Source organism: Hypanus sabinus, chromosome 3, assembly GCF_030144855.1.
Source record: "Hypanus sabinus isolate sHypSab1 chromosome 3, sHypSab1.hap1, whole genome shotgun sequence".
Taxonomy (NCBI): domain Eukaryota; kingdom Metazoa; phylum Chordata; class Chondrichthyes; order Myliobatiformes; family Dasyatidae; genus Hypanus; species Hypanus sabinus.
In genome coordinates, this window is record NC_082708.1 from 124869610 (window position 1) to 124941698 (window position 72089).

Below are 72089 nucleotides of genomic sequence, written 5' to 3' on the forward strand. Positions count from 1 at the left end.
TCCTGGCTCCGAGGTCCCTGTTCCGAGTCCTGACTCCGAGGTCCGTGTTCCGTGTCCTGACTCCGAGGTCCGTGTTCCGAGTCCTGGCTCCGAGGTCCCTGTTCCGAGTCCTGGCTCCCTGTTCCGAGTCCTGACTCCGAGGGCCCTGTTCCGAGTCCTGGCTCCCTGTTCCGAGTCCTGACTCCGAGGGCCCTGTTCCGAGTCCTGACTCCAAGGGCCTTGTTCCGAGTCCTGGCTCCGAGGTCCCTGTTCTGAGTCCTGACTCCGAGGTCCCTGTTCCGAGTCCTGGCTCCGAGGTCCCTGTTCCGAGTCCTGGCTCCGAGGTCCGTGTTCCGAGTCCTGGCTCCGAGGTCCCTGTTCCGAGTCCTGACTCCGAGGTCACTGTTCCGAGTCCTGTCTCCGAGGTCCCTGTTCCGAGTCCTGACTCCGAGGTCACTGTTCCGAGTCCTGACTCCGAGGTCCCTGTTCCGAGTCCTGGCTCCGAGGTCCCTGTTCCGAGTCCTGACTCCGAGGTCACTGTTCCGAGTCCTGGCTCCGAGGTCCCTGTTCCGAGTCCTGACTCCGAGGACCCTGTTCCGAGTCCTGGCTCCGAGGTCCCTGTTCCGAGTCCTGGCTCCGAGTTCCCTGTTCCGAGTCCTGACTCCGAGGTCACTGTTCCGAGTCCTGGCTCCGAGGTCCCTGTTCCGAGTCCTGACTCCGAGGGCCCTGTTCCGAGTCCTGGCTCCCTGTTCCGAGTCCTGACTCCGAGGTCCCTGTTCCGAGTCCTGACTCCGAGGTCCCTGTTCCGAGTCCTGACTCCGAGGGCCCTGTTCCGAGTCCTGGCTCCGAGGTCCCTGTTCCGAGTCCTGACTCCGAGGGCCCTGTTCCGAGTCCTGGCTCTGAGATCCCTGTTCCGAGTCCTGACTCCGAGGGCCCTGTTCCGAGTCCTGGCTCCGAGGTCCCTGTTCCGAGTCCTGACTCCGAGGTCACTGTTCTGAGTCCTGGCTCCGAGGTCCCTGTTCCGAGTCCTGACTCTGAGGTCCCTGTTCCGAGTCCTGACTCCGAGGGCCCTGTTCTGAGTCCTGGCTCCGAGGTCCCTGTTCCGAGTCCTGTCTCCGAGGTCACTGTTCCGAGTCCTGGCTCCGAGGGCCCTGTTCCGAGTCCTGACTCCGAGGGCCCTGTTCTGAGTCCTGGCTCCGAGGTCCCTGTTCCGAGTCCTGACTCCGAGGGCCCTGTTCTGAGTCCTGGCTCCGAGGTCCCTGTTCCGAGTCCTGACTCCGAGGGCCCTGTTCCGAGTCCTGGCTCCGAGGTTCCTGTTCCGAGTCCTGGCTCCGAGGTCCCTGTTCCGAGTCCTGACTCCGAGGGCCCTGTTCCGAGTCCTGGCTCCGAGGTCCCTTTTCCGAGTCCTGACTCCGAGGTCACTGTTCCGAGTCCTGGCTCCGAGGGCCCTGTTTCGAGTCCTGACTCCGAGGGCCCTGTTTTTAGTCCTGGCTCCGAGGTCCCTGTTCCGAGTCCTGACTCCGAGGTCCCTGTTCCGAGTCCTGGCTCCGAGGACCCTGTTCCGAGTCCTGACTCCGAGGTCCCTGTTCCGAGTCCTGACTCCGAGGGCCCTGTTCCGAGTCCTGACTCCGAGGTCCCTGTTCCGAGTCCTGGCTCCGAGGTCCCTGTTCCGAGTCCTGGCTCCGTGTTCCGAGTCCTGGCTCCGAGGTCCGTGTTCCGAGTCTTGGCTCCGAGGTCCGTGTTCCGAGTCCTGGCTCCGAGGTCCGTGTTCCGAGTCCTGGCTCCGAGGTCTGTGTTCTGAGTCCTGGCTCCGAGGTCCATGTTCTGAGTCTTGGCTCCGAGGTCCGTGTTCCAGGTCCTTGCTCTGAGATCCTTGTTCTGAGTCTTGGCTCCGAGGTCCGTGTTCTGAGTCCTGGCTCCGAGGTCCGTGTTCCAGGTCCTGACTCCGAGGTCCCTGTTCCGAGTCCTGGCTCCGAGGTCCCTGTTCCGAGTCCTGACTCCGAGGTCCCTGTTCCGAGTCCTGACTCCGAGGTCCGTGTTCTGAGTCCTGGCTCCGAGGTTCTTGTTCCGAGTCCTGGCTCCGAGGTCCCTGTTCCGAGTCCTGACTCCGAGGTCCCTGTTCCGAGTCCTGGCTCCGAGGTCCCTGTTCCGAGTCCTGCCTCCGAGGTCCCTGTTCCGAGTCTTGACTCCGAGGTCCCTGTTCCGAGTCCTGACTCCGAGGTCCGTGTTCTGAGTCCTGGCTCCGAGGTTCTTGTTCCGAGTCCTGGCTCCGAGGTCCGTGTTCCGAGTCCTGGCTCCGATCCCCGAACTCCAATTCCTAGCCCAGACCCTGAGTCCCGGCCTAGTCCTGGTCCTGAGTCCTTGTCCATTACACCTATTCCCTTTTCCACTTTGCTCTCCTTAATTTCTCTCTGTTCTATCCTTGCGTCACGGCTCTCCTTGTAACTTGTATAATCTCTACTTAGTTAACCCCACAAAATAGTGTTTTGTGTCCTGCATTTGGGTCCTCCCCCAGCACCCTTGACCCCACATTGTGACAACCTCAGCACATATGATAATAATAAACTAATTTACTGATTTATCAGTGCATTAAACCCCAATAACATATAACAGTATCTGACGGTATACATTGGACATTCAGATTCTCGAAAATTCACTTGTGCAGAAGCAGGCTTCCACTAAAGACTTTGTTATAGACAAATGTAAAGGGAGCCTGCATAAGCAGGCAACCCAGGGAGTTCACAATTGGCAACTTGTATAAGTAGGCGTCCATTGATAAAATGTAACGCCAGGTTCTATTTATTCCTTAGAACTCACCTTCACGAAACATGAGCTTTACTATGACCCTGGCATCACTAAAATCTAGAATTTAGTATACCGCCTGAACCCCCGTCCAGTGGCAACCTCCACCAAGCAAGGAGATAGTGATGGTCACCATCTGCCTATCTGACTTATACTCCTCTTCACTCTCCCCATCTGAGTCTGTCTGTACAGGGAAGTCCCATTCCCTACTCTATCCCTTCTCCATTCCTCAGCTAACTTGGGATTTACCCAAGTTCATCCATTCACTATACTATGCAAAGTGAGCAATGAAAAGTCCTTACACGGATTAAACATGGGATGCCAGTTTCACAAAACACCTTTGTCAATATGTGCAGTGGAATATTAGAGCATACAAAAGTGGTGGGCTGCATTGAATCACCCATTAATGCAAATGTCTCACCGTGAAAATATGCCTAATTTACTGGCCTGCTAGCCTCTGTCTTCTGGATATCCTCCAGCAATCTCTTCAGATACCTTTAAAACGCACCTCATAATTTCAGCATGGTACTTGATTATGCAGCCATCTATGATTTCAACCCAAATGACAGTGGTCATTAGTGAAATCTGATGAAAGAAATCCCCACAAAAGCTACAGATTTAGGACTTGAAGTAAGTAACACCCTGTCACAGGCCTATGAAAAATATACCTGTTTAATTTATTAGTTAATCATAGATTGGGCAGGTATAATTCACACATTTCTCCAGTTTTCATTAACATACCTTCTTTTGCTTCCTATCACTTAATCCACAATTCAGAAGTATCTTCTACGTCTTAGTTTAGCGAGTGATTGATCAAAAGAAAAGGAAATGGGTTTATATGCTGGTGAACTAATTGAACCAATTGCTTGTGAACAGAATGACCTTTATAGTTTCTAGACTAGAAAACTTGTAAAGTTTCCAGGTTCCAGAAATTAACTTTGGTGAGACTAAAGGCCATGATAAACCAAACCAACCTGAGTGCTTCCACCCCCACCAATCATCTCGTCACAATATGTATGATTGGAAATGTCTATGAAGTATTTAGAGCAAGATATCCAAAACCTTTTTTAGCCAGACATTATCATTGCCTTTCAGGACTCTCATTATTGAACTCATACCTTGGGTCCCTACCAAGCCACATCTTTGTGTTAGAAGGCCTTAAATGGCTTGAATGTTGTTGAAACTGTTCTTGAATTCCTCATTTGCTAAAGTTGGGTTTGTGCTTACATCTTCAGATTACTAGACTGAGCTCCTAGGTCACTTGTCCAGTGAAGTAACAATGATGCTAACCTGTAATTATTACTAAACAGAGCATTTCAATAATATTCAAGTGTAATTATTGGTGTTTCCCAGGGATCTGTGCTGGTATCACTGGAATTTGTGATGTATATAGATGACTTGGATGAAAATGTAGATAGGTGGGTTACTAAGTTTGTGAATTATACCAAGGTATGTGGAGTTGTGGATAGTGTAGAAGACTGGCGAATAATAGTGTAATATAGATGCTGCCTGGCCTGCTGCGTTCTGCCAGCATTTTGTGTGGTTGCTTGAGTTTCCAGCATCTGCAGATTTCCTCCTGATGGTGGAATATAGATCAGTTGCAGATATGGGCAGAGAAATGGGGTTTAACCCAGATAAATGTGAGGTGTTGCACCATGGTAGGGCAAATGCAAGGAGACAATGCACTGTCAAGGGCAAGATCCTTAACAATGTTGCTGAGCAGAGAGATCTTGGGATTCAAGTTCATAGTAGTTAAGAAAGCTTATGGAATTCTTGCTTTTATCAGTAAAGGCATTGAGTTCAAAAGTCAAGAGGTTATGTTGCATCTTTATGGAACTCTGGTTAAGCCACATCTGAAGTATTGCATAAAGTTCTGGCCATCCCACTATGGGAAAGATATCAATGTTTTGGAGAGGGTGCAGAAGAGGTTTACCAGGATGTTGCCAGGTTTAGAGGGCACGTATTGAAGTTGCAAGGGCATGTGCTGGCACGTGGCCAAGTGGTTAAGGCTTCGGGCTGGCGATCTGAAGCTCATTAGTTTGAGCCTCAGCCGAGGCAGCGTGTGTGTCCTTGAGCAAGGCACTTAATCACACACTGCTCCTGCAATTTTATAGCCCAGTGGTGATGGTTGGTGCAGTCTGGACATGTGTTATCACAATCTCGAACTGTTCTCTGTAGAGCAGTGGAGATCTGATAGGGGGTTATAAGATAAGAGAGACAGGGGTTCCCAGAGGTCATGTATTGAAGGTGGGAGGGGGTAGGTTCAAAGGGGATATGAGGGGTAAGTTTTTTAACTCGGTGCCCTGGAATGCACTGCCTGGTATGGCGATAGAGGCAAATACATTACAGGCTTATAAGAGACAATTAGATAGGTACATGAATATGAGGAAGATCATGAGTATGGACATTGTGTAGGCAGGATTTTTACTGGTTCAGCACAACATTGTGGGCTGAAGGGCATGTTCCTGTGTTGTACTTTTCTGTGTCCTATGTAACAATATATTCTGTTTCAGGTTTCCTGTACTAATTCTTAAGCAGCTAACCCTAAGAATTGCAGTCTTTAAATAAAATAATTTTTGTTGATGTAGTTGGATTGAATGAAATTAAAGGATGCTAAAATTCCTTAAATACTTCCCAAACGAATGGATGTTGCAGAGATTTAGCACTGATCAACTTAAAAAATGCTGTGTCATTGTCAGAAACAGGAAGAGTTTTCTTAGGTACCCAAGTGAAATTAATTTGGACAATTTAAATGCAGTGGTTAATAGTTGGAGCAGACAGAGAACAAACTAGCACTTAAAATATTAAAATAAGCTTAAGAATGTAAAGCTAGGCCATTTAACACATCCCAGCTTCTCCATCCAGAGGATATAGAATATTCTTCTTTGACTGAGTTCCTATCTTAGAAATTACATTTCTTCATTAGAAGATGAGAACACAAATGTGAAGGATGCATGTTCAATTGCAAAATTTAAGAGAGGTTTAGATAACTGCATGGATGGGAAAGGTATGGAGCAGGTGCAGATCAATGGAACTAAGCAGAATAACAGTATGACATGGACTAGATGGGCTGAAGGGCTTGTTTCTGTGCTGTAGTGCTCTATGACTCTGTGACAAGAAAATAAGAGTAGGAATAATCCACTGGTCCTAACAACCCTGTCTACTATTCATTCATGGTCGATCTATGTTGGCCTCACTTCTCTTCTGTTCTAGTTCCCATAAACAGCTTGAATCCCATAAACATCTCAGACTGGTTGATCTTTCAAAAGTTATCTGTCTCCACCTTAAATATATCTGGTGATCCAATCTTCACCATCCTTGAGGACAGAGACTTTCAAAGATTCACTGCCTTCTGAGAGAAGACATTTCTATGTCCCTCAGTTATTGTTTTTCGGCTCATTATTTTGTAGCTATGTCTCTACCCCTAGTGAAAGTATTTCAATCGCAACCCTCTCAAGCAAACTTGTCAAACATAAGTTACTCAAAATGAAGCCTTGTTGGCTCAGTATGCAGGTAGAAACACTAGTATGGTACCCTTGGGACCAGACCAGTGCTAGATCACAGAAAGTGATAGACCACAGATATCTCTTCTAAGCTGGAGAACAGTTATTTTTAAAAATATGATAGGACAGTTGTGGCAAATGGAAACTGGAGTGCAAGAAAATGAATCTCAAGGTAACATATCATACTTTGATAATAATTTTACTTTGAACTTTGAATGTTGTGGACTAAGGTTAACTAACTACAGACTTAACTAAGATTAACTAAATGCCTGTATTCAACTTTCCTAACTCATTAGTTATTTTCACTTAGATTATTGAATCTAATATTTTGGCAATAATAACTAACTAGCTCTTAATTCCCCACTTTCAGTCATCCCTCTTTTTTGGTAGCTTTCTGTATACTGGTAATTTGGCAATTTTGAATGTTTTCAGCCAAGGAGTCCACTCTGCTGCCACTTCTTTTAAACATCCAGTTGCAGGTTATCAAGTTTTTTTGGTCTGCCTTTCACTTCTCCGGTGATTTATCCCCTGTGAATGGGATTCTTCCAGTATCTCAATATTATTTGAAATGAGTGTATCTGTTACCTTAGGGATATTTGCAATGTCCCTTTTGGGGAAGACTGATGCAAAAAGTTGAATTAATATATTATATATGCCATTTCATTGTTTCCTGTCATTAATTCCATAGTCTTGTTCTCTGGAGGTCTTTTGATGCCAGATCCTAAAGAATACCAGTCTTCATAGTAATGGCTCTTGCTACGTTATATATCCTATTTTGTAGTTTTTTAATCTCCTTTGTTAAACACAGATTGTGTCTCTTTCTCATGGAAACCCACTTTCCAATTGGGATAAATTCCTGCTGAGCATTGTGGACACAGCTGATGGAATATATTCACCCGTATGGAAGTGAAGTAGCAGGAAATTCATTTGAACAAAGAGTGAATGAGGGATCATGCCATTCTGAAGCTGTGTTATGTCACATTTCAATTAAGGCATTTTAACATGTCTTGAAAGTTCTCAGTGCTACTTTGCAGGGAAAAGCTGCAAAACATCTTGTCATTGTTAATTAATTACTTCAATAAATGAAGAGAATGAGTTGGTGAGATATTCTTTTTTAAAGATAATTTGAACTTAGTTCAGTACTCACTTTTCACTGTGCTTATAATTTAAGCTCTCTTTATCACAGGTCTTCTGCAGGAAGTTGTACAGTCTAGTAAGTATTTGTACTTAAGTCGATTTCTTTGCCATGCACAGACTTTACTCATTATTTACTGGCAAGATTGCTTAATGAACTTTTGATTACTCATAATAACCTACATTCTAGAGAGACATGAACCATTTATTGTATTCGAAAATATGTTCAAAATGATGTCTGTTAACATTTTGTAGGTGTGGAGAAAATTGTTGAAGAAATGCTGAGAATTATGTTATGAATTTAACAACAAGAATTTAGTCAAATTCCAATCATTAATCATATCCATGATGGTGCATTGTGTTTGGCATTTTTGATAGTTTTTTCATAAATGGGTAGTCAACGTATTTACATTCAGAGCTGGATGATATACAAATGTGCTCAGCATGAGTAGATAGCCAAGGAAGGGGATGTAAAAATAGAGCTAAGACCAACTTTTTAGCCCGATGTGAGAAAGACAACTTTTTAAAAGGGGGAAGTCTGGCTTCGTTTACGAGTCAATAAAAATGAACTAAACAGAGCCAGCATCTAAATCAAATGAAAATAAGTTTTAGAAAGTAAAGCTAGAGAATCATGATAAAGAGAGGCTTTTGGTTAGAACTTGTCAAGCTAATTCAGGAAAAAGAAATATCACCAAGAGCACTGGGTCAATATGATGAACAAGATGCATCATTATATGAAAAATCTGGTAGCTGGCATTGTTGGACTCAGTCATGTAATTTTGGTAAGTCAGATTTTGTGGTATCATATTAATTATTTTATCAACTGTATAATTTATGAACGAATCACTACCAATGCCACAGAAACTTCTCACAATAGATTTAATAAATTTGTTGTCATAATGGAAAATTATAGTTATATAATTAACAACAAAAGCTGATTTTTTTTGCAATGAAGCTAATTAAACCAAGATCTTTTAGACATGGTTAATGCAAGGAGACACTTTCCAAAGTCGCAAGGTGTGTTTAAAAGAATGGGGCGGGGTGGTAAGGGTGTGCTGGTGGTCTGATTAGGGGAAGCTGATACATTTAATACATTTAAAGAAAATGGTAAAAGCCATTTGTTTGGTGGGGGGATAGGGGCAGAGTCATAAGTCAGAGGATGGAGCAGTTGATGTAAAGGTAGATGTAACATGCAGTGAGACTATGAGGAAGAACAGGCAGTAGAGATGGCATGATTGCAGTCAGTTGGATGGGCTGAAAGATATCTATTTTAATGTAAGAAGAATCAGGAACAAGGTGTGGTGAACTACATATACCTGTCTGGACACGCCACCCTCACCCCCCCCGCTGACTGCTCCTGTGGCTCCTCCCACGGACCCCGGTACAAAGGCGATTGGAGACACCGCTCCAGCCTCAGTCTCCAGGACGCAGTGTGGTGGTCAACTGTTGCTTGTTCTTTCTTCCAGCCAATAAAAACCTATATCTTGCCTCACGTCTCTGAGGGTTATTGATGGTGCATCACAAGGATGATTAAATTAGAGCATGGATCAGTAGATGGAACCAAGATGCTGGGGTCATTACAGAGATTTGGTTGTCACAGGGGCAGGAATGGCTGCTGGATGTTCTGGGCTTTCGATGTTTCAAAGGGGATATGGAGGGAGGTAAAAAAGGTAGGGGAATAACAGTGTTAATCAGGGACTGTATGGCAGCTGCAGAAAGGAAGGAACATCATGGAGGGATTGTTTGCAGGAAATACTGTGGGTAGAGTCAGAAACCAAAAGGGGAAGAGCAGATCAGGAGGGAGATTTTGGAAAGATGCGAAAATAACAGGGTTATTGTCTTGGGTGACTTCATCCTCCCAAATATTGACTGGCTCTTCCTTGGTGCAAAGGTTAGAAGGGGAGTAATTTGTTAGGTGTGTCCAGAAATGATTCTTGGCACAATATGCAGGCAGGCTGACCAGTGGAAAGGCCATGCTGGATCTAGTGCTAGACAATGAACCTTGTCAGGTGACAGATCTCTTGATGGGTGAGCATTTCAGAGACAGTGACCACAACTCCGTGACCTTCATCATAGCCTTGGAGAGGGATAGGAGCAAACAGTATGGGAAGTATTTAATTACAGTAGGGTGAATTGTGATGCTATTAGGCAGGAACTTGGGAGCATAAATTTAGAACAGACTTATTCAGGGAAAGGCAAAATGGAAATGTGAAGCTTTTTTAGGGAGCACTTGCATGGGGTTCTGGATAGGTTGATCCCAGCAAAGCAGGGAAAGGATAGCAAGGTAAAGGAACCATGGTTGACAGGAGAAGTTAAACATTTAGTCAAGAGAAAGAAGGAAACATACATAGGATTTAGGATGCAAGGATGAGGCAGGCCTCTTGAAAGTTATAAGGTAGCCAGAAAAGGAGCATAAGAATGGACTCAAGACAGGTAGAAGGGTGGATGAGAAAACCTTGGGGAATACAGTTTAGAAAAATCCCAAGGCATTTTACACATACAGTATGTGAAGAACAGGAGGATGACTAGAGTGAGGGTAGGACCAGTCAGGGGTAAAAGAGGAATCAAGTTCCTATATTTGGAAGAGGTAGAGGAGGTCTTTAATGAATATGTTGCTTCAGTATTCACCTCTGAGAAATGTGAGGATTGTGTGTAAGAGGCTTATATGCTGGAACCTGTGGTTGTTAAGGAAGTGTATGTACTAGAACATTTGTAAAGCATTAGGATAGATAAGTCCCTGGGGCCAAGCCAGATATGCCCCAGGTTACTATGGGAAGTGTTTGCTGTGCCTTTGCCGATGATCTTTGCATTCTCACTGGCCACAGGAGCAGAACCAAAGAACTGGAGAGTGGCAAACTTATTCCTTTGTTCAAGAATGGTAATAAGGATAACACTGGGAATTATAAGCCTGTGAGTATTATGTCTGTGGTTGGCAAGGTATTAGAGAGGATTTTTAGAGATGGGATTTCTGAGCATTTGGGAAAGCGTGGCCTGATGAGGGAGAGTCAACATGGCTTTGTGAAGCAGCTCATACCTCATGAGCCTGATTGAATTCTTTAAGGGTGTGCCAAAGCAAAGTGATGAAGGTGAAGCAATGGATGTGGTGTATACGGATTTTAGTAAAGCATTTGACAATGTTCACCAGGAGGCATGAGATCCATGGAACTTCGGCTGTGTGGATTCAGAATTGGCTTGCCCACAGAAGGCAAAAAGTGGTAGTAGATGGTTCACATTCTGCCTGGAGGTCAGTGACCAGTGGTGTTCCACAGGGATCTGTTCTGGGTCCCCTACTGCTTGCGTTTTTACCAATGACCTGAATGAGGCAGTTTGCTGATGACTTGAAGGTTGGCGGTGTTGTGGATAGTGCAGAAGGATGTTGTAGCTTACAATGGGACATAGACAGGTTGCAGAGTAGGACCAAGAATTGGCAGGTGGAGTTGAATCTAGAGAGGTATGAAGTGATTCACTTTGGAAGGTTAAACTTTAAAAGAGAACACAGAGTTAATTGTAGAATTCTTAGCAGTGTGGAGGAACAAGGGGATCTGGGGATCCACATCCATAGATCCCTGCACAAGTTGATAGGGTGGTTAAGATGGTGTATTGGATTGCTATCCTTCATTCGTCAAGGAATTGAGTTCAAGATCCATGAGGTAATGTTGCAGCTCTCGAAAACTCTGGACAGACCACACTTGGAAAATTGTGTTCAGTTCTGGCTGCATCATTATAGGAATGCTGTGAAAGCTATAGAGAGGGTTCAGCGGAGATTTACCAGGATGCTGCCTGGATTAGAGAGCATGTCTTATGTGGGTGGGTTAAGTGAGCCAGGGCTATTCTCTTTGGAGTGAAGGAGGACGAGAAGTGTCTTGATCAAGGTGTACAAGATGTTAAGAGAGATAGGATCAATGGACAGACAGAGACTTTTTCCCAGGGTGGAACTGGCTAATACCTGGGGGGCATAATTTTAACATGATTGGAGGACAGTACAGGGAGGTGTCAGAGGTGGATTTTTTTTAACACAGAGAGTGGTAGGTGTGTAGAATGCGCTACCAGGGATGGTGGTAGAGTCAGGTACATTAGGGACATTTAATATTTGTTATATGGTTATAAGATAGGCAATTGGATAAACAAAAAAATTTTGAATAAATTGATCATAGTGCAGTAAAGGGTCTGTTTTGTGCATTACACAGTATTCACAGTATTTTCTGTTGTAAGCCGTAAAATAAAGCAACGATTTCAGTAATGATGACGAGAATGTAACATGAAGAGGCCGTAGCACCAGAGCCTCAGTAAGCAAAGTCAGTTAAAGAAAAATGGTCAAACGTTAAAATCAATACTGTTCTACCTGAATGCACAAAGCATTCATAACAAAACAGATGATCTAATGGCACAAGTAAACTTGACCTATTTGCTGTTATGAAGATGTGGTTGCTTGTTGACGAAGATTGGGAATTAAATATTCCAAGGTACTTGCTGTTTAGAAAGGAAAATGGAAAAGAGGGGGTGTGGGATAGGCATGATAATAACAGATGATTTAAAGATTAAAGAGAGGAATAATTTTGACCCAGAACAACAACCATTACAGGTAAAAATAAGAAGTAAAAAATTGATAAAAATCACAAGTGGGTGTAGCTTATGGCTGACTTAAAAACAGCAGTATGATTGGAGAGTGCATTACACAAAATATATGAGGAGTCTGTAATAGTCAAGGATATCATCGTCTAGAAACAGTTAGCGGACAGCCTCTTTTTAACATTCTCTTTAATGAGGCAGGATTAATTAGTGATTGCATTGTGGGAAATTATCCACAGAAAAGGAATCGCAGTATCACAGAATTTTTCAGGCAGAATAAAATTTAGTTGGAAATTAAAGTACTGAATTCAAATAAACTGATTTTTGTAAGTGTGCCGTAGTGTACAAATATGGTGAAACAATGTTTTATTTGATAACAGCAATGTACAATTTTGGTCTTTGTAGCCAAGAGCAGATTTATATCATCACCGGGTAAGCAGGAAGCAATTTAGCATTTAGGTGGCAGAGTTTTAGGAATAAGCTCTTCTGAATGGTTGAGAATGCCAGTTGATAATTGCACCCAATGCTGAGATTGGTAGATTCTTGGTCACCAATAGAATCTGGAGATTGGGCAGAAAAGTGGATGAAGTACAGGAACAAGCACAACCTTATCTACATTAGTATTTAAGAAAAATGAAGAAAATAGCTATCCAGGCATTGCATTCTCCTACTCTTACTATATTAGTCCATTTGTGAAGTATTTCACTTACGTGAATAATTTCTTTCCTATAAAAGTAATTGCTCCAATTTCCATTTACCATTGCATATTTCTGCACTTTGTCATACGCATCGTCAAACATTTGAAGCACAATTTGGCATTGAAAGGAGACAACTCACATACTGTTCACGGGGAATGTGATTGAGTAAACACATTAATTTATGAACTTGTATAATTTCTAAATCGCTTCACATTTTTATTAGGGCACACATTAAATAAGGTGATCAATTTGACTTCTCATTGTTATGGACAAATTTCAGACAGAGGTTTGAAACATGGGTACAATCACCCAATTACTATGCATGGAATAAAAAACAATTTTTAAAAATTCATGAAGCTGTCAGAAGATTCATGAGTTAACATACCAACATTCCTAAGTCAATATGGAAATGTTTGAAAAAGAACAAGAAGATCATTAGAAAAGGAACGCTAGATCTCTTACCCAGAGGACTCAGGCACATGGGAGGCATAAGTTATATTTGAACAGAGCTTGATGTGCTATCAGCAATTAGCATCTTACATCAACATGGGTTTGGAAGGATCACAGATATAGATTTACCTGAATAATACTTGGATTCCAAAGGTTAAATTACAAGGAGGGAATACAAAAAATATAGCTAAAATCTAGAAAATTTGATCAAAATTCTTGAGGTACTTAAGGAAGTGATTAAGAAGATAATTAATGTTTCTCAAGGTTAGCAGGTTCAGGAATAGGGAATATTCTCTAGAAATTGGCTGGGTATTTCATGTGTGAGTTTGGGATCATTTCACAAAGAGATGGTGGAAGTTTGGAATGCTGCTTAGGAGAATTTTATTTGTTGCTTGTTATTTATTTATTTTAAACCAAAGTGTGATAAATTAAGTTTCATTGAGATGGAGAGAGCATAATGACCCACCTAAATGGGTATCCATGCGTGTTGATGATCAGAAGAGTAAAGGGTTATCACTATAGAAATGTATGGAACCAAGCGACTGCAAGGATCAACATCAATATCTGATTTTTGTTTTGTGATTAATTTTCATTTCATTCTTTGCTAGTGGTTGATTCAGCAGTGAATCAGGAATGAGTCTCCACTGAGAATTGTTTACACTTATCATTTGTTCATTTCAAAGTCATGTTGCATCACTGTTCATTCGCCAGTGGTGAAGTATTAACATGAATAGGTTGCCAGCTTTAATAACAATGTAACATTAATACTGCAGCGTGTTGAAGGAATGGAGTACTCCAGAATTCCTCTCGCTTTCAGGATTTCAGTATTAACATCTGAGAGGCAACAGTCAGTTCTTCACCTTTAAGGTTGAGGTACGCAGCATCCCTCTGAAAACCCATTTTCTTCATTTGAAATCTACATGATGATCATGGAATCTTCTAGAAACCTCTTTAAGTGCTCCTAAGGCCCCTTCCAGCATTAATGTGGAGATTAATACTGTATATAGTCTTGATTAAAATGAAAAATTCCATGTAATATCTTGTCAAAATCGGCTTGAAAATACCGTTTCTGGGATGGTTTTACCCCATACAACAGTTCTGAGTATGCATACAGGTCTTGATGAGCATTCATAGTCAAGCAACATTCCCTCATCTTGTCTAAAATGAATTAAGCATTCATGGTGGATAAGTTAGATTTATTGAAGCTTTGCCTGTCAGCTCAAAATTAGATAACAAACAGAACTCTTTATATATATCCCAATGTGGAGGTGGAGGGCTACTCTTCATTATCTACAACTTTGTTGAAAGCCACAGAGATGTTCAATCTGAACTGATTTGTGGATCACCATGTTCAGTGTGGGCCAGTTACTCTACCATAAATTCACCAGCACTTAACAGCCCAGTTCTTTCAGCTCTTCTCTATTTGTTTTGGAGTCATAGGGAAAAGGTCTAGTCTACAATATACAGTGAATTCCAGATAGTAGGACCATCAGTTAATCAGGGCAGCTGTTTATTTAGGACAACTCTTAAAGAACAAAACTAAATTGAGAATATAGCCGGGATTCCCTTTGTTTATTTGGGACACTATGTTACTTAATTGAGGCAGGGGATTGCTGCTGAACATCCGCACTTGCCTGGCCATTGGACGCTACACCATGCTTAGAGCAATCAGTTTTCAAAAAGTGTCAGTTGTATGTGTTTATGTTCAAAAAGCAGTGATTTTTGTCACTGATAGTTGGCACGAAATCAAGACAAATCTGAATTGTTTTGCTCACCACATTCAACTTTCAGGTTTGGAAATGCTAGAAATGGCCGGAGTGAAAATGAAATGATTTCATTACTTCAACAAGTTAGGAATTATGAAGAATTTGAATGTATCTACAATCATCTTGAATGTTATAATGAAAATGAAGGTTTGGAGGATGCAATCATCTAAAGCATTGTATGAAGGCAGTCTATTATGGAGGCAGTTTATTCATTTATAGTTAATCATAAGAACCATGGCAAATGAATTCCTCTGTCAATAACTATTAGGAACTAACTCACGGTTTTCTAGTACTGTGGAGAGATTGGTAGTGTTCTAATTTGTTCTGTATTTCATTTAAATACACACATTGTTACTCTGTTTGTCTTTTTATACCTTTTTAACTATTTCCATGAAAAATTGGGCCAAAATGTACTGGTCACAATAAATCCTAATTAACCAGAATCCACTATACTTCTAAATGTGAATATGGGCTTCGGTAGCTCAATGAATCATTGAACATGTTTAAACTTTGTGATTGCTGCAAGACAAACACTTCAGAGTCTTCAACCATTCTACACCCAACAAGGTAGGTTTGCACGTGAAACCAACTGAATTTATAGAGTTCATAGCCTTCTGTTGTGGAAAAATCTATACATGATTCTCCTAAATACTTACCTAGTGTCATGTTGCTGTTTTGAAACAGAATCTTGTTGAATTCTGACTGTATATTCTCTTCTCAAAGAGAGCAATCCTCAGGAGTATCTATGCCCATTTCAAACTTCTTGCCAGTTGATAGTTTTCTTGAAAATGCTTTTATTTTTATTCCTGTCACTCTCTATGGCCTTTCATGGCCCTTATTCACCTCACATGCACCAAGACTGTCACTCCGTGGTTAGCTATTAGATTACCTGCCTTGCCACCAGGATTTCTATGGATTGCCACTTCCTGCTTTCCTTATGCCATATGTAATTAAAACAACAAGCTGCTCTAAAGGGACTCAATTGAGCCGAATGGGTAATCAGAAGACAGAACCTGGGATCCCGCCAAAATCACGTCCTGCACCATAGCACAATGAAAATGTCAATGCAACTTCTGCAAACTTACAGTACGTATTGCATGCACACTTACATCCTTTGCTGACTGAAACTCTTTCATACTTTACAATATTCTTTCAATGAAAACAGTGATCTCACAGGTTCAGTCAAAGATGACAATCTGGTTCAAAGAAGAACCTTGTCTGGTTCACAACCTGCACTAAATCGATTCCTCAATGTCTGGCTAGGGTACAAATTCCGTAATGCTTAACACCTGTTCCAGATGTTTGCTACAAGCAACTATTTCAGAGCTCTTGAAGATTTTTTATTGTGCTGATTTGAGTTGACTATAGTATTTCAATTATCTCAGCAAGGTGGGGGGGGGGACTCTCCATTGAGGTCTTAGCAGGAGGAGTAGGTGTTCAACCCTATCTCCACCAGCAGAATGGCCTTTACTTCCTCATGGAAAGCCTCATATCTATTCATCTAGCATTTCTATAACTGTCAGCCTGGAAAAACATTTTCATTTACTGCAATTAAGAATTGAGTGCCTCCTGATTTTCATCAGCATGGTCTAATTTACAGATAACTTAGCTTGAATCAAGCCTGACGTTTTCCGTTCAGGTGCCCTACTTTCTAATCCTCAAAAGTGCAGTACACCTTTTGGACTTCCCACAGCTTCCTTTTGTGAGGTTTCCAATTTACCAAGAAGCTTCACGGGTTCCAGTTATCTTCATGCAGTCTGCCCTCTGCTGGATCTCATCCTCATTGTAGGGGTTAGCTCTGCTTCAGATGGAGCCACACAAAGGTGTGATTGAGGAAATGCACAAGCACTCAGTGGGATAAATAAGGAGTGGTATTTTATTCACCGTTTCCTTTCAACTGGTAATTTGCACACATCAGTGCCAGTTATAGTATTGTGAATGGTGAATCGGCTTGGTGTACAGTTATGTGAGTTCTACTGCATACAAAGTCAGATGCAGATTCTTTTATCTATCACCTGTACACTGAAACGTGCCATGAAATGTGTTACTTTCATTACTAAGGATATGCTGACGGCAGCCTGTGAGTGTTGCCACACATCCAGCGCCAACATAGCATGGCATAATGTTCAGAAGACCAAAAACAAAAACAAGCCCCTTTCCTCCCTCCCATCTACCCACTCACACATAGACAGTCCTCCAACCCCAAATTAGGAAAGGCCAGGCCAGGCTACCACTGGGCCTTCAGCCTCCGTTAGACTCATGGATTCACAGACCGAGGCTTCCGCAGTGGACGTACAGACTCTCAAGTGTAGAGTCTCAGCCATCAGACCTCAACGTCCGAACCTGACCTTCAATCTTTGATATTGACCTCAGGACTCACCCATGACTGAACCTCAAACTCCAGGCTTCCAACTCTGTGCTCACTAATGACAGACCAAAACTCCAGGCTTTGAACGCCAGACTATTAGAGGACATCAGCTCTTTCAGTTTCAGTCCACTTCCTTTCCAGTTCTGATGAACAATCTCAGCCCAAAGCGTAAACTGCTTATTTCCCTCCATATATGCAGCTGACTTGCTAAGTTTCTCCAGCATTTTGTGTGTGTTGCTCAGTTCTTGTGATTGTGAGCTTAATTCTCCACTGACCAACCACTGTTAACCTTGCAATATAAGGAATACTCACCATCCCTTTCCCCTTTCCTAACAAAGGCTAATTAATAGCATTATTAATTATCACCCTGTTAGTTGACTCTTGCTACCTAAGGGTTTGCAGACTTCAAGTCACTAAAGATTAATGTGTAGTGTAGTAAGGGATCTGAAAGATTTATTTCAAAGCTACTAGTCATTCCTATCCATGTAAAGATTATTTTCCTTATATTGTACTTCTTCATTAATTTTTCAGGATGTGCGCATCACTGGCAATATTAGCATTCATTGCTGGTCCTTCTTGTTCTTAAGGTAGTAATAGTGAAGCTCCTTCTTGTCCTGCTGCAGACATTTGGGGAGGGTTACTTCTGCAATGATCTTGGATAGGGAATTCCAGGGTTTAGGCACAGCTACAAAGGAGGACCAATGATATTTTTCCAAATTCATCTGATGTACAACTTGGATGAGAAGCTGTGGGAGGTGAACTTCCCATATATCCTGCCCTCATCCTTCCTGCTAGTAGATTTTATGGATTTAGAAAACATTGTCAAGGTAGCCAGGGTAAGTAATTGAATTTTGTAGATGGTGCACAGGGAGCAACCGTCTGAGGTGACAAATATGATAGCAATATAATGGGCGGCTTTCACCTCAATGGCATTGACCTTCTTGAATGTTTGGCAAAGAAAGACTACTCTGTCAAATGACAGACAAAATATAGGTATGGAAATCTGAAATAAAAACAGAGCACACTGTAAATATGCAGCAAATCCTGCAGCATCCGTGGGGATGGAAATATAGTTAGCATTTCAGATTAGATATTGGAATTCTCTGCCCAATGAAGCAGTGGAAGCTATCTCAGTAAATATATTTAAGACGAGGTTGGTTAGAATTTTGCATAGCAGGGGAATCAAGGGTTATGGAGAAAAGGCAGGTAGATGGAGATGAGTCCATGGCCAGATCAGCCATACTCTTATTGAATGGCGGAGCAGGCTCGATGGGCCAGATAGCCTACTCCTGCTCTTATTTCTTATGTTCTTATATTGGCATTAGATGTAGAAAAGTTTGGGAAACATGCAAATTTTAATTATGGAGTAAGGCTAAGGATGGAGAGAGCAAAGGAATGTCTGCAGTAGAGACTGGATAATACAGGTGGTGTTGTTGGTTGCAGGGAGCTCCATTTGAGTTCAGATCACTTTGCATTCTGGAATGCTGTTGTTGGAGTACTTGCCAATTGTAAGTCCATTGAATGTCAAAACCAGGTATTTGGCTTCTTTCTTTTGGAGTTGGTCACATATCGTTTATTGGCCTATGAATGGGAGAATAAGCACTCACTGCAGGGCGTGCTACAGAAAGAACTGGGGTGGGTGGTTCTGGGAACAAGGAGGAGAGGTCATGTGCAATCAGGGTATTCAGGAAACAATTCTGTTACTTGAAGCCCATAAACAAACAACATGTTAAGTGTCTATGCTTCACTTAGATGTCCTGAGTGAAATCTGCTCATGCTCCAGCTGTACCTGTTAGTACCCCACTGTCAGGATCACAGTACCAGTAATTGCTGTTAAAGTTTAAGCTTGAGCTTCTTCCTTACTGGAACTGGAAATGTTTGCTATGTTCTTACTTTCCCATCCATCATTACATACTTGAGGTTACAGATGCTCTTTATCCAGAGGCATTATTTGATTTTTTTCTGTCTTGGCAGAAAAGTGCAAAGTGAAAAATAGATTTACCAGTGTTGCAGGACTCTTCATTGTGAAGGGTGTTTTCAATTGCCTATGTGTTGCTTTGCAGTATTCTTGGTCACTCTAGTCAATGCCTGGATGCCTTCATTCTACAACAGTCCATGACTCTCGCTCCATTTGAACAACATAGAAAAGGCTCATTGCACATTACTGTCCCCCATCAGATCAGCAGATACTGCCTCTGATTATGTTCCATCCTGTCCTGAAAGACAGAAGTATGAATGCCTTTAATTGCAATGTGTTTTGGATATGTGTGAATAGCTGTCAGAGTACGCAAAGTGGCAATGAAGGGTGTTTCAGTGTAAAGCTTGTAGATAGCAGTTCTGAGTGTGTGGGAGGTAATGGTAACAATAACAAGGTGAGAAGTAAGAGACTGCAGATGCTGGAATCTGGAGCAAAATGTCAAGCAGCTTCTGTGGAGGCAAAGGAACGATCAGTGTTTTGGATCTAAACTCTGAATCAGATATTGATGCAGGGTCTTGACTGGAAATGTGGACCATCTCTTTGCCTTCACATAGGGTCCTTGAAGGTGAGTAGTGGTATGAGTAAGATTGATGGAGGTTGATGGTAGGTAAGATGTACAGGCGCAGGTATTGTGATATTTGAAAGAGTGCTGAGCTCCAGTCTCTATTGAGGTTGCAGTTTAGATTTTGTTAGTTTTTGGGTTTTTTAGATAGATAGATACTTTATTGATCCCAAAGAAAATTGCAGTGTCACAGTAGCATTGCAAGTGCACAGATGTCCAAATATTAGAAAAGTATGAAATAATAAAAAAATGTTACCCCAAACAGACTAACAGGAGGGGGTCATCACTTCCGGGCTATAGGTTGACTCATTATAGAGCTTAATGGCCAAGGGTAAGAATAAACTCATATAGCATTTTTTGGAGCAGTGCAGTTGTGTTATTCTATTACTAAAAGTGCTCCTCTGTTTAGCCAAGGAGGCATGCAGAGGGTGAGAAACATTGTCCAGAATTGCCAGGATTTTCCGTGGGGTCCTTTGTTCTACCACAGCCTTCAGTTTGACTCCTATAACAGAGCCAGCCTTTCTAATCTGTTTATTGAGCCTGTTGGCATCACCCGTGTTGATGCCATTGCCCCAGCACACCACTGCATAGAAGATTGTACTGGTGACAACAGACTGGTAGACCATGTGAAGGAGAGGCCTGCACATTCCAATGGACCTCAGTCTCCTCAGGAAGTAGAGGTAACTCTGGCCCTTCTTGTTACACAACCTCTGTGTTGCTGCTCCACTCAAGTCTCTCATCAAGGTGTTTGTAGGTCCTCGCCACATCCACGTCCTCACCATCAACAGTAACAGGAAGCAGTGTAGGTTTATTCTTCCTAATGTCCATCACCATCTCCTTTGTCTCAATTTTGCAGCATTGAACAAAGTCCTCCACCAAGGCCCTGTATTCATCTTCCCGTCCTCCCTTTATACACCTAGCTATTGCTGAGTCAACAGAGCATTTTTGCAGATGACATGACTCAATGTGGTATCTAAAGTACAGGATGAACAGGAAGGGAGCCAATACAGTCCCCTGTGGGGCCCCAGTGCTGCTTATAACCATGCCTGACACACAGCTCTGAAGCTACACAAACTGTGGTCTGCCAGTCAGGTAGTCCATTATCCAGGATAAAATGGAAGAGCTAACCTTCAATGAACGGAGCTTTTCCTCCAGCAGTGAGGGCTGTATGGTATTGAAGGCACTTGAGAAATCATTAAACATGATCCTCATAGTGCTGCCCTGCTTATCCAATGTGCGTAATCTCTGTTTAACAGGTAGACAGCATCATTGACTCCAATGTGCTATTGGTTGGCAAGCTGCAGGAGTCGAGGGCTGATCTGACCAAGGGTCTGAGGTAAGCCAGGATCAGCCTCTCGAGGGTCTTCATGATGTGTCAGGCCCACTGGGCGGTAGTCATCCAAGACTTTCAGTTGGCCCTCCTTGGGACCGCACATGATGTTTTCCACACAGTCGGACTCTTTCCAGGCTGAGACGCAGGTTGAAAGTGTGCTGGAGAACTCCACACAGCTCCTCAGCAGATATTCAACATAGTGCCAAGTCCTGTCTCCATTGAGGTTACAGTTCAGATTTAGTTCGCTTTAGGGTTTTTTAAAGTTTTATAGGGAAGGTTTTGAGGACAGGGAGGGAAGTTAGGGGTCAGGTCAGTGTTTAAGGACAGGAATGTGGGGGATTTGGAGGACTAGTCTAAGCCTCTGCTCTGTGCACAATGGCCTTCCAAACTAATCCACCATGAGATACCTTGTTAAATGCCTTGCTGAAATCCATATAGAAAACAAGCACTGCTCTGCCCTCATCAGTCCTCTTGGTTACCTTTCAGAAGAATTCCAATTGATTCGTAAGGCATGAACCAGTAACAACATTGAGATGTGAAGGCAGTCGACAGAATTATCAGTATTGGCTGCACACAGACATCATGGGAAGTATCAGGCATTTTAACCAGGTGTGCTGTTTGCACCAGAAGTCCAATACAACCTACAGAGTATCAATGGTAGATTGCTTTGTGCTTGTTATGATACACTTTGGTGAATAAATTGTTAATAGATGACTGAAATTCTGCACATAGGAAGTAAAACACTTGATCATTTCTAAATGAGGAAGATCTATGAACAAGTAAAAGTATTAAAATTTTCAGCCACCATTCCAAAACTACCTAATATCCACCAAACTACCAAGCGCGTAGTGGAGCAAGAGGCAGCAGAGTGGTAGGGCTTTGGCTCAATGGGCTTAGGCAGCAACGGGACGAGGCGAGGTAGGTTTACCTGTGTTATTTGCAGAAAGGAGAAAGTATGTGTGTGAGACCAGTTTTCTGTGTTCGGTGTCAGATGTGGAAGGTCCTGGAGTCTCCCAGCCCCCCCGGATGGCCATATCTGCACCAGGTGCATTGAGCTGCAGCTCCCAAGGGATTGAGTTATGGAACTGGAGATGCAGCTCGATGACCTTCGCCTGGTCAGGGAGAGTGAGGAGGTGATAAAAAGGAGTTATAGGCAGGTGGTCAGTCAAACTTGGGCCATGGGAGGCAGACAAGTGGGTCACAGTCAGGAGGGGAAGGGGACGAGTCAGGTACTAGACAGTACCCCTGTGTCTGTACCCCTTAATAATAAATACTCCTGTTTGAGTACTACTGGGGGGGGGGAACAGCCTACCTGGGGGAAGCGACAGTGGCTGTGCCTGTGGCACAAAATCTAACCTTGTGGCTCAGAAGGGTAGGGAAAGGAAGAGGAAGGCAGTAGTGATTGGGGACTCTATAGTTAGGGGGTCAGATAGGTGATTCTGTGGACGCAGAAAAGAAACTCGGATGGTAGTTTGCCTCCCTGGTGGCAGGGTCCGGGATGTTTCAGATCGCATCCAAGATATCCTGCAGTGGGAGGGAGAACAGTCAGAGGGCATGGTACATATTGGTACCAATGACATAGGTAGGAAAAGGGAAGAGGTCCTGAAAAAGGACTACAGGGAGTTAGGAAGGAAGTTGAGAAACAGGACCGCAAAGGTAGTAATCTCAGGATTACTGCCTATGCCACGCGACAGTGAGAATAGGAATAGAATGAGGTGGAGGATAAATGCATGGCGAGGGATTGGAACAGGGAGCAGGGATTCAGATTTCTGGATCATTAGGACCTCTTTTAGGGCAGGTGTGACTGGTACAAAAAGGACGGGTTGCATTTGAATCCCAGTGGGACCAATCTCCTGGCGGGGAGGTTTGCTAAGGCTACTGGGGAAAGTTTAAAGTAGAAATGTTGGGGGATGGGAACTGAAGAGATTTGGGAAGAGGAGGTTGGCTCACAAATAGAGCAAGCTAGTAGACAGTGGGAGAAGAAGGATAGGCAGGTGATAGTGAAGGGACGAAGAAAATAGATTGAAGATTTGAGATGTGTCTATTTTAACACAAGGAGTGTTGTGAACAAAGTGGATGAGCTTAGAACGCGGATCAGTACTTGGAGGTATGATGCTGTGACCATTACAGAGACTTGGATGGCTCAGGGACAGGAATGGTTACTTTAAGTGCCGGGTTTTAGATGTTTCAGAAAGGACAGGAAGGGGGGCAAAAGAGATGGGAGCGTGGCACTGTTGATCAGAGATAGTGTCACGGCTGCAGAAAAGGTGGATGCCATGGAGGGATTGTCTACAGAGTCTCAGTGGGTGGAGGTTAGGAACAGGAAGGGGTCAATAAAACTACTGGGTGTTTCTTATAGGTGGCTCAATAGTAACAGGGATATCAAGGAGCAAATAGGGAAACAGATCCTGGAAAGGTGTAATAATAACAGAGTTGTGATGGGAGATTTTAATTTCCCATCGATTGGCATCTCCCTAGAGCAAGGGGTTTAGATGGGGTGGAGTTTATTAGGTGTGTTCAGGAGGGTTTCTTGACACAATATGTAGATAAGCCTACAAGAGGAGAGGCTGTACTTGATTTGGTATTGGAAATGAACCTGGTCAGGTTTCAGATCTCTGAGTGGGAAAGCATTTTGGAGATAGTGATCATAATTCTATCTCCTTTGCAATAGCATTGGAGAGAGATAGGAACAGACAAGTTAGAAAAGCGTTTAATTGGAATAAGGGGAATTATGAAGCTATCAGGCAAGAAATTGAAAGCTTAAACTGGAAACAGATGTTCTCAGGGAAAAGTACAGAAGAAATGTGGCAAATGTTCAGGGTATATTTGTGTGGAGTTCTACATAGGTGCATTCCATTGAGACAGGGAAGTTATGGTAGGGTACAGGAACTGTGGTGTACAATGGCTGTCATAAATCTAGTCAAGAAGAAAAGAAAAGCTTACAAAAGGTTCAGAGAGCTGGGTAATGTTAGAGATCTAGAAGATTATAAGGCTAATAGGAAGGAGCTTAAGAAGGAAATTAGAAGAGCCAGAAGGGGCCATGAGAAAGCCTTGGTGAGCAGGATTAAGGAAAACACCAAGGCATTCTACAAATATGTGAAGAGCAAGAGGATAAGATGTGAAAGAATAGGACCTGTCAAGTTTGACAGTGGGAAAGTGTGTATGGAACCGAAGGATGTAGCAGAAGTACTTAATGAATATTTAACTTCAGTATTCACTATGGAAAAGGATCTTAGTGATGATAGTGATGACTTGCAGCAGACTGAAAAGCTTGAGCATGCAAATATTAAGAAAGAGGATGTGCTGGAGCTTTTGAAAAGCATCAATAGAAAATAGACAATAGACAATAGGTGCAGGAGTAGGCCATCCAGCCCTTTAAGTCAGCACCATCACTCACTGTGATCATGGTTGATCATCTACAATCAATACCCCGTTCCTGCCTTCTCCCCATATCCCTTGACTCCGCTATCTTTAAGAGCTCTATCTAACTCTTTCTTGAAAGGATCCAGAGAATTGGACTCCACTGCCTTTTGAGGCAGAGCAGTCCACAGATCCACAACTCTTCGGGTGAAAAAGTTTTTCCTCAATTCTGTTCTAAACAGCCTACCCCTTATTCTTAAACTTCAGCCTCTGGTTCTGGACTCCCCCAACATCGGGAACATGTTTCCTGTCTCTAGCGTGTCCAATCCCTTAATAATCTTGTGTTTCAATCAGATCCCCTCTCATCCTTCTAAATTCCAGTGTATACAAGCCCAGTCGCTCCAATGTTTTGACATATGACAGTCTTGCCATCCCAGGAATTAATCTTGTGAACCTACGCTGCACTCCCTCAATAACAAGAATGTCCTTCCTCAAAGTTGGAGACCAAAACTGCACACAATACTTCAGGTGTGGTCTCAGCAGGGCCCTGTACAACTGCAGAAGGACCTCTTTGCTCCTATACTCAACTCCCCTTGTTATGAAGGCCAACATGCTATTAGCTTTCTTCATTGCCTGCTGTATCTGCATGCTTACTTTCAGTGACTGATGAACAAGGACACCTAGATCTTGTTGTACTTCCCCTTCTTCTAACTTGACACCATTCAGATAGTCATCTGCCTTCCTGTTCTTGCTACCAAAGTGGATAACCTCACATTTATTCACATTAAACTGCATCTGCCATGCATCTGTCCATTCACCCAACCTGTCCAAGTCACCCTGCATTCTCATAACATCCTCCTCACATTTCACACTGCCACCCGGCTTTCTGTCATCAGCAAATTTGCTAATGTTAATTTAATCACCTTCATCTAAATCATTAATGTATATTGTGAATAGCTGCGGTCCCAGCACCGAGCCTTGCAGTACCCCACTAGTCATTGCCTGCCATTCTGAAAGGGACCCGTTAATCCCTACTCTTTGTTTCCTGTCTGTCAGCCAATTTTCTATCCATGTCAGTACCCTACCCCCAGTACCATGTGCTCTAATTTTGCCCGCTAATCTCCTAGGTGGGACCTTATCAAAAGCTTTCTGAAAGTCCAGGTACACTACATCCTTGTCCATTTTCATAGTTAAATCTTCAAAAAATTCCAGAAGATTAGTCAAGTTGGATAAGTTGCTGGGACTGGATGAGATGTACCCCAGGCTACTGTGGGAGGCGAGGGAGGAGGTTGCTGAGGTGAGGGAGGAGGTTGCTGAGCCTGTGGCAATGATCTTTGCATCATCAATGGGAGAGGTTCTGGAGGATTGGACGGTTGTGGATGTTGTTCCTTTATTCAAGAAAGGGAGTAGAGATAGCACAGGAAATTATAGACCAGTGAGTCTTACCTCAGTGGTTGGTAAGTTGATGGAGAAGATCCTGAGAGGCAGGATTTATGAACATTTGGAGAGGTATAATATGATTATGAATAGTCAGCATGGCTTTGTCAAGGGCAGGTCATGCCTTACGAGCCTGATAGAACTTTTTGAGGATGTGACTAAGGAAGAGCAGTAGATATAGTGGATATAGATTTCAGCAAGGCATTTGATAAGGTACCCCAGGCAAGGCTTATTGAGAAAGTAAGGAGGCATGGGATACAAGGGGACATTGCTTTGTGAATCCAGAACTGGCTTGCCAACAGAAGGCAAAGAGTGGTTGTAGACGGGTCATATTCTGCATGGAAGTCAGTCACCAGTGGAGTGCCTCAAGGATCTGTTCTGGGATCCTTACTCTTTGTGATTTAAAAAAAAAACCTGGATGAGGAAGTGGAGGGATGGATTAGTAAGTTTGCTGATGACACAGAGGTTGGAGGTGTGGTGGATAGTGTGGAGGGTTGCCAGTTGTTACAGTGGGACATTGATAGGATGCAAAACTGGGCTGAGAAGTAGCAGATGGAGTTCAACCCAGATAAGTGTGAGGTGGTTCATTTTGGTAGGTCAAATATGATAGCAGAATATAGTATTAATGGCAAGAATAGGTTGAGTGAACTCGGCCTTTTCTCCTTGGAGTGACGGAGGATGAGAGGTGACCTGATAGAGGTGTATAAGATGATGAGAGACATTGATCGTGTGGATATTCAGAGGCTTTTTCCCGGGGCTGAAATGGTTGCCACAAGAGGACACAGGTTTAAGGTGCTGGGGAGTAGGTACAGAGGAGATGTCAGGGTTAAGTTTTTTACTCAGAGAGTGCTGAGTGCATGAAATGTGCTGCTGGCAACAGTAATGGAGGTGGATACGACAGGGTCTTTTAAGAGACTTTTGGATGGGTACATGGAGCTTAGAAAAATAGAGGGCCATAGGTAAGCCTTGTAATTTCTAAGGTAGGGACATGTTTGGCACAACTTTGTGGGCTGAAGGGCCTGTACTGTGCTGTAGGTTTTCTATGTTTCTATGTTTCTAAAGCAGCAATTATCTTTGGAGCACTTTACGAAATCAAAAGTGACCTTGATAAGAATCAACTGTTTCAATGCAGATGTACATGTAAACTGAAATGGGGATATCAGTTGGAAAGATAAGTTACAGTGATATAGCATCAAAATTATATGCTCAGTGGTTAGTGTTCTTACTTATTAATTTTTCAAAATCGGGGCTGAATTTTAAAGCCATATTATACTGTTATTCCCAGACCTAATTAGCCATAACCTGAATGGCTTGTTGGGTAATTTCAGGGGCCATGAAGTGTCAAATGTGCTGGTGAATCTGAAGTGACATATGGACCAGACTGGGTAAAATGGCAAATTTTCTCCTCTGAAGGACATTAGCAATCCTGCTCCTTTTTTCTATCCAGTAATTTAATGGTCATCATAACTGATGACTAGAGATTTTTAATAAAAATATCAGATTGCAAACTGGATTTAAATCCACATCTGCCATGATGAGGTTTGAACTCAGGTTTCTAACCTTTTTTGTCCAGTCTCTGGTTTATCAGTCTTTGCACCACCACTGCATCTCAACATTCTGCGTCAGAAACCTATTTGATTTTGGCTTACTCCGCAGCTTAGTCCAATGTCACGAGCAGCGAAAACCACTGGATAGCAACTGGAAACAATGTCCGCTCCTTAAATCCAACACCACCACAGCCAGTTTCAGCACATTCTGCTCAAGTTTGCAAGCTCAGCAGATATCAAGAACTGAATTTTGTATCTTCTTTCTCTCTATGACTCACTAGATAAGCACATTCACTTTGGGAAAATAACGGTGCTGAAATCAGCACCTTTTGTGTGCCTGCCCAAAATTATGTATTTTTAATAAAGCATCGGTGAAAAGTCAGATTACGTAATGGGAAAAGTTACTGATGTTCAAAAAAAATGAGAGAAAGATATGCTTAGCTATGCTGATGCTATTATAGTATATAAGTACACGTTTCCGGCGGGTACTACAGTTTTGATGTATGGGTATATGTGCCCTGGTGTCAGCCAGACCAGTAGGTGATATTACTCACCTTGGCATTGGTAAAGGGGAGTCTCATCAGAAACATGTGACAATCACATTTTGCTGAAACTTCTGTTTGTCCAGCTCTTCTTTGGAATAAATAGTGGCAACCGTGATAGAGGGAATAGAACAGATCTTATTTTCCTTACTCCACAACTGTAGAAAAATAAAGACTTATTTTGTTAACCTGACACTTCACCAACCATTGCTCTGTGACAGAAAACAAAAACTGGAAAAATTTGTATCTTTACAAGCTTAGTAATATATAGAATTAGAAACAACCCTTATAGTTTTTTGGTCAGACCTCACAATGTAGAAGCTTTCTTTATTTTCTTCACTGCCTATGCAGATGATACTGTCCATGTGGGTGTGTATCTCCGGGAAAGTAACTTCAGCAATAGGATTGTGAACTAAATTCCAGATTGGACTGATGACTAACGGCAAATGAAGGTTAACTAAAGCAAAGAACAGGGAATTTTATATGGACTTTCATAAGGCATTGTACAAGACTGATAGCTAATATTAAAGCTGGAAGTGGTTGCAGTCTAAAGAAACTTAGGAAGCCATATAAGTTCGTATAGGTTAACAATATATCATGATCATTGTTGTTGTGGTGTGGTGCGCTGACCTCTGCCTTGCTGAGGACAGGCGGCAAGACTCAAAGGACCCCACTCCGGACGATCAGAAAACTGTCTTCCGACACAACCACCGACCTCATCAATTCTGGAAAACGCCCATCCACTGCCACCATACTCATAGCAACACACACAAAATGCTGAAGGAACAGCATCAAAGGAAATGAATAAACATCTCATGCTTCAGGCCGAGACCACCGGGTAGTTCTGTATTTGGTGAGGAGAGGAGGTGCTTGACAAAGCAGCCTCCCCGCACAATTTATGCCGGGTCAAACCAGTGTAGAGGAGACCACATCAGGAGCATCAAACCTAATAATGACTCCAGCAGATTCACAGGTGAAGTGTTGCTGCACCCAGAAAGATTGTTAGGGGCCTTACTGAGGGAGGAAGTGAATGCAAAGTTGCAGCATTTAGGCCACTTGCAGGGATAGGTTCCAGGGGAACAAATGGTCATAGTTCCCTTACACAGCCCCACTCACTTGTGGATCTCCAACCCAAGATCCACAATTCAGATTATCTGGGTAGACCTATTGTCTCTGCCTGCTCCTGCCCCACTGAACTCATAACCACATACCGCAATTCTACTATATTCCACTTAATTTAGTCCCTTCCCACCTACATCCACAATACTTCTCATTCTCTCGATCTCCTCAGTAATTTTAAATTCCCTGGCCCCGACCACCTCTCCTTCAGCATGGATGTTCAGTCCCTATACACCTCTACCCTCCAACAAGAAGGCCTCAAAGCTCTCCTCTTCTTTCTTAACAAGAGAATCAACAGATTATCCTCCTCTGTCTGGCAGAACTGGTCCTCACCTAAAATGTCTTTTCCTTCGGCTCCTCCCACTTTCACTAAACTCAAGGGTGTAGCTATGGGCACCCACAAGGGCCCAAGCTATGGCTCCCTCTTTGTAGAACAGTCAATATTCAAAGCCTTCTCCGGTAATGCTCCCCAGCTCTTCTTCCACTACACTGAAGATTACTTTGGTGTTGCTTCATGTACCCTTGCTGAAAAAGTCAATTTCATCAACTTTATCTTTAACTTCAACCCTGCCCTTAAATACACTTGGTTTATTTCTGACACCTCCCCACTCCTTTCTCAATCTCTCTCTGTCTCCATCTCTTGAGACAGACTGTCAACCGATTCCCATGGTTACCTTGACTTCCCGCCCTATCTCCTTTAAAACATTACTTCCTTTTCTCTGTTCTTCCGCCTCCACTGCATCTGTCCCCAGAAGCAGCTTTCCATATGAAGACGTCAGAGATTATTTCCTCCCTCTTTAAAGAATGCGATTTCCCTTCCTCCAATATTGAAGCTGCCCTCATCCGCATCTCCTTGATTTCCTGAACACTGGTGCTCGCTGCATCTTCCTATTGCCTTAACAGTGATGGAGTCCCTCTTGTCCTTACCTACCATCCCAACAGCCTCCACATCCAACACATCAGCCTCCACAACTTCCGCCATCTCCAAATGGATTCTACCACTAGGGAAACTTATCTTTGCCTTCCTCCCACTACTTCCGGCAGAATCGATCTCTCCGCTATTTCATTGTCCATTCATCCCTCCCCGCTAATCTCACTCCCAGCACTTATCCTTGCAAGCAGCCTAAATGTTACACCTGTCCTTTCACCTCCTCCCGCATCTCCATTCAGGGATCCAAACAGTCCTTCCTTCCAGGAGAAGCAACACTTCACCTGTGAATCTGCTGGGGTCACCTTTTGGTCCGGTGCTCCTAATGTGGCCTCCTCTTTACTGGTAAGACCCGTCATAAATTGAGGGTCTGCTTTGCCAAAAGCTAAACATTCCAGCGGGCATACATTTTAATTTCGATTCCCAGTCGCGTTCTGACATGTCAGTCTATGACCTCCTCTTGTGCCAAGGGGAGGCCACCCTTAGGGCGGAGGTGCAGCACCACCTTGTATTCCATCTGGATACCCTCCAACCTGAGGGCATGAATATCAATTTCTCCTTCCCATAAAAAAATTCACTGCCCCTCCCCTCTTCTTTATTCCCCTCTCTGGCCTCTGGCCTCTTCTCACCTGCCTATTACTTCTCCCTGGGTTTCCTCCTCCTTCCCTTTCTCCCATGCTCCACTCTCCTCTCCTACCTCCTCTTTTTTTTCCAGCCCTTTACCTTTCCCACCCACCAGGCTTCTCATTTCCCCCCTTATCCCCCCCAATATTTTATCCTGGTGCCTTCCCCCTTCCTGTACAGTGCTGAAAAAGGGTCAGTCCAAAGCGTCGACAGTTTACTCATTTCTATAGATGCTGCCTGACTTGCTGAGTTGCTCCAGGTGTGTGTGTGTGCGCATGTGTGTGTGTGAGTGTGTGTGCATGTGTATGTGTCTGCGTGTGTGTGTGTGCACGTGTGTGTGTGTGCGCGCGTGTGTGTGTGTGTGTGTGTGTGTGTGTGTGCGTGTGTGTGTGTGTGTGTGTGTGTGTGTGTGTGTGTGTGTGTGTGTGTGCGTGTGTGTGTGTGTGTGTGTGTGCGTGTGTGTGTGTGCGCGCGCGCACTTATATTAATTAGATCGGTCTTCTTTGCAGATCCTTACAGTAAAAAAATGTCATACACTGATTCCAGTTCAAAGGATTCTGATATTGCGGATGTGGAACTTGCAAATTCTGCCTCAACTGGCGACAAGAAGTGTTTATGGAGGATGGGTGAGTAGTTTAGGAGATGATCCACATTTGTGTCATTTTTATTGGGCTTCAATGAAGAGACTCAATTTCTCAGTGCCATTTCAAAAGCTCCTTCCCAAGTCTGAGAAGGCATGGGTCAGGAATTTCATTTACATTTTTCAAGGCGGTTTTAAGAATGTCCTTAAATTGCTTCCTTTTTCTTCCTGGAAATACTTTGTCAAACCAAGTCTGGAGCAAAGGGTCTGTTGTTTAAAGTTGAATGACATGAGCTACCCATTAGAGCGGACTAAAGCATCAGGGCTGGAGATTTTGACCTGAACAGAAGACAGTGACATTGTCTCTTCTACCCTGCCAGTGAATTTAGAGAGTTTTCAGAGACAGTATTGGTGGCACTTCTCCAGTGCCACCAATCTTCAAACACTTTCTTTTGCAGATAACAAAAGCCTGTGCTGGTACAGTAGTGAAAATGGTAAATTTCATCATTAGTGTTTGCTTTTTGAATGAAGTTGGAAAATGGTCCATGTTTTTCAAGGTCTTATCATGGACCATTAAAGTGTATGTACATGTGTTTGAATGTACGCATATAAAGCGTCATCTAGGTGTTGGAATTCAGTGACTGAAGTTGAAATAACTTTGTTTTGAGGTGGAGATGATGTGGGTCGAACAGTTTCACATTTGCCCTGCAGATTTACTCCAATCTAGCAAGATGCTTATAGGAGGTGTTAAGAGAAAATCTGAAACAAAAATGTTAGACCAGTGATGTTGTCTCATTTAACATTACTTCACATTGCAAACATGCTAGTTAAGATTACAGCTTGCACACAGTCACAAGGTAGATGTAGAATGGGGCAAATTTCTGAGGGCAGCCAAATTTGGGAAGAATACTCTTCATTGATGGAGTCAAAGGTCACTGTCGAGTCCAAAAGCCAAACATACAGGGTGGTGCTGCTCCTATACTTACCTCAGAGGCGTCCTGTAGTTATGGGCACAGTTACAAGCAGGCAGTGAGACTTCACAGATCCAAAGGTATGGTTTGACTGTGATCTCTACTGTACTCTTTATAGAGTTTACACCTCTCCCTATGATTGCTTGAGTCCCACCTCCCATTCTCACCTCGAACCAGGTGCTCCAGTTTCTGCATCCAGAATCATGTTGGCTGCTAAGTTACCACCACCCCCAGTGTAGATAGCTAATGGGAAAAAGGGATGTGTTGTGTGAGAGAGAATAGGTTACAGGGAAATAAAGAATTGATCTGGCCAGGAATTGATGGGCAGAATGGCTTTCTTTACCTCCATCTATGGAGTCATAGAACTGTAGAGCACATGAACAGGAAATATAAAAATACATGACTTCCCTTGTGCCATGAACCAGATGAAATCCATACTGCAACTGGATGAACAATGTTTAAGCCACTAGGTGAAGGCAGTTGAGGAGGATATTTAAAATTCCAGTGGCAGAGAGAAGGAAACATACCTGTAGATACTACAATCAGATTTCTCTCCCTTCTTTAGTGTGGTCACAAGTGCAGTGTTTCTGATCTCCCCTGGCAGGATCTCCTCCTACTCGATTCCTTGGAATATAAAGATTAAAGCTAGTATCTAAAGTTCCTCTGCACCAAATTTTGGAACTTCATCAGGGGTATCACCTGCTTCTTGGGCATGCTGTTTTTAGTTGACATACAGCCTTTTTGACTTATTGTCAGTTTGGGATAAGTTTGAGACTTGTCTATATAATTTGCTCTGGAGCAGAGTCAAGGACAGAGTCACAACTGAGGAGTTTTTTGAAGTGCTTATTCCTGTGGACGGTGACTGTCACTTTGTCCTTTGCAAGTGCTGCTTTGTTCTTGGCTCTCAAAGGGTGGCTACTGTTTGATCCATGGATGATTCTGATGAACCTTTTAAATTAATTTCAGGATGTCCTGTTTTCCACCAACTATTTGCTCTTTACTTCATTGATTTTCTGTCGGACCTCAGCTTTCAGATAGTTCTTTATTTTTATTTAAGGCATGTTGGACTTAACAAGCAAAGAATGCCACATGTTTGTTGTTAATTAGCTCCTGGATCTCAGAGCCATTTTTCTCATACCAGTCCTCGTGTTTTCTGATGAGGAAGCCATAGAAACATAGAAACACAGATAAACTACTGCACAATACAGGCCCTTTAGCCCACAATGCTGTGCTGAGCATGACTTACTTGAGCCAACAAGGTTTAAAACATCTGTTGGATATAGTGGACTTCAGAACAGTCCAAACACTGAAAACTCTGCACTTTCTGTTTGTTTGCAGCCATCATTTTGTCTTTGGGATGCTATCTGAGTAAAGTTTTCTGTTTAGGGTCCTTGAAGATATCAATATCCATTTTCTCACAATAGCATTTATGCTGCTGTTTTTGCAGCCAGATTAATGGAAGTGTTAGAGCAGAACGTTTGATGGTCAATCCAATAGCCACTAGTAGTAGTCATATCAAGCCCCCTTAGAATCTTATATGTTTGAATAAGGTCACCCCCCCCCCATTTTTTTTCCAAATGGATACAGAATCAAATTGTGCAGTTTGACCTGATAGGAAAATCCTCCTCTCACCTGTCTCCAAGGAAACTATGCCCCTTTTTAGGTAAGCCGATCAAAACTATGATCTGTAATCCAGGTGTGGTCTCAGCAATACCTTGTACAGTTGTCACAAAACCTCCCTATTCTTAAACTCCAACCCTGTTGCAATAAAGACAAAATATTGCTGTGGCATACGTACAGACACATATATATCTGCTTACATGGCCTTGTCTATTGTTCCTTCTCTGTCACCAATCTTTCCTGTGAATCACTTAGTCTTCTCTGAATGTCCACTCTCTGTGTATAACTTCTGCCTTCCTGTCATCAGATACCATCTATTCAACCTTAACACTACCCACCCACTTACATCATCCACTCAGCCCCCTTCCTCCTTCCTTGTTCTAGGTACTCTTTCTGTTTTCCTTCCTCAGTAACTTCTACTGATGATGATTTGAGTTGTTGCCACAGAGCCACAGAGTTCCTTCCTGTTGACTAATATTGGTTTCACTTGGGTGGGCAAGCCCACCTGCTGCATACGGGGAGATGATGTGCATTGCCAGCTTCGTATTTTATCAAGTAAACCGGCACAGACCTCTCTGTCAGACCACAGGCCATGGACAGTGTGGTCCTCAGATAAAGAGGAAATTTTGTTCAACCAGCTTTAGGCATAGTCTGTAGCTTATCCATTATATGAACCCAGAGCTGACAGTAGATCTTTTTCCCCAAGGTTTTTCTCAGGTCTGGAAGTGGAGAAGCCTTGGAGAGGGCTTTGAGAGGTCTGAAGCATTGTGAGTGGAGAGAACTGTGGCGTGGGGGTGAGCTGGAGTGCAAATGAAATGCTGGACTTAATAGTAAGCAGCGAGATGAACCCTGGCCACACCACATCTGTGAGCAGTTCTGAACACCACATCTCAGGAGAGAACTATTGCTTACATCTACCAAAATATTGTCTGGTTTCCAACATTTTAATTGTGAGGAGAGATTACTCACACTAGGATTGTATTCCTTGGAAATGGAAGAATAATGATGATTCCTTTTTTTCATAGTACTAAGGATGAGTTACAACATAAATAGAAATAATTGTTTTTAGTCATAAAGTCCAGTACTGAGAAGAATAAGTAAATGAGATCCAGACCATGCAAAAATTAAATTTCTCATATTGGGTGTTAAAATTTGGAACCCTCAAATACAAATGGCAATTGTAATTAAGACTTTTAAATTTTAAGTCTGAGGTTTATAGACTTTCATTATCCCTAAAGGGGTAAGTTAAAATATATTATCATTGAATGACAGAAGAACTCAACATAATAACATGGCCATGTATTCCCATTTCATATGAACAGCCTCATTAAAATATGCATGTGTTTGGCTTCAGCCTTTGTTTGACTTGGAGATTAGTTTCAAAATGCCATTCCCTTTTCTCAGTTAAAATGCCATTCACTTTTCCCAGTTACTCTGTCTCTGTCGCATCTGCTCTCAGGATGAGGCTTTTCATTCCAGAGAACCTGGTATGTCCTCCCTTTTCAAAGGGGCTTCCATTCCTCCACCATCAACGATGCCCTCACCTGCATCTCTTCCATTTTGTGCACATCTACTCTCACCCCATCCTCCTGCTGCCACTCCAGCGATAGGGTTCCTCTTGTCTTCACCCACCACTCCACAGCCTCCACATCTAGCACATAATTCTCCATAACTTATGCCATCTGCAAAGAGATCCCACCACCATGCACATCTTAATTTCCCCACACCTTCATATTCTGACTTCTGCCCCCTTCCTTTCTAGTCCTGATGAAGGGTCTTGGCCTGACGTGTCGGCAGTTTACTCTTTTCCATAGATGCTGCCTATCCTGCTGAGTTCCTCCAGCATTTTGTGTGTTTTGCTTTGGATTTCCAGCATCTGCAGATTTTCTTGTGTTTGTAGTTTATGATTTTCAAAATTTTTTGCAATTTGAGAATGGTGACCATAAAATTTATAATAATGTTTATGTTTCACAAATGCTTTAAGCAATTGTGGCTTAGGATTTATTATTTGGAAATAATTTAAGAATAATACTACAAATTCAATTGAAGGTGTTAATGACTCTCCTCCCACAGATGCTGCTCTTCTTGTTCCTTTACTCATTTCATGCTTTACTTGATAAAATCCAATTTGGGATAATTTTTACTGTACATACAGCACAAGGCTTTTGCACTGAGCCTAAGGTAGTTCCTTCTTACTTTTGTTGTCACCTTGGATCCACATATACAATAGCCAGACACGTTTTAATTTATTATTATGTTAAAGCAAGACTTTAAGACATCGGAGCACAATTAGGCCATTCAGCCCGGTGAGTCATTCCACCATTCCATCATGGCTGATTTATGATCCTTCTCAACACCAATCTCCTGCCTTCTTCCCGAAACCTTTGACACCCTGACTAATCAAGAAGTTATTAACCTCAGCTTTAAATACACCCAATGACTTGACCTCCACAGCTGACTGTGGCAATGATTTACCACCTTCCGGCTAAAGAAATTCTTCCATTGCTCTATTCTAAAGGGACATCTTTGTATAATGAGTGACTATGACCACACACAGTGTGAACTAAAACTAATCGGTCTTGGCGTTCAGCTGATGTATGAGTTTGCCTTCTGAAATGCATTTCATTCTTATCTCCTGCTTGGCGTGTTCTGCATAGATTCTTAATGACCAACCTTTTCCAAAGGAAGAACTCCTACAAGAGGCTAATTAGCAACTAACATAGTTACATAAACATGAGACAATCTGCAGATGCTGGAAGTCCAAAGCAACACACTTGTGTGAAGCAACTAATTTAGTTATTTTACAATGGAGACATCAGAAACTGAAGATGATGTCATCTGAAACAAACCAGATGCAGGGTCTTAACCCAAAACATCAACCATCCCTTTGCCTCCATAGATTTGCCCGACTCACTGAGTTTCTCCAGCAGTTTCATTTTCCGGAAGTGATTTTACAGAATGAACTGGTATTACTCCCGCTTGGAGTGTGGGAGTCCAAGATACACAATGGACAACTAATGACAGAAGTTACTGAAAAGTATGATCGCATTTCACTCTCCTGAAACCAATCAAATGTGTTTCCTCCTTTTTCCTGCAGTTCAGGTCAAGGATTCACTCTGACTTCCACAATGTAGTCTGCTCATGAACCTTTAATGAGACGTTAATCCTAAGCATTGATGCGTTAGGATGGGCTGGGTCAAATGAATGACAATCTGCCTTGTTAATATCCTTTAGCCTCTTGTAGAAATTATTTCTTTGGAAAAAGAACACACCAAGCAAGAGATAAGAATCAATCAAATTTCAGAAGGCAAACTCATACATCAACTCACTGCCATGACAGGTATGGAAAATGTTTTAGTTAGTTCACATTAATGTGCAGTGGTAGGCAATCATTATTTGAAACATTTTGTTCTGCGGCTAGCCACAATGCACTTGGCATTTGAACTGAAGTTCATACCGCTAGCCACTGTATAAAGTGAGAGTTCATTGGGTATGCAGCAACACCAACAAATGCAACACATGCAGTTTAGGTTTGATGCACTGGAAAATTGCATAGAGCTGATACAGCAATCAACTCAAGCATGACATGCAATGTGTCTACTATTGAAAATTAAAGTGAATACTATTAATAAAAATATACTAATGGAAGGCCTGGTCACTGAATACATTTAAGAAGTCAGAAAGACTTCCAGAACATGGGGAGTGAGTGGGAAAATGTTATAGTGAAAGGGTGTCATGATCTTATTGAATAATGGAAGGCTGTATGAAACAGTACTGCTATAAAGGGATTTTTTTTCTCCTTACACACATTATGACAACTATCCTCTACCAGGTGCCTCAGATTAAGGGCCTGCTCTGTCTTCTTGGCCGAGTGCATGCATTCCCTCCTGTCATGTACCTGTTATGAGAACATTTATCTCCCCATTTAGAAACCTGCGATCTCCTGCCCTTCCCACCATGGCAGCCGTAATATACGGTGCCTATACAAAGTACTCATCCCCCCCCTTGGAAGTTTTCATGTTTTAATGTTTCACAATTCAAGTCCACAATCCCTTATCCAAAATCCCTGGGGCCAGTTGCATTTCGGAATTCAGAATTTTTCGGATTTCAGAAAATTGTTAATTATATTGATAATTAATCTGTCTCAGTGCGGGTGGACTTTAGGACGCAGGAGAGCTCTGGACATATGCACATCCTGCCGTATACCTTAAATCATCTCTAGATTACTTATAATACCTAATACACTGTAAATGCTATGTAAATAGCTGTTATACTGTATTGTTTAGGGAATAATGACAAGAAAAAAAGCCTGTACATGCTCAAACAACAAGTACTGGAGAGCAAACTTCTGGGTTTTCCTGATCTAGGCTCTTTTCGAAATACTGTTACAGTTTATTTATAGAGTAATTCACTGATAAATGAAATACTGGGATAATTATAGACCATCAATACACTAGCACATTTTATTTTCAACAAAAACAGTCAATAAAACATAAAAATATACAGCTTCAAATGAACCAAATGAAACGCATGGTAAATGACTTCCTCTGAATATTGACATTAGTTTATGGTCATCACTGTCAGTATAAAACTTCAGTAACTTGTCTTTCTGTTTCTTTAAATCATATACAGTGGTAGTTCCAACACCATATTCTTCAGTAAGACACCGCACAGACACACCAGGATCAAGCTTCTGCAATAACCCCACTTTCTGCGTTATTGATAATGATAGATGCTTCCTTCTCTTTTTCTCATTGTTACCCATAGGGATATCTACAGTTCTTTCTGACATTTTCACAGTGAAATTAAACACAAAGTCAACAGTGAACACAAAATATCAGCGAACAGCAAATGCACGTGTAACCAGCACAAGCGCTGAGCCACAACTGACATCTGGCAGCCTCTGCTAGTGCTGCCACATCACACCTGAGTGATGTCAGCCATTGGCGCACCAAACAAGTCTTGTTATGACATGCTTCACACGCCAGGGAAAAAAACTTTGGTTTTCGGAGCTTTTCAGATTTCAGAATTTCGGATAAGGGATTATGGACCTGTATTGAATCACAGTGGATTTAGTTTTATTTGACATTGATTGACAGAAAAAAAGATTATTTTATGACAAAGTAAAAATAGCTCTCTACAAAATGATCTAAATCAATCACAGATATAAAAAGTAAAATAATTGATTGCATGAATATTCACCACCAAGTCATCACTGGTTCAGCCAACTGGTTTTACAAGTCACATAATTAGATAAATGGAGATCACTTGTGTGCAGTCTAAGTGTTTCAATTGATTGTAGTAAAAATACACCTGTATCCAGAAGGACTGACTGCTGCTGAGTCAGTATCCTGCACCATGAAGACAAAAGAACGCACCACATTCCACACTCCGACACTACAACACTCCATGCTTCAGTCCATACTTCAATACTCCAGCACTCCCACAACACCCCCACTCTACAAAAATCCACACTCAAACATTCCAAAACTACACACTCAACACTCCCACACTTCAGCACTCCCACTCTCCAACAACATTCCGATTCTCCACATTCCCATGTTCCAACATTCCAACTCTCCACATTCCCAAGCTCCAACATTCCAACAGTCCACATTCCCATGTTCCAAAAGTCCAACACTCCAACACTCCAATAACACTCCAGCACTCAAAAACTCCAACATCCACACTCTCGCACTCCAACATCCGCACTCCAACGCTTCAACAGTCCACATTCCAACATTCCAACACTCCACATTCACCACTCCCACAATCCATACTCAAAACTCCAACACTACAATACTCCAACAACACTCTAATACTTCACACTTCAACACTCCCACACTCCAACACTCCAATAACACTCCAGCACTCAAAAACTCCAACATCCACACTCCTGCACTCCAACAGTCCACATTTCAACACTCCATGCTCCAGCAATCCAACACTCCAACAACACTCAAACACTGCAAAACTCCACACTCAACACTCCCATACTCCAACACTCCACACTCCAACACTCCAATACTTCACGTTCCACACTCCACACTCAAAACTCCCACACTCCAGCACTCCAACTATACTCCAACACTCCAAAAATCTACACCCCAACTCCCCAACACTCCAACGCTCACACATCAGCATTCCAAATGCAAAGGGGGTTTCTTCTTTTTCTTTGTTACTGCGTATGTTAATCAAAATGGCTTCTTTGTTTTGTTAAAAGTAGGAATGCTTCTTTGTTGCGAGAGATTGCTGAAAGCTTGTTTGGGTTAAAATTTACTGATAACGAGAATTGTATTCCTTTGTTAACCAATTGGGATTAATGTTGTTCTTTCTTCAGAGTCTGTAAGCTATTGTTGGGGCTTTTGGGGAGATTCGGCGCGAGGGGGTGAGAGAGGACACGATGCTGTAAACTGGGTGAGGAACGGACCCCAAGCGGGGTCTGAGGCCAGGAGGTACCCCGAGGAGAGGAGACGAAGATAGATGTGCTTGGTTGATCACTTCGGGTGGTCCTGAGCTGAGAGTCGAGTTCAGAGGGGATCGAACGGTGGCCAGAAGACTTCAGTAATTGAGCTCCAACGGTTGTACACAAACTTTGATAAGTTTGGCGCCTTTTCTTTATCCGGAGCCCTTGCAAACTTCCCGCGGGGCATGTGGAAGACCGTGGGGGATGTGGAGGCGTTTGGAGTTTTGGTGTATGTGGATGACCTCCTGGTATTTGAATTTGCCTCAGGAGAATATGAAGTGAGGTTGTTGCAGGAGCAGCTGAGAACTACAGAGTTAAAGTGTTTTCTGGACTCGTGCCAGGGCTGGCGAAGGTCGCAGCTCGTGAGTGACTGTCTCTACGGAATCAAGTTTGAAATGAAGACGGAGAGACTGGAGAGAGTGATCTGGAACCAGTGGGAGGACTTACAAGTTGGAGAAAATGAAGAAAGTTGTCTGACTGAGGGCAACAGCAAACTGAGTGCCTGGAGAGGGGAGTTTGCGGAGAAATTGCAGACAAATCTCGGAAGAGGGAAGTGGACGCTTGAGGGGAACCTGAAGATGACCATCGACAGTTCAAATGAAGTGCAAAGCCTGAAAGTCGATCTGGAAGAAGTCATGATGAAGAAAAAGCTGGAGATAAGTGCAGTGAATACTGAACTGGAGGCTGACCAATCTTTAACTGCTGCTTTTCAGGTCGGGGTGGAAGAAGCTGTTGGAGTCATTGCGTCCCAGATTGAGATGGCCGGGATGCATGAGTCTGAACTGCTGAGCCTGTGGAGAGAGTAGGAGGAGCCAGAGCAGAAGATGATCTCTCGATTGCAGGAGGTTGAAGAGACTGCAGGAACAGTGCAGGCCAAGTGTTTCTGTTTGGAGAAGATCAAACAACAGCTACCGATTGCAGAAATGAGGAAGAATACAGATTCGATGGATAATGTGCTGGATGTGTGGTACATTCTGCCTTTTGCTGACTTCCCCTCGATTGAGGAAGAGAACCTTGGCCCTTCTCCCACTGAGTCAGGTGTAGTGGGGAGGGTTAGCTGTGGGCAGCAGGGGGCTCAGAGTTGCAGTGGGGACATGAGTGAGAGGTTGAGAGAGGTGTAGGTAGCGGGCCCAAGGTATCCTCAGTTCAGTCTGAGCCTGAAGCGTTTAGGTGAGGGGGTAAGGAGGTCTCGGAGGGTTAGAAAACTCCCAGATAAGTTGGCCTATATAGCACCTGAGGAACAGAGCTTGAGGTTTACTGTGTGGGGAGGAAATGTCACTGTTTGTGCCTGGGTTAGGGTGTGTTGGCAGGAAAGGTGGCAAGTTATTTAATAGTCATGAGGACATGACTTTTATTTGGTGGGGAGAGAGTATAAAGGGGGTTTCTTCTTTTTCTTTGTTACTGCGTATGTTAATCAAAATGGTTTCTTTGTTTTGTTAAAAGTAGGAATGATTCTTTGTTGCGAGAGAGTGCCAGAAGCTTGTTTGGGTTAAAATTTACTGATAACGAGAATTGTATTCCTTTGTTAACCAATTGGGATTAATGTTGTTCTTTCTTCTGAGTCTGTAAGCTATTGTTGGGGCTTTTGGGGAGATTCGGCGTGAGGGGGTGAGAGAGAGAGAGAGAGAGGACGCGATGCTGTAAACTGGGTGAGGAACAGACCCCAAGCGGGGTCTGAGGCCAGGAGGTACCCCGAGGAGAGGAGACGAAGATAGATGGGCTTGGTTGATCACTTCGGGTGGTCCTGAGCTGCGAGTCGAGGAGTTTGGAGGGGATCGAATGGTGGCCAGAAGACTTCAGTAATTGAGCTCCAACGGTTGTACACAAAGTGGTTTGGACTTTGATAAGTTTGGCGCCTTTTCTTTATTTTCTTTTCCTTCATGTATACTGTATCGTTATTAATTACTTAGTTATAGTAATCTTTATAAACTGTAATCATTTAATTGCGTATGGTGTCCTGTTTGTTCTTTGGCGAGGTGGGGACATCACACAGCATCCACACCAGCTGATTACCCAGTTTGGCGGAGCTGAAGGCTGCTCCCCCTAGACGAGAACCAGCTGAGCGAGCCTGAGATGACCCGGGGGTTACACAAACATCAACGCTCCAACACTCCAGTCCGACAGTCTGACACTAAGACACTCTAACAAAATTCCAACTCTCCAACACTTGAACACTCCACACTCAAAACGTGCACACCCAATACTTGAGCATCCAGCACTCGAAAACTCGCGCACTCCAACTACACTCCGACATGACAAAATTCCACACTCCAACACTCCAACACTCCACACTTCAGCACTCCAACACTCCACATTGCACACTCCGCACTCCACACTCAACACTCAGACACTCTGACACTCCGACATTCCAGCACTGCACATTCCCACACTGCAACAGTCCACAATCCAAAATTCCAACACTCCCACACTCCCACAGTCCAGCAGTCCAACATTCCGACAGTCCAACGGTCTAACAACACTCCAACACACCAACAACTTCAACATTCCACACTCTGACAGTCCGACACTCCAACACTCTAACAACACTCCATCAACACTCCTGCACTCCAGCACTCAAATACTCCCACACTCCAATTCTACAACAATCCAACAACACTTCCAATAACTCAAGTCAAGTCAAGTCAAATTTATTGTCATTTTGATCATAAACTGCTGGTGCAGTACACAGTAAAACCAAAACAACGTTCCTCCCAGACCCTAGTGCTGCATGAAACAACACAAAACTACTCTAGACTATGTGACACAGCACAAGGCTACACTAGATTACATAAGACATAAAAACTTCACTAGATTATAGACCTGCACAGGACTACATAAAGAGCACATAACAGTGCAGGGTAGTACAATAATTAATAAACAAGACAATAGGCACTGTAGAGGACAAATTACAATATAATAATAAATGATGTAGATGTCAGTCTAGACTCTGAATACTGAGGAGTCTGATGGCTTGGGGAAGAAACTGTTGCACAGTCTAGTCATGAGAGCCCGAATGCTTCGGTACCTTTTGCCAGATGGCAGGAGGGAGAAGAGTTTGTGTGAGGGTTGCGTGGGGTCCTTCATAATGCTGTTTGCTTTGCGGATGCGGCGTGTGGTGTAAGTGTCTGTAATGGCAGGAAGAGAGACCCTGATGATCTTCTCAGCTGACCTCACTATCCGCTGCAGGGCCTTGCGATCCGAGATGATTCAATTTCCAAACCAGGCTGTGATGCAGCTGCTCAGGATGCTCTCAATACAACCTCTGTAGAATGTGGTGAGGATGGGGGGTGGGAGATGGACTTCCCTCAGCTTTCACAGAAAGTAGAGACTCTGCTGGGCTTCTTTTGCTATGGAGCTGGTGTTGAGAGACCAGGTGAGATTCCCCGCCAGGTGAACACCAAGAAATTTGGTGCCCTTAACCATCTCAACGGAGGAGCCAGAGAGAGATGGACCCATGCTCTCCTGAAGTCAACAACCATCTGCAACACTCCATACTTCAACACTCCCACACTCCAATGCTCCAGCACTCCAACAACAATCCAGCACTCAAACACTTCACACCCCAACACTCTGACAACACTCAAACAACACTCCAAACATTCCAACGCTCCACACTTTGACAGTCTGACACTCCGACACTCTAACAACACTCCAACATTCCAACCCTCCAATACTCCAACACTCCACACTCAAACACTGCAACAACACTCCAACACTCCAAATTCTACTCTCCACACTCAACATTCCCACACTCCAGCACTCCAACAATGCTCCGACATGCCAACACTCCAACGTTCCACACTCCCACACTCCAAACATGCCAACACTCGACATTCTACATTCCACAATCAACACTTGCACACTCGAATAATCCCACTCTCCAGCACTCCATCACTCCACACACCAACAGTCTCTCAATACACACTCAATACACCGACACTACAACACTCCAAATTCCACACCCCACACTCCCACACTCTAAACTCCCATGTCCAAAACTCCCATAATCTATACTCAACACTCCAACACTCCATGCTCCAACACTACAACACTTCAACAATACTCCAACATGCCAACATTCATCATTCCACACTCCACAATCAACACTTGCACACTCCAATAAACCCACACTCCAGCACACCAACATTCCACACTCCAACAATACAACACTCCAACACATCAACAATACTCCAACTTGCCAACAATTGACATTCCACACTCTAATAATCCCACATTCCAACAGTCCCCCAATGCACACTCCAACACTCCAAATTGCACACTCCAGCACTCCCACAGTCTACAGTCCAACATTCCAACACCTCAACATTCAGCTCTCAACACTCCACACCCCAACACTCCACACTCCAACACTTCCACACTTCCACACTCCAATGCTCCAAATTGCACACTCCACACTCAATACCCCACACACCAACACTCCCACAGTCCAAGCTCCCACACTCCCACAACACTCCAACATGCCAACATTCGACATTCCACACTTCACAATCAACACTTCCACACTCCAATAATCCCACACTCCAGCACACCAACAGTGCCTCAATACATACTCAGCACTCCCACACTCCACATTCCCACAGTCCAAAGCTCCAACAATCCAACATTCTACACTCTACACTCTACACTCCAACACTCCCACACTCTGACACTCCGACAACATTCCAACACTCCACAATCCCACAGTCCAACATTCCAACAATCCACATTCCAACACTCCCACATTCCGAAACACCAACAACATTCCAACACTCCATGCTCCCGCACTACAACATTCCAACACTCCCTACACCAACACACCAACACTCCACACTTCAACAGTCCCCCAATACACACCCAACACTCCAACAATTCCCCTATACACACCCACCACTCCAACACCACTCCCACTCTCCCACACTCCGACCACATTCCCACACTCCACATTCCCATACTCCAACAATCCAACATTCCACACTCAACACTCCAACACTCCATCTCTCCATGCTCCAACAATACAACAACAGTCCAGCACTCCCACACTCCAACAACACTCCAACAGTACAAAAATCCACACTCAAACACTCCAAAACTCCACACTCAGCACTCCCACACACCCAACAGTCCCACACACCTCCACACTCCCACATTCCAACAGTCCACATTCCAACATTTCAACATTTAACACTCTACACTCCACTCTCCAATTCTGCAACACTCCGACACTCCAACCCTCGAACACCACTCCAACATTCCAACACTCCCACGCTCCAAGAACACTCCGACACTCCAACCCACCAACACTCCAACAATTCTCCAACATTCCAAAAATTCACACTCCAACACTCCAAAGTTCCACACTCCCACACTCCAAATTGCACATTCCAACACTCAATACTTCCATAGTCCAAAACTCCCACAATCCATACTCAACACTCCAACAATACAAAACTCCAACATGCCAACTTTCAACATTCCACACTCCACAATCAACACTTGCACACTTCAATAATCCCACGCTCAAGCACACCATTACTCCACACACTAACAGTCCCCCAATACACACTCAACACTCCCACACTCCAAATTCCACACTCCCACACTCCCACATCCAAACCTCACACAATCTATACTCAACAATCCAACACTCTATGCTCCAACACTACAACACTCCAACACACCAACAGTACTCCAACATGCCAATATTTGACATTCCACACTCAACAATAAACACTTCCACATTTCAATAATCCTACACTCCAGCACACCAATAATCCCACACTCCAACAGCCATCCAATACACACTCAACACTCCAACAGTCCCCCAATACACACTCAACACCACAACACTCCAATACTCCATGCTCCAACACTACAACAACACTCCAACACTCCACACTCCCCCAACACCCCAACACACCACATTGAATGTTGGAGTATTTGGGAGTGCTGAAGTGTTTTTACTGTGGGAGAGTTGAGTGTGAAGTGTTGGAGTGTTGGAGTGCTGAAATGTTAGGGTGTGGGAGTGTGAGAGTGTTGTTGGAGTGTTGGTGTGTTCAGGTGTTGGGGTGTTGTTGGAGTGCAGAGTGTTGAATGTTGGAGTGTTAGAGTATTGGGGTGTGGGGGTGTTGGAGTGTTGGAATGTTAGAGTGTTGGTGTGTTGGAGTGTTGTTGGAGTGTTTGAGTGTGGAGTGTTAGAGCATGAAGTTTGGGAGTGTGAAATTGTTGAGTGTTTGAGTGATGGAGTGTTTAATGTTGGAATGTTGGAGAGCTGGAGTGTTGTAGTAGAAACATAGAAACATAGAAAATAGGTGCAGGAGTAGGCCATTCGGCCCTTCGAGCCTGCACCACCATTCAGTATGATCATGGCTGATCATCCAACTCAGAACCCTGTACCTGCTTTCTCTCCATACCCCCGATCCCTTTAGCCACAAGGGCCATATATAACTTACTCTTAAATATAGCCAATGAACTGGCCTCAACTGTTTCCTGTGGCAGAGAATTCCACAGATTCACCACTCTGTGAAGAAACTGTGAAGAAGTTTTTCCTCATCTCGGTCCTAAAAGGCTTCCCCTTTATCCTTAAACTGTGACCCCTCATTCTGGACTTCCCCAACATCGGAAACAATCTTCCTGCATATAGCCTGTCCAATCCCTTTAGAATTTTATACATTTCAATAAGATCCCCCCTCAATCTTCTAAATTCTAGTGAGTATAAGCCTAGTCAATCCAGTCTTTCTTCATATGAAAGTCCTGCCATCCCAGGAATCAATCTGGTGAACTTTCTCCATACTCCCTCTATGGTGAGAATGTCTTTCCTCAGATTAGGAGACCAATACTGCACACAATACTCTAGGTGCGGTCTCACCAAGGCCTTGTACAACTGCAGTAGAACCTCCCTGTTCCTGTACTCAAATCCTTTTGCTATGAATGCCAACATACCATTTGCCTTTTTCACCGCCTGCTGTACCTGCATGCCCACCTTCAATGACTGGTGTACAATGACACCCAGGTCTCATTGCACCTCCCCTTTTCCTAATTGGCCACCATTCAGATAAAAATCTGTTTTTCTGTTCTTGCGACCAAAGTGGATAACCTCACATTTATCCTCATTAAATTGCATCTGCCATGAATTTGCCCATTCACCTAACCTATCCAAATCACCCTGCATCCTCTTAGCATCTTCCTCACAGCTAACACCGCCGCCCAGAGTCACTAACACCGTAGTGCGTGAGTGTGAAGTGTTGGAATTTTGGAGGGTGAATGTGTGGGAGTGAGGCAGTGTGGAAGTGTGGGAGTTTTCAGTGTTGGACTGTTGGAGTGTTGTTGGATGTATTTGAAGTGTTCGGGTGTAGGACCCCAAAATACCACACTCCCACACTGCAACATTCCAACACTCCAAAAAATCCAAAACTCCAACACTCCAACAGTGCAACACTCCTACACTCAACACTCCCACACACCAACACTCCCAAACTCCAAAACTCCCACAAACCACACTCAAGACTCCCAGGCTAAAACACTCCGAAAGTCCACACTCCGACAATCCAAAACTCCACGATCTGACACTCCAACAACACTCCCACACTCCAACAAAGCTCCAACATTCAACAGTCCATATACAACAGTCAAATATTCAACACTCGCACACTCCATATTTGACTCCCACACACCCCAGCACTCTCGTACTCCAACACACCACATTCCACACTCCCACACCCCGACAACACTCCCACATTCCGACAACACTCCGACAACACTCCAACATTCAACACTGCAACAAAATGCCAACACACCAGCACTCCCACATTCCCACACATGAACACTGCCAATACATCCAACACTCCAACAATCCTACACTCAATAGTCCAACATTCAACAGTGCAACCATCCCACACTCAACACTCCCACAGTCCAATACACCCAAAATCCATACTCAACACTCCAACACTCCAGCACTCTCACGTTCTCACACCTGAACACTACAACACTCCAACACTCCAGCACTCCAGCATTCAAACATTCCACACTCCAAAATTCCAACAGTCCAGCAACACTCCAACATCCAAAACTCCACACTCCCATACTCCAAAACTCCAACACTAAAGCACTCCAAAACCCAATGCTCCAACACACCAAAGTTCCACACTCCAACGATCCAGCAACACTCCGACACTCAACACTCCAACAGTCCAACTATCTAACATGCCAACACTCCAACTGTCGACACACCAACACTCCCATACTCCAAAACTCCCACAATCCACACTCAACACTCCCAGGCTAAAACTTCTCCGAAACTCCATGCTCCGACACTCCAACATCACTCTGACACTCCATCAAAACTCCAACATTCAACACTCCATATACAACAGTCCAATGTTCAACACTCCCACACTCCCTATTTCACACTGCCACACTCCCACACTCCAACATCCCACACTTGCACAGTCCAACATCCAACACTCCACACTCCACACTACCATACTCCAAAACTCCCATAATCCACACTCAGCACTCCAACACTAAAACACTCCAAAACTCCATGATCCAACAATCCAACAACACTCCGACACTCAACACTCCAACATTCCACAATTCAACAGTGCAACAATCCAACACTCAACACTCCAACACTCCAACTATCTACCACTCAACACTCCAACACTCCACACTACATCTTCCAAAATACAACACTCCCACACCCCACACACAACACTCCCACACTACTAAACTCCAACTCTCCACACTCTAACAGTTCACACTCCAACTCCCACACTCCAACACTCCATAATCCATCTTCCACGCTCCCACACTACCAACACTCCAACAGTCCACACTCCAACTCCCACACTCCAACACTCCATAATCCATCTTCCACACTCCCACACTACCAACACTCCAACAGTCCACACTCCAACTCCCACACTCCTGCACTCCAACATTCCCACACACCCACACTTCCATACTTCAACAATCCCAGACTGAAACACTCCAAAACTCCATGCGCCAACACTCCCAAACTCCACACTCCAACATTCCAACACATTGACATTCCAAGACCCTGACATTCAACACTCCAACACTTCAACACTACAACACTCCACACTCTAATGCTCCACACTCTAACACTCCACACTCAAACTCTCCAACAACACTCCACACTCCCACACTCCTACAATCCAGCACTCAAACATTGCAACATTCCACATTCCCACACTCCTGCACTCCCATACTCCAACATTCAACACTCCAACAACACCTCAACACCCCAACACTCCAACAGCACTCCAGCACTCTCACATTCTCACACACGAATACTTCCAATACATCCAACACTCCAACAATCCAACACTCAATAGGCCAACACTCAACACTCCAACATTCCACGATTCAACAGTGCAACCATCCCACACTCAACACTACACACTCAACATTCCCACAGTCTAACACACCCAAAATCCATACTCAACACTCCAACACTCTCACGTTCCCACACCCAAACAGTCCAACAACACTCCAACACTTCAGCACTCCAGCACGCAAACACTCCACACTCCAAAACTCCAACAGTCCAACATCCAACCCTCCACAGTCCACACTCCCATAGTCCAAAACTCCCACAATCCACACTCAGCACTCCAACACTAAAGCACTCCAAAACTAAATACTCCAACATGCCAAAACTCTACACTCCAACATTCCAACAACACTCTGACACTCAACACTCCAACATTCCACAACTCAACAGTGTAACAATCCAACACTCCAACACACCAACCCTCCACATTCCAACATTCTTGCACTCCAGCACCCAAATAATCCAACACTCTAACATTCCAACACACCAACACTTCATATTCCACACTCCACACTCAACACTCCCACACTCCCACATTCCAATACTCCAGCACTCCACACTCCAACACTCCTACAACCAAATACTCCAACACATCAACATTCCACACTCCACACTCCAACACTCTAACATTCGAACATTCCAACACTCCACATTCCACACTCCTACGCTCCCACACTCTAATTCTCTAACACACCAACATTCGATACTCCACACTCCAATGCTCCAAAACACCAAAAACACTACAACTCCCCAACACTCCAAGACTCCAACAACACTCCACCATTCTAACACTCCAGCACTCTAGCCCTCTCTCACATTCAGACAACCGAACACTTCCAATACTTCCAACAATCCAACACTCCAACAATCCAAACCTCCAAACCTCCAACACTCCAACATTACAACACTCAACAAGACTCCCACACTCTAGCACTCAAACATTCCGCACTCCATTGCTCCACACTCCGACAGTCCGACAGAACAACAGACCAACTTTTAACACTCCAACACTCCACAGGCCAACATTTAACAGTCCAACACTAAAACACTCCAAAACTCCACACTCCAAAATGCTAACAACATTCCGACACTCCAACACTTCCACACTCCCACACTCAATACTCTAGCACTCCAACAACACTCCAAAGCTCTACATTCTAACACTGCATCAACACTCCAACACTCCAGCACTCTAACAAAACTCCCACACACCGACACTCCAACAATCCAACCATCCAAGACTCCACACTCCAACACTCCCACACTCAACACTCCGGCAATCCAATACTCCCACAACCCAGAATCAACACTCTCACTCTCCACACTCCAACACTCCCACACTCAACACTCCGGCAATCCAATACTCCCACAACCCAGAATCAACACTCTCACTCTCCACACTCCAACACTCCCACACTCAACACTCCGGCAATCCAATACTCCCACAACCCAGAATCAACACTCTCACTCTCCACACTCCAACACTTCCACACTCCCACTCTCCCACAGTCCAACATTCCAGCACTCCACACTCCCACACCTCAGCACTGCAGCACTCCAGCAGTTCAACATTCCAAAAACACTCCAGCACACCAACACTCCACACTCCACACTCCCACACTCCCACACTCCCACACCCCAACACTCCAACACTCCAACATTCAACACTCCAACAACACTCCAACACTTCAACACTACAACACTCCACACTCCCACACCGTCACCCTCCAACACTCCACATTCCACACTCCCACACTAAAATGCACTCCCACACTCCAACACTCCGGCACTCCAACAACAATCCAATACTCCAACACTCCAACAGTCCAACAACACTCCAACACACCAGCACCCTAGCACTCTCACATTCCCACACCCTAACACATCCAACACTCCAACACTCAACAGACCAACTCTCAACACTCCAACACTCCACACTCAACATTCCCACAGTCCAACACACCAAAATCCATACTCAACACCCCAACACGCCAATGCTCCATGCTCCAAGACCCCAACACTCCAACATGCCAGTGTTCTAGTACTCTCACGTTCCCACACCCGAACACTTCCAATACATCCAACATTCCAACAGTTCAACACTCCATGCTCCAATACTACAACTCTCCAACATTCCACACTCCCACAGTCTAACACTCCAGCACTCAAACTCTCCAACTCTCCAACACTCCACACTCCCACACGCCAGCACTCAAACACTCCACACTCCAAAGCTCCAGCATTCCAACGACACTCCAACACCCAATACTCCAACAATCCACACTCCCATATCCCAAAACTCCCACAATCCACACTCAACACTCCCACACTGAAACACTCCCAAACTCCAACATTCCAACACTCCAACACTTCCAAACTGCTGCACTCCCACACTCCCACAACTTCACCTTCCAACACTCCACACTTCATACTCCCACACTCCCACTCCCCAACACTCCAGCACTCTAACACTGCATCAACACTCCAACACTCCACATTCCACACTCCACACTCCACTCACCCACACTCCAACAGTCCCACGCTCCAACACTCCAGCACTCTAACAAAACTCCACACTCTAGCACTCCATCAACACACCAACACTCCAACAGTCCAACACTCAACACTCCAACACGCCAACAGTCCAACACTCAACACTCCAACACTTCCAAACTGCAGCACTCCCACACTCCCACACATTCACCTTCCAACATTCCAACACTCCACACATGATACTCCCACACTCCAACACTCCAGCACTCCAATATGCCAACATTCAACACTCCAACAACACTCAAACACTCAACAGTCTAACACTCTAAAACTCCACACTCTAACACTCCACACTCGAACAATCCAACAACATTTTTAATCGAAGCAAGAGTCGGAGAGGGAAGAGGTAAAAGAAGCTCGGAGAGAAGCTGTTTTTTTAACTGATCGGGGCAAAGAGGCTAGACTGCGCAGGCACGTGATGTAGCACGCCAAAGGTTTAGAAGAAAGACCGCCATATACAGCGGCCATCGTCAGAGTGGACTGAGGCAGAGTGGGATGGCTTTGGCTCAATCAGGCTTCAGCAAGAACAAGCAGAGGCGAGGTTGAACGGGGCACGACTGCGCAAATGCGTGCAAGTCGGCCTCTGAGATCAGTGGGGGAATTTAAATGCGAGCAGAGGCTGAGGACGAGCTTCACTCCAGGTGAGGTAAGGCTGGGTAAGCTCCTTTTATTAATCTGATTAGTTTAAGAGCAGGTAATGGAGGCAGCAGTTGGGGCAGTTGTGTGCTCTGTTTGCAGTATGTGGGAAGTCAGGGCGAGCACAGCTGTCCCTGATGACTACACCTGCAAAAGGTGCATCCAGCTGCAGCTCCTGACAAACCGTGTTAGGGAACTGGAGCTGGAGTTGGATGAAATTCGGATCATTCGGGAGGAAGAGGCAGAAATAGACAGGAGTTTCAGGGAGATAGTCACCCCTAGGAGTCAGGATACAGGTAGTTGGGTGACTATCAGGAGAGGGAAGGGGAATAGACAGGAAGAGGAAAGCACCCTGTGGCCGTTCCCATCAATAATAAGTATACCGTTTTGGATACTGTTGGTGGGGACGACCCACCAGGGACAAGTTGCTGTGGTTGCGTCTCTGGCACCGAGACTGGACCCTCAGCTCAGAAGGAAAGGAGGGAAAAGAGAAGAGCAGTAGTGATAGGGAATTCGATAGTTAGGGGGACAGATAGGAGGTTCTGTGGAAGAGATCGAGAATCTTGGATTGTCTGTTGCCTCCCTGGTGCCAAGGTCCGCGTTATCTCAGACCCTCAGTATTCTCAAGAGGGAGGGTGAGCAGCCGGATGTCGTGGTCCATGTAGGGACAAATGACGTGGGTAGGAAGAGTGAGGAAGTCCTGAAAGGTGAGTTTAGGGAGCTAGGTGCCAAGTTAAAGGACAGGACCTCCAGGATAGCAATCTCAGGATTGCTACCAGTGCCACGTGCAGGCTGGTTTAGAAATAGTAAGAGAGTGCAGATCAACACGTGGCTGAAGACAGTGCAGGAGGGAGAGCTTCAGATTTATAAATAATTGAGCAGTTTTCCAGGGAAGGTGGGACCTGTTCCGATGGGACGGATTACACCTGAACTGGAGGGGGACAAATATTCTTGCAGGTAAGTTTGCTAGAGAGGCTCCAGTGGATTTAAACTAGATACGAGGGGGGAAGGGAATCAGAGTGTAGGAACAGATGTATGGGAGAAGGAAGAAAAAGAAGACAGTAAAGTTCTTTGTACTGTTAGAGATAAACAGAGAGGAAGAGGTGGAGAATTTCTTTAATGCATTTATTTTAATGCTAGGAGCATTGTAAGAAAGGTGGATCTTAGAGCATGGATTGATACCTGGAAATATGATGTTGTAGCTATTAGTGAAACATGGTTGCAGGAGGGGTGTGATTGGCAACTAAATATTCCTGGATTTCGTTGCTTCAGGTGTGATAGAATTGGAGGGACAAGAGGGGGAGGTGTTGCGTTGCTTGTCAGAGAAAATATTACAGCGGTGCTCTGGCAGGATAGATTAGAGAGTTAGACCCAAATCGTCTAGGGAGGCTATTTGGGTGAAATTGAGGAATGGGAAAGGTGTAGTAACACTTATAGGGGTGTATTATAGACCACCTAATGGGGAGTGAAAATTGGAGGAGCAAATTTTCAAGGAGATAGTAGATATTTGTAGTAAGCACAGGGTGGTGATTGTGGGAGATTTTAATTTTCTACACATAGACTGGGAAGCCCATACTGTACAAGGGATGGATGATGTGGAGTTTATAAAATGTGTGCAGGATAGCTTTTTTCAGCAATACATAGAAGTACCAACTAGAGAAGGGGTAGTGTTGGATCTTCTGTTAGGAAATGAAATAGGTCAGGTGATGGAGGTATGTGTTAAGGAGCACTTCGGGTCCAGTGATCACAATGCCATTAGTTTCAATATAATTATGGAGAAGGATAGGACTGGACCCAGGGTTGAGATTTTTGATTGGAGAAAGGCTAACTTTGAGGAGATGTGAAAGGATTTAGAAGGAGTGGATTGGGACAACTTGTTTTATGGGAAGGATGTAATAAGAAATGGCGGTCATTTAAAGGTGAAATTTTGAGGGTACAGAATCTTTATATTCCTGTTAGGTTGAAAGGAAAGGTTAAAAGTTTGAGAGAGCCATGGTTTTCAAGGGATATTGGAAACTTTGTTACGAACAAGAGAGATATCTACAATAAATATAGGCAGCATGGAGTAAAAGAGGTGCTCGAGGAATATAAAGAATGTAAGAAGAATCTTAAGAAAGAAATTAGAAAAACTAAAAGAAGATACAAGGTTGCTTTGACAAGTAAGGTGAAAATAAATCCAAAGTGTTTCTATAGTTATATTAATAGCAAAAGGATAGTGAGAAATAAAATTGGTCCCTTAGAGAATCAGAGTGGACAGCTATGTGTGGAGCCAAAAGAGATGGGGGGGATTTTGAACAATTTCATTTCTTCGGTATTCACTAAGGAGAAGGATATTGAATTGTGTAAGGTAATGGAAACAAGTAGGGAAGTTATGGAAACTATGACGATTAAAGAGGAGGAAGTACTGGCGCTTTTAAGGAATATAAAAATGGATAAATCTCTAGGTCCTGACAGGATATTCCCTAGGACCTTGAGGGAAGTTAGTGTAGAAATAGCAGGGGCTCTGACAGAAATATTTCAAATGTCTTTAGAAACGGGGATGGTGCCGGAGGATTGGCGTATTGCTCATGTGGTTCCATTGTTTAAAAAGGGTTCTAAAAGTAAACCTAGCAATTATAGGCCTGTCAGTTTGACGTCAGTGGTGGGTAAATTAATGGAAAATATTCTTACAGATGGTATATACAATTATCTGGATAGACCGGGTCTGAATAGGAACAGTCAGCATGGATTTGTGCATGGAAGGTCATGTTTGGCAAATCTTATTGAATTTTTTGAAGAGGTTATGAGGAAAATTGACGAGGATAAAACAGTGGATGTTGTCTATATGGACTTCAGTAAGGCCTTTGACAAGGTTCTGCATGGAAGGTTAGTTAGGAAGGTTCAATAATTAGGTATTAATATTGAAGTAGTAAAATGGATTCAACAGTGGCTAGATGGGAGATGCCAGAGAGTAGTGGTGGATAACTGTTTGTCAGGTTGGAGGACAGTGAATAGTGGTGTGCCTCAGGGATCTGTACTGGGTCCAATATTGTTTGTCATATACATTAATGATCTGGATGATGGGGTGGTAAATTGGATTAGTAAGTATGCAGATGATACTAAGGTAGGTGGCATTGTGGATAATGAAGTAGGTTTTCAAAGTTTGCAGAGAGATTTAGGCCAGTTAGAAGAAAGGGCTGAATGATGGCAGATGAAGATTAATGCTGATAAGTGTGAGGTGCTGCATTTTGGTAGGAATAATCCAAATAGGGCATACATGGTAAATGGCAGGGCATTGAAGAATGCAGTAGAACAGAGTGATCTAGGAATAATGGTGCATAGTTCCCTGAAGGTGGAATCTCATGTGGATAGGATGGTGAAGAAAACTTCTGGTAGGCTGGCCTTTATAAATCAGAGCATTGAGTATAGGAGTTGAGATGTAATGTTAAAATTGTACAAGGCATTGGTAAGGCCAAATTTGGAGTATTGTGTACAGTTCTGGTCACCGAATTATAGGAAAGATGTCAACAAAATAGAGAGAGTACAGAGCAGATTTACTAGGATGTTACCTGGGTTTCAGCACCTAAGTTACAGGGAAAGGCTGAACAAGTTAGGTCTTTATTCTTTGGAGTGTAGAAGGTTGAGGGGGGGACTCAATAGAGGTATTTAAAATTATGAGGGGGTTGGATAGAGTTGATGTGGATGGGCTTTTTCCATTGAGAGTAGGGGAAATTCAAACAAGAGAATATGAGTTGAGAGTGAGGGGGCAAAAGTTTAGGGGTAACTCGAGGGGGAACTTCTTTACTCAGAGAGTGGTAGCTGTGTGGAACGAGCTTCCAGTAGAAGTGGTAGAGGCTGGTTCAGTATTATCATTTAAAGTAAAATTGGATAATTATATGGATAGCAAAGGAATGGAAGGTTATGGGCTGAATGCGGGCCAGTGGGACTAGGTGAGAGTAAGAGTAAGAGAGTAGGTGAGAGCATGGACTAGAAGGGCCAAGATGACCTGTTTCCGTGCTGTAATTGTTATATGGTTAAATGGTTATATGGTTAACACTCCAACGCTCAGCACTCTAACAGTCCGAAAGTCCACACTCAACACTCCAACACTCCACACTCCAACACTCCAAAACTTCCAAACTGCCGCACTCCCATACCTTCACCCTCCAACATTCAAACAATCCACACTTCACAATCCACACTCCAACACTAAAAAACTCCACACTCCAATACACCAAAGAAGCTCCACACTCCAACAATCCAACAACACTCCAGCACTCACAAACTTCCACACTCCCACACTTCAGCAGTCCAACACTCCAACATTTAACACCCCAACAACACCCCAACACTCAACACTCTAACACTCCAACAACACTCCAATACTCCAACACGCCAGCACTCCAGCACTCCCACACTCCCACACCCGAACAATTCCAATACATCCAACACTCCAACATTCAATAATCTGCACTCCAACAACACCCCAACATCCCAGCACTCCAGCACTCTCGCCTTTCCACACCTGAACAATTCTAATACATGCAACACTCCAATATTCCAACACTCAACACTCCATCATTCAAAATTCCAACACTCCAACCATCCAACACTCCACACTCAACACTCCCTCAGTCCAACACACCCACAATCCATACTCAACATTCCAACACTCCATACTTCCAACACAAAAACACTATAACACTCCAGCACTCAAACATTTCACACTCCAAAACTCCAACACTACTCCAACATCCAACACTCCACACCCCCAAACTCCAAAACTCCCACAATCCACACTCAACATTCACACACTAAAACACTTCAAAACTCCATGCCCCAATGTTACAAAACTCCACACTCCAACACTCCAACACACAACACTCCAATATTCAACAATCCAACACTCCTAAACTCCAACACGTCCACACTCTCACACTTCAACACTCCAACAACACTTCAACACATCACATTCCACACTCCCACGCTCCAACAACACTCTGGTACTCCAACACACCAACAATCCAACACTCCAACACTCAACAGTCCAACATTTGAACACTCCAACACTCCACACTTCAACACTCCAACAGTCCAACACTCCAGCACTCCAGAACTCAAACACTCCACATTCCAACACTCAACACTCCCACACTCCCCCAATACACACTCAACACTCCCAGACTAGAACACTCCATGCTCCAACACTCCAACACTCCAACACTCCACACTCCAATACTCAAAAACGCCACACTCAACATTCACACACTCCCACACTTCAACATTCTAACACTCCACACTGTAACTCTCCACTCTCCAACACTTCAACAACACTCCCAACACTCCACATTCTACACTCCATACTCAACACTCCCACTCTCCAACACTCCAGCCCTCCAAAATTCCAACACTCCAATGTTACAAAACACACACTCCACTATCCCACACCCCAATACTTCAACACTCCAAAAAAACCCCAACACTCAAAACTCCAACACTCCACACTCCCACACTCCAGCACTTCAACACTACAGCTCTCCACACTCTAATGCTCCACACTCGAACACTCCAACACACCAACACTCCACATTCCACACTCCACACTCCCATACGTCAATACTCCAACACTCCAAGATTCAACAATCTGCACTCCAACACTCCAACAACACCCCAACACCCTAGTGCTCCAGCACTCTCACCTTTCCACACCCGAATAATTCCAATACTTCCAACACTCCAACATTCAAACACTCAGTTCAACACACCCACAAACCATACTCAATACTCCAAACATCCATGCTCAAACACTGCAACACACCCCAACACTCCAACAATACTCCAAAACTCAAAACTCCAACACTTCATATTCCCACTCTCCAGCACTTCAATACTACAACTCTCCACACACTAACACTCCAACACTCCAATATTCAACAATCTGCACTCCAACGCTCCAGCAACACCCCAACACCCCAGCACTCCAGCACTCTCACCTTTCCACACCTGAACAATTCCAATACTTCCAACACTCCAATAATCCAACACTCTAACATTTAAAACTCCAACATTCCAACCATCCAACACTCCACACTCAACACTCCCTCTGTCCAACACACCCACAATCCATACTCAACACTCCAACGCTGCAATACATCAACATTCCAACACTACAACACTCAACAAAACTCCAACATGCCACACTCCCACACACACACATTCCTGCTCTCCAACACTCCAAAGCAACAACATTCCCACACTCCATACTCAATACTCCCACAGTCCAAAATTCCCACAATCCGTACTCAACACTCCAACGCTTCATGCTCCAACACTACAACACTCCAACACTCCAAAACTCCCACAATCCATACTCAACACTCCATGCTCCAACACTACCATGCTCCAACATTCCAACACTCCCACACTCCCACGCTCCAACAGTCCCATGCTCCAACACTTCACACTCTGACGGTCCAACACTTCAACACTCCAACAACGTTCCAACAATGCACCAACTCTCCACACTCCAATACTCTAACACTCCATGCTCCAACACTACAACACTACATCAACACTCCAACTCTCTACACTCCAACACACCACCACTCCCACACACCCACACATCCACACTACCACATTCAACACACTACACTCCACTCACCCACGATCCAACACTCCAAGACTCCCACAATCCATACTCAACACTCCATGCTCCAACACTATCATGCTCCAATACTCCCACACTCCAACACTCTCACGCTCCAACACTACAATGCTCTCACAGTCCCATGCTCCAGCACTTCACACTCTTGACAGTCCGACACTTCAACACTCCAACAACATTCCAACAATGCACCAACTCTCCACACTCCAATACTCTAACACTCCATGCTCCAACACTACAACACTACATTGACACTCCAACTCTCCACACTCCAACACACTAACAATACCACACTCTGATAATCCAGCACTCAATCAACACTCCAGCACTCAAACACACCAACACTTCAACACTGCAACTCTCCACACTTGAACACTCCTACACTAAAAACATTCCCACACTCTAACACTCCAGCACTCCAACATTGCAACACTCCAACACTCCCGCACTCCCACGCCCCAATACTCCAACACACCAATATTCAACACTCCACACTCCAACACCCCAACACTCCATTAACACTCCAATACTCGAGCACTCTGACCTTTCCACACCCAAACACTTCCAATATTTCCAACACTGTAAGAATGCAACACTCCAACATTCAACAACCCAACACTTCCAAACCATTACCTTCAAACACACCAACACTCTCACCTTTCCACACCCAAGCACTACCAATGCTTCCAACACTCCAACAATCCAACTCTCCAACAATCCAACACTCCAACAATCCAACAATCCACAGTCCAACATGCCCACAGTCCAAAACACCCACAATCCATACTCAACACTCCAAAACTCCAGCACTCCAATACACCAACACTCCACACTCCCACACTCCAACACTGCACACAACCACACTCCAATACTCCGACAAAGCAACACTCCAACACTCAACACTACAATATTCAACGACCCAACACTCCCACACCCCAATACTCCAACTCTCAACACTCCAACAATCAACACACCCACAGTCCATACTCAACATCCCAACACTCCATGCTCCAACACTGCAACACGTAACAACACTCCATCACTCCACACTCCCACACTACCACACACACACACTCCAGCTCGCCAATACTCGAACCCAACAACATTCCAACACCCCCACACTCCTCACTCCAACACACCAACACTCCCACACTACAACAATCTAGCACTCCAACAACACTCAGGCACTCAAATACTCTAACATAGAAACATAGAAACATAGAAAATAGGTGCAGGAGTAGGCCATTTGGTCCTTCGAGCCTGCACCGCCATTCAGTATGATCATGGCTGATCATCCAACTCAGAACCCTGTACCTGCTTTGTCTCCATACCCCCTGATCCCTTTAGCCACAAGGGCCAAATCTAACTTTGATCCCTTGAGCCACAAGGGCCATATCTAACACTCTACACTCCAACACTCCAACACTTCCACCACTCCAACAATCTAGCACCCCAACAGTCCAACAATCCAACACTCAACAGTCCAACCATTCAACACTCCCACACTACAAAACTCCAACACTCCCACACTCCCTCACTCCAACATTCCAACTCTACGACAATCCAAGCTCCAACACTCCAACAATCACATTCCATACCCCAACACTCCAACTTTAAACATTCCAGCCTCCACAATCCCACACTCCCACAGTCCAACACTCCAACAATCCAAAACTCCAACTCTCCAACAATCTAACATTCCAGCAATCAATACTTCAACATTCAACATGCTAACACTCCAAAACTCCACACTCAACACTCCCACACTCCAACCTTTCAACATTCCACACTCAAACACTGCACACTCCAACACTCCAAATTCCAACACTTGCCCCGAGGGGGTCACTTGTATCATCTTCAGTTTTGCCTACCATCACAGATGCTATTTAATTGGTTCTTCACTCAGCCATAGAATATCTGGTTAGTGAAGATACATACATCAGGATGCTCTTCATTGACTACAGCTCTGCATTCAACACTATCACCTCCTGAAAACTAATCAATAAGATCTATTACTAAGGCTCAATACATACTAGTGCAATTTGGTTCTTGGTTTCCTCACCTACAGACTCCAATGGGTATGGATTGGCAACAACATCTCCTCCACCATCAGCACTGGTGCATCACAAAGCTGTGTGCTTAGCCTCCTGTTCTACTCACTTTACACTTATGACCATGAAGCCAAGTATACCCCCAATGCCATATTCAAGTTTGCTGCCAACAGTACAGCTGTTGGACAAATCAAAAGTGGTGATATAACGGCATAAAGGAGGGAATTTGAAAATCTGGCTGAATGGTGCCGCAACAACAGCCTCTCACTCAATGTCAGAAAAACCAAAGCACTGATTATTGACTACATGAAGAGGGGAAGCTGGAGGTTCATGAGCCAGTCCTCATCAGGGGATCAGAGGTGGAGGGGGTCAGTAACTTTAAATTCCTCGGTGTTACCATTTCAGAGGATCTGTCCAGGTACCAGCATGCAAGGGCCATTATAAAGAAAGTATGACAGCACCACTACTTCCTTAAAAGTTTGTGCAGATTTGGCCCTTCATCTAAAGCTTTGACAAGCTTCTATAGGTGCAGAGTGGAGAGCGTCCTAACTGATTGTATCATGGCCTAGTATGGATACACCAATGCCCATGAATGGAAAGGCATACAGAAAGTATTGGATGCAGGCTTGTCCATAACCAGATAAACACTCCCTGCCACTGAGCATATCCATAAGGAGCTGTGCCACTAGAAAGCAGCATCCATCATCAATTATTTGGAAGACTACAAACAACTCCAACCTCTCAAAGGAGTTCATCATATTAGATGTAGATTCTACTGGATGATGGTTATTGAGCCAGGGTACTACGTTCTCTTGGGTAGCCTGCTTGAAACAGGTGGGTACCTCAGACTGCTGAAAGGAGAGGCAGAAAATGTCATTAAATACTTCAGGTCAGTATTTGGCCAGGTACACTGTCTGGGCCAAATGCTTTCCACGGGTTCACCCTCCTGAAGGATGCTCTCACGTTAACCTCAGAGACTGAAATCAAAGGGTCACTAGGTGCTGTGGAAGTTCATGAAGGTATCTTCGTGTTCTGTTGGTCAAAGTGAGTTTAGAAGGCATTGAGATCGTCTGGGAGCAAGACTTTAATGTCACGTATTTCTCTTGGTTTTGCTTTGCAGGAGGTGATGGCATCCAAACCCTACAACAGCAGTCCTTCAGTGCTTCAAGTTCAGTCTGGAATTGCCATTTGGCATGTGAAATGCCTTTCTGGTGGTCGTACATGGGACTCTTGCACTTTCCGTGGCTGCAAGACCTAAGTGCCACCGATCTGTGCCAATAGTTAATCTTGCATTATTTGGATACACTGCATTTGTGATCAGGCTTCTATATTCTAATGTCAAAAATTATGCTGTCATTAATTGATATGCAATAATGCCAGAAATGCAATAAACTTGTGCAACATGTTATAATTACCAATTGGAAACAATAGATTGCTTTCCAACCTTTAGATCATTTTATCCTCTTTCAAGTATACTGCCTTCATTCCATTGACAGATTGTTGGACCTTGGCAAGAGGTCTACAATGACAGACTATAGATGTGCATCCTGTTGTGTGGATGTTGACAACACCAGAGTTAAGTTTACTTTCACTCCCTCCCACTCCCCCTGCAAAAAAAAGAAATTATTTTCGAAGATTTATAAGGAAAATGGAGAAGAAATCATGCTCAAATGTTTCCATTGAAAATTCTGAAGCAAAGTGAGTATTTGTTATTGGATGCATTTTGCGGGTGAAGATTCGAAAGACATTTGTGTTGCTGGATAGATACATTTTATCTAAAACCACAGAAGAGGATTGAAATTTGGTGCAATGCCATTCAAGGATGGTTTTAAAAGTTTCAGCCTTTTTGTTAACCAGAATAAAAAATAGCTCTTGTTGATTCAGATACTTTAAACACTTTCATCACACTTGTTCAGTCATTTCTGCAATTATTTAGTCAAAAGATGATTTTCATGGGGTGGTGATTTCTGGTAATAAACACACCCACACAATCTAATAGAGGAATTGAAAACTCCATACCTGATGACTTTCAGTGGCTACATCTGAACTTGATGAGTCAGTCATTGTGCAGTGAACAACGTTTTTATTACTCAATGAACTACAACAGATTCTTATCTGAAGTCTCCTTGAAACCTGAAAGTTTGCAGTTAAAAGCATTTACAAAAATGCAGTTTTTTTTAATTTAAAGGAAATAGTTTATTTTCAGTTGAACTGACATTCTTTTGGTTTTGTTCCATTTAAGTATGTTTTGTGTGGTTTGTTTTTCCAATCACTAAAACAAGAATTCAGCAAAATTTCAGATTCTGAAAAAACTAAACGAGCAGTGTTTTTTGTTTCTTAGTTTAAAAGTGGTTACAGCTATATCACACTGCTTGGTAACTTCAGGTCGCTTTTGCAATATGCATTGCCTATGTCCAATGGAGGCAATTAAATATTAATGCTAAACAGAGCACAATGATTATAAAAAGCACACTTCTTAAAAATTGAGCTTAAGTGTAAGAAGATGCATTAATAATTTCCTTAGGATTTATCCGAAGGTAACTATAATATCAGAAAAATGTATTTAATATTCTTGTTACTCATCTGTCTACGTGACCTTTATCTCTGAGCGCTAGGTATCTGTGTTAAAGGATGAAAATGGAGTTAAAGTTTGCTGTGTCCCGCCTATGCATTGGATAGCATTATGATAATGATACGTGGGAGAATATTGTTATTCAAAACAGAACATACTTAAAGACCTAACAGAGCCCCCTCTGGTAGGCTTTGCCAGCTAACTGAAGGGTTTTGAGTAAAGTTATTGCTTGAATTTTAAGGAGGTGCCTTGTTGCTTAAAAGAGCTCACATGACATTTTCTCTTTATCTATCTTGTCATTTTTTCTAAATACATTGAAACGTCATTAATCCTAATCTTCTAATTTGCAGGGAAAACATTGTTATGATGGCTCAGTTATGTTTCAGTACTGTACTACTTTCTTTGCTATTGCGCTTGCCTTTCGGTTTTGCATCTAGAGCTCCTATCCAGATGTGTAATTGTGTTTGTATAATAAAGCTGTACAATGTGCCTCTGGATTCCCGTATTCCATAACTTCTTTGATTAATTTCTGTACCGGCACAAAAAAAATTAATGGACGCTCAAGTCTCTTGGGAAATGTTAGATCTGGCTTTACATAATTTACAAGCTTCTGTTTATCCTTTCTCAGTCCGAAATGAATCACTTGATAGTTTGTCACATTTATTAATCAATGCAAAGCCTTTAAATATGCTGTAGTTTATTGCTTCCATCTAGCTATGTCAGCCTCTATTGTGTCATAGACAAATTAGGATTAACTGATTTCTATCCTCTTGAGTTAACACATTTACAAACACGGTGATTAGTCACATTGAGCTCCTGCTTTTATTGTTCTGTTACCTGATGCACAGATAAATTTCCTATGTGTTAATAATTTGGCCCCTTCCTTTAGCCATGTCTGCTTACCTCAATGCCCAATCTGCAATGAGATTGTGAGGCAGTGGACGTCAGATTAGATGGCAACCTCTTTAACATCAGGGGGCTCCACGCAGCCACCAAACTTCCAAGTACCTTAAAACTGTGCCCTCTCATGTTAACCATTTCAGCCCTGGGATAAAGCCTCTGACTATCCACACGATCAATGCTTCCCATCATCTTATATATCTTTATCAGGTCGCTTCTCGTCTTCCGTCACTCCAAGGAAAAAAGACCAAATTAGCTCAACTTACTCTCATAAAGCATGCTCCCCAATCCAAGCAACATCCTTGTAAATCTCCTCTGCACCCTTTCTATGGTTTCCACATCCCCCCTGTAGTGAGGCAACCAGAACTGAGCACAGTACTCCAAGTGGGGTCTGAGCAGGGTCCTAGTGCACCATATGCTTTTTTACCCACAAAGTCAACCTGTGCAGCAGCTTTGAGTGTCCTACGGACTCGACCCCAAAATCCCTCTGATCCTCCATACTACCAAGAGTCTTACCATTAATACTATATTCTGTCATTATATTTGACCTACCAAAATGAACCACCTCACACTTACTGGGGTTGAACTCCATCTGCCACTTCTCAGCCCATTTTTGCATCCTATCAATGTCCTGCTGTAACTTCTGACAGCCCTTCACACTATCCACAACATCTCCAACCTTTGCGTCATCAGCAAACTTACTAAACCATCCCTCCACTTCTTCCTCTAGGTCAATTATAAAAATCACAAAGAGTTAGGGGTCCTAGAACAGATCCCTGAGGCACATCACTGATGACTGACCTCCATGCAGAATACATCCCATCTACAACCACTCCTTGCCTTCTGTGGGCCAGCCAGTTCCAGATCCACAAAGCAATGTCCCCTTGGATCCCATGCTTCTTACTTTCTAATTAATCTTTACACTATTCCTGCATGCTGCACAAAAATTGCATTTTTTTCTAAAGTTGTAATTTTTTTTTGTATAGTTATCAGCTATGTCACAAATTCTTATAGAGAAGTGAAAAAGATTTGGGGCTAATTTCCCTTCTGGTGGCAAGTGGATGAAATTTAGATAACTGATGGGTTTGTACTCCTGATTTAAGAAATAAGAAGGGATTTCTTGCAAGTTGGACAACTGTTGAAGATTCCTGGTATTGGTTCAGTGTTGGAATCCCCAACAATGACTCTCATGGGAATGGGCCCTTTCACTTATGCTGGTTTTAGTTAACATCATTTAAAACCTATCCCTGCGTTTGTGGTCCACATTGTTCATGCCAGAATATCACAACAGAGATGTCAATATAACACTGCATAATAATCCCCAGTCAATCTTTTTGAAGATTACATTTATGGATTGGTTTTCAGATAAAAAGCTATCACATAATGCATCAAAATATGATTGAATTTCTAGCCAATTAGTATTAGGCATTAAAACACTGGATAAAAAATGCTGAGTACTCACTGTAAGATAAACCATAGAAACATTTGATACAAATGGAAGCATCTAATTTACTGAATTCCTACACCTGCACAAATTCTAATTTTCATAATTGGTTTAAGGACCACCTAAAGAAATTATTCTCTGTAACCTCTCTCTGTAAAGGTAAATAAGACATCACTCATTGGTACACCACATATTTTGAAATAGTGATTTATCTTCATTCATTCCCACTCTGCACTCTCACCATCCCCTATAGATCCTGTACCTCCTCCCATACCTAATACAGTGGCTACAAAGTGTATGCTCACCCATCTGCTTCAAGGTTCAATACATTGTGCATCTGGAGATTCTCTTCTGCACACCACAATGATTTTGTTCTCCTTTACACTTGTGTATTGGACATGGTATTAAGCAATCTTGAATCTGTTGTAAAGCATGTTTATTTGAGTTACTGTCACTCTTTTGTCAGCTGGAGCCAGTGTGGCCATTCTCCTCTGACTCCTCTCATTAACAAAGCATTATCACTCACTGGATGTTTTTTCTGTTTTTTTCACACCATTCTCTGTAAACTCTAGAGACTGTTGTGCATGAAAATCCCAGGAAATCAGCTGTTTCCGAGATGCTCAAACCCCCCTTTCTGACACCAACAATCATTTCACAGTCAAACTCACTTAGATCACATTCCGACTTTTCGTCTGAACAACAATCGAACCTCTTAACCATGTCTGCGTGTTTTTGTGCATTGAGTTGCTGCTACATGATTGGCTGATAGATGCTTACATGAATAAGTAGATGTGTAGATATACCTAATAAAGTGGCCACTGTGTATAAGTTGAGTATTTTACAGTGGTCTACTGTAATCAACCTTAAGGATTGTAGCAACACACACAAAATGCTAGAGGAGCTCAGCAGGCCAGGCAGCATCTATTGAAAAAAGCACAGTCGACATTTCAGGCCAAAACCCTTCAGCAGGACTGGAGAAAAAAAGCTGAGAAGTGGATTTGAAAGGTGAGGGGAGGGGAGAGGGAAATATAAGGTGATAGGTGAAACCTGGAGGGGGAGGGATGAAGCAATGAGCTAGGAAGTTGATTGGTGAAGGCCATGGAAGAAAGAAAAAAGGTAGTGTGGCAAGGACAAGGAGATAACATGAGAGAGGGAAAAGGGTATGGGAAATGGTGAAGGGGGAGTGGGGGAGGTATTACTGGATGTTTGAGAAACCGATGTTCATGCCATCAGGTTGGAGGCTACCTAAACAGAATAATAGGTGTTGTTCCTCCAACCTGAGTGTGGCCTTATCACGACAGTGGAGGAGGCTATGGATGGACATAACGGAATGGGAAGTGGAACTAAAAGGGGAAAAGTCAGGTTTACTGGTGCCTTAAAACCAGTCACTTTGGGCAGACGGGGCTCGTCAACCGTGGTTGGCAGTTCATCTAGGAGAAGGAAAACTGATCTAAAACCTCCGTTGTCTCTCAGCTATACCCACTCATGGGGAAGGCTTCAGGAGTAAACCCTTCAGGAAAAATTCCAGAGCCAGCATCTCTAAGGCAGTCCTACATTGAATTCAATGCTGCTGGTACCAAACTGTCTCTGCCATTCCTCTTAGGTTCATCAGATGTGTGGAGAGGGGCAACAGCTTGCTTTCCATATTGTACTGCCCCGGCTTGTGTATCTAGACAGCAATATCTATGGTCAACCCTGACCAACGGAGGCCTCACCCACTCACAGTAATCAAAGAGAACTTTTCCATTATAGCTGTAAAAGAAGCGACATTAGAAACATTGGATAGGATAAAAAGAAGGAAAGAGGGTGTGCGTAATTGCTATCAATGCTGAAAGGTTATCTGGATCAAAAGGATGATCCCAAATCATACCAAGGGAAGTAAGGATTAAAAATTGTGGAAAGCGTGGCCACAATTTCCCCAATCTTGAATGGCAGTTGTGGACTATAGGGTTGCAAATATTAATTTGCAGTTTCCAAGAGGCTAGAGTGTCTCCAATAGTACTAGCCTGTATGTGAAGAATTGCGGGTGAGGACCCTTTGAGGGACAATAATCTGAGACTATATTCCTGGAGCTTAGATGAATGAGGAATTCAATCACTATTCAAACATTCAAGATCCTAAGGGCTTGACAGGATAAATATTGGGATGTTTTCAATAATATCAAAGGGACTTATCTACAAAATAATAGGCACGTTATTTAAAGCTGAAGTGCAGAGATGTCTCTTCTTACAGATGGTGGAATATCTCTGGAATTCTCTGCACCCAAGGGTGATGGATCACTAGATGTGGATAAGTGGAAGATGAGGTGAAGGAACTCAGAGTTATATGGAAAAGGCACAGAAGAGGAACTGAGGCTAGTATAGATTGCCATGGTCATATTAAATAACAGAGCAACCGTGAGGAAACCGGTGGCCTTTTCCTTGTGTCGTTGTGTTCTAATTAATTAGGATTTGGAAAAGTGTAGATAAATTCAAAAGATTGATTAAAGTCATTTTCAGTACTCAAGTGTAGAAAGAACAAAATAATTGTTACTCTGGATCTGATGCAGAACAAAAAAAGGATAACAAACACAGTAATAGTAATAATAAAATACAAAAAATGTAAATACATAAGATAACTTCTATACATAAATTGGTTGTATATCCATAATGTGATGCTAGGCTGTACATGAGGTGACTGACAGTGATAATAAAGTAGTGGTGGAGTTAGTGGGTGGAGGTGTTGATCAGCCTTGCTGCTTGGGGAAAGTAACTATTTTTGAGTCTGATGGTCCTGGCATGGAGACTACCTAGCCTCCTCCATAATGGGTGTACAAACACTTTTGTTACTAGCCCTTTTCCAGCAATTTTCTGTCTGTCATTGTTGGTGGCTAGGCTGTGCCAGGGATGCGTTGGGTAGTTTTGACTACCCGGTGTAGAGCCTCCCTGTCTGCTGCAGTGCAGTTTCCACTCCAAGCAGAGATGCAGCTGGTTAGGGTGCTCTCCACTGCTCATCTGTAAAATGGCATGAGTATGATGTGCAAAGTCCAGCTCTCTTCAGCCTCCTCAGAAGGGAGAGGCATTAGTGAGCTTTCCTGACTGTGTCAGATGTGTTCCTGACAATGAGTGGTTGTGTATGATGTGCTCTCCCAGGAATTTGAAATTGTTTGTCTTTTCCACTGCTGGGCCACCAATGTAAAAGGGTACAAGTTCTCCTGAAGTTGATAACCATCTTCTTTTCCTTAATGTCAACAAGACAGAGGTTATTTGCCTGGTACCAGGCTTTGAGCCCTTCCTCCTCCTCTCCATAGGTGATCTCATTGTTTGTAGTATTGAGCACCACCACTGTCGTGTCATCAGCTAACTTGACAATGTTATTACTCTGGTGTTTGGCTGTGCAGCCATGTGTGAGCAGAGTGTACAACAGTGGGCTCAGCGCACAGCCGTGGGGAATATCCCGTGTTGAGGATGATAGGGAGGCAGGAACGGTTGTGCATCCTGACTATCTGAGGTCTGTTGGTTAACACCTGATCCATAAATTTGATTCATAAATCAAAGTATTGAGTATAGGAGCTGGGATGTTATGGTGAGGTTGTACAAGACATTGGTGAGGCCAAATTTGGAGTACTGTGCACGGTTCTGGTCACCTAACTATAGGAAGAATATCAGTAAGATTCAAAGTGTGCAGAGAATATTTACTAGAATGTTGCCAGATCTTCAGGTGTTGAGTTGCAGGGAACGATTGAACAGGTTAGGACTTTATTCCTTGGAGTGTAGAAGAATGAGGGGGGATTTGATAGAGGCTTACAGAATTATGAGGAGTATAGACAGAGTAAATGCGAATAGGCTCTTTCCACTTAGATTAGGAGAGATAAAAATGAGAGGACATGGCTTTAGGGTGAAAGGGGAAAGGTTAGGGGAACTTCTTCACTCAGAGAGTGGTGGGAGTGTGGAACGAGCTGCCATCTGATGGGGTAAATGTGGGCTCACTCTTAAGTTTTAAGAATAAATTGAATAGATGGATGGGAAAGGTCTGGGGGGTTATGGACTGGGTGCAGGTCTATGGGACTAGCGGAATAAAGTTTTGGCACAGACTAGAAGGGCCAAATGGCCTGCTTTCTGTGCTGTAGTGTTCTATGGTTCTACCCAGTTGTACAGTGGTGTATTTAGATGAGGAATAGCTCTGTGGGACAATAGTGATGAATGAGGAACTGAAATCCAGAAGCAGCTTTCTGACATAAGTGTCCTTGTTTCGTAGGTGTGCTAGTGCCAGGTGCATGACAGATGCTGTGGTATCTGTTGTAGAGCAGTTTGTCAGTAAATATATTGGTGTGTGTCCAATGTGGCATGAATGGAGTTTTTGATGTGTGCTATTATTAGCCATCAAAAGCCTTCATGATGATTGGTGTCAGTCTCACTGGGTGGTAATTATTTAGTTCTAAAATGCCGAGTTCCTTGGTACAGGGACAATGGTGGCTGATTTGAAGCCTGTGGGAGCAGCAGCCTGGATGAGTGAAGTGTTGAAGATCCTGGAGGAACTCAGCCAGCCAAGCAGCATCTATGGAAAAGAGCACAGTCGACTTCTTAGGCCGAGACCCTTCAGCAGGACTGGAGTGAAAAAAAGCTGAGGAGTAAAATTAAAAGGCGGGGGTGAGGGAAAGAGAAAAAGCAGGTGACAGGTGAAACCTGAAGGGGGAGGAATGAAGTAAAGAGCTGGGAAGTTGATTGGTGAAAAGATGCAGAGCTGGAGGGAGGGAGTGTTCAGCGCTCCTAGCATATATCAGTGAGACCAGATGTAAATTGCGAGACCACTTCACCGAGCATCTACGCTCCATCTGCCAGAACAAGCGGAATCTCCCAGTGGCCACCCATTTAAATTCCACATCCCATTCCCATTCCGATATGTCCATCCTTGGCCTCCTCCACTGTCGTGATGAGGCCACACTTAGGTTGGAGAAACAATGCCTTATATTCTGTTTGGGTAGCCTCCAACCTGATGGTATGAACATTGATTTCTCAAGCTTCTGGTAATGCCCCTCAACTACCCTTCTCCATTTCTTATCCCCCTTTCCCTCTCTCACCTTATCTCCTTGCCTGCCCATTTCCTCCCTCTGGTACTCCACCCCCTCCCCTTTTCTTTCCTCCATGACCTTCTGACTCTTTCCATCAATTTTCCAGCTCTTTACTTCATCCGTCCCCCTCCCAGTTTCACCTATGACCTAGTGTTTCTCTCTCCCCTCCCTCCACCTTTTTAGATCTACTCCTCAGCTTTTTTTCTCCAGTCCTACTGAAGAGTTTCAGCCTGAAATGTCAACTGTGCTTTTTTCCATAGATGCTTCCTGGCCTGTCGAGTTCCTCCAGCACTTTGTGTGCGTTACTTGGAATTTCAGCATCTGCAGATTTTTTTTCTTGTTTCTAACAGTTATCAGTTAGATTGCTGGTAAAGAGTTTTCATAGTGGCTTCACCAACCAAAGGTGACCAGGCAACACTCATGGAAGAGTACATTGATGTCTTTGAGGGGCTAAAGAGAGTGATCATGCAGAAGAAACCACTGGTCTTGATTCCACATCCTGCAGCTTTGGTTCAAGATCTATCTCTCATCGAACTCCAGTTAAAG